We start from the raw sequence: 72089 nt of genomic DNA on the forward strand, positions 1-72089 counted from the left end.
CACCTATAACCATTTTTAATTCTATCAAACTTGAACCGAAAAATTCAGTGCAGTTTAGCATGTTCGGTTCGGGACAAACTCCCACCACTAATGTGTACATTGGAAGTTTGATTTTGGAATAAACTTTTGTTGTATTTAGTCTGGTGAGCTCATGAAGATCGAGTACCAGAGAAAGGTCGCTCATCTAAACCGGGTAAAGAAGCGAGGTGGCCACTCAGATTCACTAGAGAGAGCCAAAGCAGCAGTTAGTCAGCTGCATACACGATACATCGTCGACATGCAGTCCATGGACTCCACAGTCTCAGAGATCAACCGTCTTCGAGACGAACAACTCTACGTCAAGCTCCTCCACCTCGTCGAGGCGTAAGTTATAAATCATATTCCTTATGATCTTTTAAACGATATGATTCTGAGTTTTTTTTTTATTGTTACAGAATGGGTAAGATGTGGGAGATGATGCAAATGCATCACCAGAGACAAGCCGAGATCTCCAAAGTATTGAAATCACTAGACATATCGCAGGCGGTTAAAGAAACAAACGATCACCACCACGAACGCACCATCCAGCTCCTGGCCGTGGTCCAAGAGTGGCACACGCAGTTTTGCAGGATGATAGACAATCAAAAGATGTATATAAAGTCACTCGGCGGGTGGCTGAAGCTGAATCTCATCCCTATAGAGAGCACGCTCAAGGAGAAAGTATCTTCGCCGCCACGTGTCCCAAACCCCGCTATACAGAAGCTTCTCCACATTTGGTACGACCGGTTAGACAAGATCCCCGACGAGATGGCGAGGACGGCGATCATCAATTTCGCGGCGGTTGTGAGCACGATAATGCAGCAGCAAGAGGAGGAGATGAAGCTGAGGGATAGGTGCGGGGAGACGAGGAAGGAGCTGGGGAGGAAGATCAGGCAGTTTGAGGATTGGTACCATAAGTACATGCAGAAGAGAGGGCCTGAGGATATGAATGCGGACGGGTCTGAAGCGGACAACGAGCATAAGGATGAGGTTGTCGTGAGGCAGTTCAACGTGGAGCAGATTAAGAAGAGGTTGGAGGAAGAGGAAGAGGCTTACCAAAGGCAAAGCCAACAAGTTAGAGAGAAGTCTATTGCTAGTCTTAGAACTCGTCTTCCCGAGCTGTTTCAGGCAATGTCTGAGGTTGCATATTCCTGTTCGGGTATGTATAGAGCGGTTGTTGCGTATGTGACTCAGCGGCAAAGCCAAAACGAAAGGCATCAGAAATCATCAAGCCAGGGACAAACTTCGGTAAGAACCGATGTAAGAGCAGAGTGATGTCTTTGTTTTTTCCTTTGGTCTGAATTTTTCAGTACCCCCATATACAGCTTATAGCATATAGTTATCATTGTTTCTTTAAAAAATATTATGTTTTGGGGTTTTATAAGGTTTGTTACGTCTGAGATATATTTATAGACTTGATTCCTAGTGAATCGTTCTTGGTTAATAAGAGTCTTAGTACTGATAGTGTTGCAGTTGTAATTTTGTACAGGGATAAATCTTTGTAATGACTATTTGCAAACCTATTATACAGTACTTCTACGTAGGTTTGGACACATTATCTGGAACCAAAAGAGGCTAAAGAGCTGAACCAAATTAGGAGATTTAATTTGGTTTTGGATAAAAAAGTAATTGAATCAAATCACAATTGAATAGAATCTGAATGAATATTCAAAATATTATAAAAATTTAATATTTAGTTATATTTAAATTTAAAATCATTAAAATATTCAAAAGTATAATTTTAAACTTGAAAATTTTAGGTTAGAAATAAGTAATAACTGAATATTCTAATGTTTTTGAAGTATTCCGAATGTCCTCCATTAAAAATGAACATTTTATGGGAAATTGCTTATAAACGAATAACATATTAAAATCAACCAAAATTATTTTACTCTCTTCGTTTCGTAAAAAATGCAAAAGTGACATTTTTTACACATATTAAGAAAATGATTGAAATGACTAATATTATTTTAGATAAATAAAATTAATTATAAAATCAATGTATTTTTATTTATTATTGAGGTAGAAGTTGCATTGGAATTTTAAAATGACACTCACTCTTTTTGTAACAAAAAAAAACAAAATATTAAAATGACGCTTAATATGAAACAGAGAGTATATTCTAAACATATTCTGTTGAAAGTCTTGACATAATTGTATGTTTGATTTCACTTAATGTTCAAATAAATCAAATAAGTATTTAGTAAAGAGCATTAATTATTCTAAAAGCAAATGTAACACAACAAACAAATATGTTTCTTCCATGACTTTGTAAAAACTCTTTACAAGTGCTAAAATAGCAATCATAAAGAGAAAAATCAAAATCACAACAACAAGCTCCACAGCTATATTATTCGACACACATTGACACTAACACAACATTCATGAGCACATTAAAAAAACGATCATCTATATTATTCGACACACATTGACACTAACACAACATTCATGAGCACATTAAAAAAACGATCATCTAAAAACTTTAAAGGAGTGGTTAGTGCAAGTGAACCCACCATCAACCATCAGATTATCTCCACTCACATACCGCGACTCATCACTAGCCAGAAACAAAACCGCGTTCGCCACGTCATCAACCGTCAACTCAACACCTTTCAGATTCGCGTTCGCAGCGGCGAAACTCCTGAAACCAGCGACCACGCCTTCCGTCCTCTCATCCTCAGGCAAATGAGCCAGCGCGAGGTTGGTCAAAACCGCGTAAGGCGAAACGCAGTTCACGCGTATCCCGTGCTGTCCTAGCTCTGCCGCAACGCTCCTAGTCAAACCTAGAACCGCGTGCTTGGAGCCGACGTAAGCGTGCGGACCAACGCCTCCGACAACGCCGCCAACGCTGCATAAAGAGACTATCGAGCCTTTCTTGGCGGGGATCATCACACGCGCCGCATGTTTCATCCCTAGGAAAGCTCCTTTCACGTTGACGTTGAAGACCATCTCGAACTCGGTTAAACTGTTGTTGCGGATGTCCGGACACGGTGCTTCGCTTACTCCTGCGTTGTTGATGAGTATGTCAAGTGTCCCGAAACGCTTGACGGCGAAGTCAACAGCGTTACTGATGTCGTCTTCTTGTGTGACGTCACCGTGGATGAAACAAGCTGACTCCTCCGAGTTGGCTAACAGAGTTTTGAGAACTTTGTCTCCGAGATCGTCTTGGACGTCGACGATGCAGACTTTGGCACCGTGCTTGTGGAACAGACGAGCGATGCTTTCGCCTATCCCTGTGGCTCCTCCGGTTATCAACGCCACTTTACCCAAAAGCCTGTTGTTCATACAGGCGCACGCTTGTTGAAAGTGTTCATATCAATGTGCTATAATAATTATAATAATATTTATTTTATCAATAATTAAATAATAATAATAACTTCATTATTAAAGACCGAAGAGATCGAAAGTCGAAACCAATAGAGATCAAAAGATTCGGTATGAGATAGAAAACATCCGAATCAGACAAAACACAACTGAACAGATCTCAAATCTGTTGTTCATCCGACCAAAAGACACTAGTGTAATGAAAATACATTCGATTTTGTTACTGGAAAATTGACTACACGGCATATAAAATTCAGAATTCAAATAAATAATTAAATGAAGATCGAAAGAGAGCAACTGATAAAAGAGCATTCAGAGAATATAAGAAGCAGAGATGAAAAAGAAGAAGTGAAAAGGTGAGACCTTTGAGTAGGGAGAGAAGAATGTTGAATGTTTTCAGTTGACATGATGATGATGATGATAGATTCTGATCTTCTCTCTTCTCTCTTCTTCTCCTTAATATGCGCCTCTTGGAAACCCTACTCAAACGCTTCTCTACTCTCTATATCTCTCTCTGTGGCTTTGGTTAGTTAGATCAGCTCTGACACGTTTTTGTACAAATCCGAGTCTTAATTACACCCACCCACACAAGTCAAAGACCAAAAGAAGAATCTAAATATATATATATATATATCATTGACTACAGAAAGAAAGCCCATTTGTTGGCCCACGAGTTGAATCTGTGGCGACAAATGGAGAGAAAGATGAGAGAGAACACTCTGAGTTCTTCTTATTCTTCTTCTTGTGACTTTCTTACTCGGAGTTGCGTTTATCCTCGGCAACTCTGCCTTTATTAATCAAAAGATAAAGCCAAGAGTCGAGACCATGTGCAGAAACCACCCGGACGGACCCACCCCGCTTTGCTATGTCCTGGTATGGGCCTTAAGCCCATTAGATAAAAACGTGTTTTAGATTTATTTTTACAAGTTGATTCATCGCGAATCAAATTACCAAATTATTTGTGTTTAGGGCATATAATAAACTTTTATTTTATACACGGCTGGTCTTGAACATATTTTTTTTACAATTTGAGGTCATTTATACTAAAAATACAAATTTACTATTATTTAAACATGAATTTGAAAAGCTTGTTTAAAATTTATTGTCACTGAATTTAACATTTCATATACTACTATGAAATTCACTATTATTAAATATTTTAAGTTGTGGGTTATAAAAATGTTAACTGATTTTAGATTGGTCGGATGAAACTTTTTAGTTAAAAGTAAATAAAATTTTAAATTTTATATGGTTTTAGATGAAAGTTTAGAATGATTTAACAAAAATTAGATTAAATTTTATAATTTATATAAAATTATTTAAAATTATAAATTAAATCAATTTAAAGACACCCCCTAAACATTCACTTTAGTTTCCTTTTTTAGAACAAAAACACTCACTTTCACTACAGTTCCTAAAATCTGATGGCTTGAAATAATCATTATTATATTATTATTTTATTTATTTGTTAAATATCTATATTTAGAACTTTACAGCGTAGTAATCATTGACATAAATATTATTATTTAAGTACTAAATAATTAAATATGTGTAAATATTAATTTTATAGAAAAAAAATCAATAAGTTTTGAGGCTGGTTTTACTTTCATATCTCGGCATCCCTTATATATTAACTGAGAAGCATTTGAAACAGTAGAACTTTAATTTTGTATTAATTAAAAAAAACTCCAAATCCTAGGTGGTACTCTAAATGCCTTCTAAATTTCATTTCAAAGAATTCTAGAGCATCTAATATAAAGTATAGTTTAATCTAATGGTGTCACATTATTCCATAATTATATAACACTAGAGAACATTATATTAACCTAAAATATAGGAAGTGTGTATTCTTTCATTAAATAAAATCTACGGAATTACCTAATATGATTTACATATATATGGCAACTAATGATTATGAAAAATAAAGATTTGATAACAATTTTTGCATCCTTCTTTATTTTTATTTAATTGTATGTTATTAAAAAAAATAAACAATCACATTAACCATATAATAAAAAAATTAGATTTTTTCTTATATGTTATATTTTGAATTTTTTAAAATGACTTTAAATTACAAAAATGAGGAAACCTTATAAGTTATATATATTTTTTAAAACGAGTTTAAAATACAAAAATGAAGACACCTTATATGTTAGAATTTTCTTATATGTTATATTTTAAATTTTTTTAAAACGACTTTAAATTACAAAAATGTAAGTTTTCCTTAAGTATACGACTAAAAACATTAAAATGACATGTATCAATTCGATGGTTGATTTGAAAGCTTTCAAAACCATATGGAAGATAAAAGTCAAAATAATTTAACTGTGGAAACAATACTGTTCATTTTTTTCAAGAATGTGTTCGATGTAAAAAATAAGGTTTTTATGTCATAATTTGTTTAATGTCCACAATAGAACATTATATTAACCTAAAATATACGAAATGTGTATTCTTTCCTTAAATAAAAGCTACAGAATTACCTAATATGATTTACATATATATGACAATTAATGATTATGAATAATAAAGATTTGATAATAATTTTTGCATCCTTCTTCATTTTTTGGTTTAATTTTATGTTATTAAAAAAAATAAACAATCACATTAACCATATAATAAAAAAATTAGATTTTTTCTTATCTATTATATTTTGAATTTTTTAAAATGACTTTAAATTACAAAAAATGAGGAAACCTTATATGTTATATATATTTTTTTAAAACGACTTTAAAATACAAAAATGAGGACACCTTATATGTTATATTTTTTTATATGTTAGAATTTTCTTATATGTTATATTTTGAATTTTTTTAAAACGACTTTAAATTACAAAAATGTAAGTTTTCCTTAAGTATACGACTAAAAACATTAAAATGACATGTATCAATTCGATGGTTGATTTGAAAGCTTTCAAAACCATATGAAAGATAAAAGTCAAAATAATTCAACTGTGAAAACAATAATGTTCACTTTTTCAAGAATGTGTTTGAGGGAAAATATAAGGTTTTTATGTCATATTTTGTTTAATGTCCACTAGAGAACATTATATTAACCTAAAATATAAGAAGTGTGTATTATTTCCCTAAATAAAAGCTACGAAATTACCTAATATGATTTACATATATATGGCGATTAATTATTATGAATAATAAAGATTTGATAACAATTTCTGCATCATTCTTCATTTTGTTTAATTTTATATTATTAAAAAAATAAACAATCACATGAACCATATAATATAAAAAATTAGATTTTTTCTTATATGTTATATTTTGAATTTTTTAAAATGACTTTAAATTACAAAATTTTTTAAAATGACTTTAAATTACAAAAATGAGGAAACCTTATATGTTATATTTGTTTTTTAAAAGCGACTTTAAAATACAAAAATGAGAACACCTTATATGTTATATTTTTTTTATATGTTAGATTTTTTCTTATATGTTATATTTTTAATTTTTTAAAACGACTTTAAATTACAAAAATATAAGTTTTCCTTAAGTATACGACTAAAAACATTAAAATGACATGTATCAATTCGATGGTTGATTTGAAAGCTTTCAAAACCATATAGAAGATAAAAGTCAAAATAATTCAACTGTGAAAACAATACTGTTCACTTTTTTCAAGAATGAGTTCGATGGAAAAAATAAGGTTTTTATGTCATAATTTGTTTAATGTCCAATCCGATCAACCCATGATGTATTAATTATAATTTTGTTTCATTATTTTTAATAAAAATTGATCTGATCCATCGGAAAGAAATTATATAATAACAACAAAAAATATTTTATATATATAAATAAAATGATCAAATATATAAAAGAAACTATCGATAACATATACAAATAAACTCACCCTGCGCAAGGCGCAGTTTTTATTATAGTATCCCCTATATATTATTTGTGAAACATTACAACTTCTTTTTGTAGCCACATGTCATCACTAATATGATTCTTAGAATTACTAGAGAAATAGGTTGGTCCATCTAATTATATAATAAACTTTTTATTAAACTAAACATAAATTCATTATTAATGTCAATTATTATTTCCTTAAATAAAGATTACGGAATTGCCTAATGTGGGTAAAGTATATATGACAATTAATGATTTTGAATAAAAAAGATCTGATAAAAAAAATGTATCTTCTATCAAATTTGTTTAATTTAAAACTATTAAAATAACTTTAAAAAAACAAAATAACCATATTATAAAAATTTAGATTTTTCTGTATATTTTATATTTTGATTTTTAAAAAATGACTATAAATTACTAAAATTGTTAAAAGTCTCACATTCAAATTTTGCGATCCATGGTTTAAAATTTTTGTTATGACAAAATACAAATGATTACAAAATCATATAAGTAAAAGTCTAATTTAATTAATCATTAAGATTTAAAATATATATGTATATATATATCATTCTAAATTAAACTATAAACCATATTGAATAAATAAATATTTTAGTTTCAAATTTTACTTTGAAAAATTTTTTTGATAAAAGTTTTGAACTAACATTGATAAATTTTTTTAAATTATCAATTACTAAAATTATTAGTCCCACAATGAAAATTTTGTTATCAGTAATTTAAAGTTTTTGCTATTAAAGATACACATGATCAAAAAAACAAATGAGTAAAAAACACCATTAAAAAAAAATAGACATTAATATTAAAAATATACTATGTATGTTAATATCATTTAAATTTAATTACATATCCTATCAAATTTTTTTAAAAAATTGTTTGTATTAATAAAATTGATTTATACGTTCGCACCAATTTTATTATATATGTAATAATTACTGACTTTTAATTATTTAATATATATTTATTATTTCATAATATGTAAGAACATATAATACATAAAATAATTTATATATATAATTTTTATTCCGCGCAAGGTGCGGATCTTAATCTAGTATAGTATTAAAGTCGGATATTACTTCGGTTTCTACTGGACTGACGTATATTAAATAAAATTTTGGCGGTATCCGTGACAACATATATATTAGTTCATGCAAACTAAACACTGTTTTCTGAAATAAACACACAAAATGACGTGGTTTTGTTGAATTCACGATGTTACTTAGAATTTGACACGTTTTAAAAAGTTCAAAAGTTCGGATAGTATTTTTGAATTATAATCAAGTTCCAGTATTATTTAACATGGATTACTTGTTCAAACGACGACTAAAATGGTTGAGGTTGGAATTTTCCCGTTTAGTTACACCATTGTTATTTTAATTATTGGACTAATCACGTACGTTTTTTCTTATTTTTGTGATTTAAGAGAAAAAATGAATAATACAGAAATCATAGTAACCACTTGTTTTCGTCTCTAAAATGATTGATACCCATTTGTAAACCTTTGAGATCAAACAACATCGATCGTTTTATAAAACATTCAGACGAGTAGACTTTCAAAAGAACCACAAAACTATTTCTACTTTGATTTTTTGGACAACGAAAGGCTATTCTATTACTCAAGCTTGAGGTGGTCTGGATAGCCAGACCGGAATAGAACAACCAATAAAACATAAATTTCTATAGAAAGACACTATTTCTACTTTCATAAAAGGGAACAAATGACCATGAATATATAAAACTATAGTTTTTGATTACATGATGACGATAATGATGTTGTTATTTGCGGAGGTATGAAGAAGAAGGAAGCCATTGATATTCATGCTGATGATACCTACACTTGAAAGATCTTGGATGCTTCCACGGTGAACACACACACTTCTTCTTTCCACCGGTATCTTCACGGTGACCCACGGTGGCTACAACTTCTGTTGCCACGGTAGAAGTGTGGAATCTCTCCGGAGCAATAAAAAGAGGAAGAATCTTTTTGTAACACATTTATTTGTCTTGCACTCAAAATAAAAAAAAACGAAGATTTTGTATGGTTTTATCAAAAGAAAGACTATAAAATACTAGTCACTCATTTAAAAAAATGGTAGTGGGTGGCCACTTTCTCTCGAGAGAAAATGTAAAAGTTATGGTGGCCAAACGCCGTATTTATCTGGGTTAGCAGTGGATTCGAACTCAAAAATTTTAGAGACCCACAGAACGTCCTGTGTTATCCGACCACTGACGCATGGTTTACTAGTCACTCATTTCGACCTTAATGATATTTTAATCACATATATCTCCTTCTTTATGTATTGTGTAAATGATATGTTAGCGTAACAAACATTTGGAAACGTCATACGGGGCTAGTGGTTTTCATGCACGTCTTGAGATTTATACAAAAACCATGAGGTCAGAAATTTGCTTGATATAAAAATTATAAAAAAATCACGTCTTGAGATTTATACAAAAACCATGAGGTCAGAAATTTGTTTGATATGAAAATTATAAATGTGAGTTTAGTAGTCATCGATTATCGATTGTAAATATAATTTTTCTTACCAAAAATGTGAGCATATATGAAACAAAAGGGTTAGGAGAAAGATATATGGTAAAGAGGAATTGAAGTGATTGGACAGAATAAGCGGTGGGAGTGGGCGGATTAAGACATCGCATGCCATCTCTTCGTCACTCATCTTCTGTAGATAAACTTACCTTTTTGAAGTAACATATGATATATAACACGACGGGATGTGATAGCTCGTTTGGTAAGGACCTTGGGGGCCAACTGTCATGCTCCCGGGTTCGACGCCAGGCGGAGGAGAACTGCCCATCCTGTCATCAAATGCGGTACTGGGTGTTGGGCCTTGTCCCCAGTCCAGATAAAGCCCTCACGGGTGAAGTGGACCGCTGCCCGGGCCCAGGGAATAACCCGCGAAGCGGGGAACCCTGGATTATCAAAAAAAAAAAAAAAAAACATATGATATATAACATCTACAAAACTATAGTTTTACTCCTTTTTATATGATTTGGTTTTGAACTTCCAGTGGCCTTTCGTTAAAGATTTTTGTGATTGGCACTAGAAGCGTTTCTTCGAAAATGATTTAATCATAATACTCAAGTTTTTTGTTTTAAAATAAAAAGTATGCAGCGAGAAGATGTTAGTCATGAAATACAAAAATGTAAGATTTTATAGTTTTGTGTGGTTTAGAAGTGTGATGTTTTAAGCCTTATCTCAAGGTTAAAAGGAGCAGCTAGATTTTTCTTTCTTATTTTGGATATGATTTTAAAAGTTTTTGGCCCACTTTGAACACTTGAAGCAAAACAGTATTTTATTCTTTTGCAGTTCTACTTTCTAGTAGAATTATTCTCTGGGAAATCTGGTACAAACATAAACCAGATTTTTTATATTTATCAGAAAAGAAAAAAGAAGCGTTTGTTGCTTTTTATGCTTCTTATATCTCTCTTTAGATATGGTTGATATGTACGGTGAAAGACTTGGTAATATATTGGTATATATTTAGGTGGAAGGAGAGATATTGGTCTTTGGATGGTTCTCAGGTTTCTTGGAATTCGAAAACGGATTATGGAAGGGGCTTGCAGATGTGGTCTTTGGTCACATCAAACCGAAGACAGCCACATCGCTCATTAGTTGGATTTGGATATGGAGTTCATCAGCGGGTAATTGGACATAGATTACTTTTTGGACTTGGACATGGAGCTCAAAAGCGTGTACTTGGACATATGGTTTTGTTATGGATGGAATACTTTTATAAAGAACTTATTATGAGATTTATTAGATCAAGGCCTTATGTTTTAGAGTTTACCCGAGGCTATAAAAGATCAATTTTAATGGGTTTTATGAATTGGTATAATATTTTCTTTCTCATGATATGGAGCCGGAGACTTATAATTTATTTAAATTATAATTTTATACATATATTATTTTTACATAATATAGGTATTAAGGAGGAAGCCCGAGGTTTTTCCATGGGATCTTATATGGTATTTGGGAGAATAATGAATCACAAGAGAATGTTGGAGATTAGGAACTTGTTGCTAGAGACCATTCTAATATTTTATTTCATCACGGGACACACAAGTGTTTTCTTCGGAGGTTTCAAGGAAATTTATTATGGGATTGAGAGATAGTAAAGTTAATAAGCTTGATGGCATTAACATGGCGGAGAGCCTATATATTATGGGGGTTGGAGAATTCAGGGTATCATTACACCCAATTTAGACAGCTCAAGGGAGCCTTTCTATATATTTTTTAACTGAGAGCACTAAGTTAGAATTGTCGAGGAATGGGAAGTAAGTGAACTATAAGGTATTTAAGGGAGATATGACATAAACATAAGTCTGATTTTTATTTTTATCGGAGACAAAGCAAGAGTTTGAGTTTGTTCAGGAATTTCAATCTCATTTTGTATTTGATAATCTGGTCACAGTGGATCCAATGGGGCGGAGTGGTGGACTAGCGCTTTATTACAATAATGAGTATCAGGTTAATGTTTTATATTCAAGTAATCGAATGATAGATGTGGAAGCAGTGGCTCCTGGGAAAACGATATATATGCATTTGTGTATGGAGATCCAGTTCAAGACCTACGAGAACAAGTGTGGGAACGCTTAACTAGATATGGAATTTCGCGATCCGAACCTTGGTTTATTATTGGTGATTTAAATGAGATCACATGAAATCATGAAAAAGATGGTGGAGCTTTGAGAAGTGCGAACTCATATGTTCTTTTTAATAATATGATAAGGAATTGTGGATTACTGGAGTTTCCTGTCAAGGGAAATAAGTTGTCATGGCAAAGAAGAAGGGGAAAAGGCAAAGGGGCAGTAATGGTTAGATGTCGTTTAGATCGTGCATTAGCGAATGAGGAGTGTCACACTCTATTCCCATATTCTTATACAGAATATTTAGGGATGGTGGCATCGGATCACCGCCCAGTGGTGGCATCAGATCACCGCCCAGTGGTGGCTTACTTAGAAGATAAAGTCCCCCGGAGAAAAAGGCAGTTTAGATTTGATAAGAGATGGGTTGGACAAGAAGGCCTTATGGAATCAATTACAATGGGATGATCAGATTGTAGTGAAGGAACATGAACTGGTATAGTGACAAAAATTAGTAATTGCCGCCACGAAATATCCAAATGGAGGAAAAATAATCCACCCTATGGGAAGGAAAAAATACCAGACTTACAGAAAGCTCTCGAAGAGGTACAAACAGATGATACTAGGTCTCAGGAGGATATTCTAGAGGTGTCTAGGAAGTTGCAAGAGGCATACAAGGACGAAGAGGAGTATTGGCATCAGAAAAGTAGAAATATGTGGTATTCATCTGGAGACCTCAACACAAAATTCTATCACGCTTTAACTAAACAACGAAGGGTCCGTAATAGGATCGTAGGGCTACATGATGTTGAGGGAAATTGGATTACAGAGGATAATGGAGTAGAGAAAGTTGCGGTAGACTATTTTGAAGAATTTTTTACTACAACTTCTCCATCGGAGTTTGACGATTTTCTCTCAGGGGTAACACCGAGCATAACTCCACAGATGAATCAACGATTATTGAGGATAGCGACAGAGGATGAGGTCAGATAGGCTCTGTTTATGATGCATCCAGAGAAGGCGCCAGGACCGGATGGCATGACAGCTCTCTTTTTTTCAACATTCATTGCATATTATTAAGAGTGATTTGGTGGAGATGGTGAATGATTTTTTGGTTTCTGGAGAAATGGATTCAAGGTTAAATATTACTAATATATGTATGATTCCAATGACAGAGAGACCTACAAGGATGATGGAGTTGCGACCTATCAGTCTATGTAATGTAGGGTATAAAATTATTTCGAAGGTTTTGTGTCAACGTTTGAAGTTATTGCTACCCTCTCTCGTATCAGAAACTCAATCGGCATTTGTGGCAGGACGGTTGATTTATGATAATATTCTTATAGCACATGAAATGTTTCATGGATTACAGACTAATGAGGCGTGTAAAGGAAAATATATGGCAGTCAAAATGGATATGAGTAAGGCCTACGATAGGGTAGAATGGGAGTTTATTAAGGCATTACTACAGAAAATGGGGTTTCATGATCATTGGATTAAACTAATGATGGAGTGTATATCATCGGTTCAATATCGGGTCCTATTAAATGGCCAACCTCGGGGCCTCATTGTGCCACAAAGGGGTTTACGTCAAGGAGATCCTTTATCTCCCTATTTATTTATTCTGTGTACCGAGGCTTTGATATCAAATATTAAGAAGGCGGAGAGGGAGAAACAATTAACAGGAATAAAGGTGGCCAGAGCATGCCCTTCAATATCACATTTGCTTTTTGCGGACGATAGTCCCTTCTTTTGTAAAGCTCAAAAGCAAGAGTGTAAAACCATTCTCAGGATTTTAAAGGAGTATGAGATAGCTTCAGGTCAACTAACAAACTTTGATAAGTCTTCAATTCAATTTGGGCACAAGATCGAAGATTCTGTCAGACAGGAGTTAAGAGATATTTTGGGCATACAGAATTTGGGAGGAATGGGAAACTCTCTAGGCCTCCCAGAAAGTCTTGGGGGTTCTAAAATACAAGTTTTTGTCTTTGTACAGGATCGTCTAAATAATAGGATCAATGGCTGGACTTTTAAGTTCTTTACGAAAGGAGCAAAGGAAGTGATCATCAAATCAGTGATTACGGCTTTGCCAAATCATGTGATGTCTTGCTATCGTTTAAACAAGGCTACTGGAAAAAAACTGACGAGTGCGGTAGCACAATTTTGGTGGAGTCCTGGAGGTAATACAAGAGGAATGCATTGGAAATCATGGGAAAGTATGTATTAGTAAGGACGATGGAGGTTTAGGGTTTAAAGATATCACTGATTTCAATACAGCGATGCTTGGTAAACAATTATGACGGCTGATAGAGAAGTCAAATACTTTATTTTCTCGAGTTTTCAAAGGTCGGTATTACAGGAATGCTGGATCCGCTTCGTTCATATTCTCCGTCATATGGCTGGCGGAGTATCATATCTGCTAGATCTCTGGTAAGCAAAGGACTAATCAAAAGGGTGGGAAAATGATCCTCTATTTCCGTATAGAATGATTCTTGGCTCCCAACCACTCGCCCGAGACCAGCTAATAAAAATCAACACAATCTTTACTCAGACCTTACAGTGGATTCTCTTATTGATCCTCATTTGCGAAGATGGAATTCACAGGCGCTTCGGGCTTTGGTGGATCCACAGGATGTGAAATTGATAGAAAGTATACCACTGAGTAAAACTCAGATGGCAGATAAAGAAGGATGGCATTTCACAAATAATGGAAAATATACGGTAAAATCTGGATATCAGGTTGAAAGGATATACGCAGATAAGGAAAAACCACCATTAGTGTTTGGGCCCACAGTTGATATTCTGAAGGCATATTGTTGGAAAATACGGTGTCCACCGAAAATTAAACATTTTCTATGGCAATTGGTGACAGGGTGCATAGCAGTTAAGAAGAATTTGCAAGCGCGAGGGATACATAGAGATACCTGTTGCGCAAGATGTGGAGCTGAGGAGGAATCGATCAACCATGTATTTTTTGAATGCCCTCCTGCACTTCAGATGTGGGCTCTTTCAAAGATTCCAACAAACCCAGCTATGTTCCCAACAAGCTCTCTCTTCGTGAACATGGATCATCTCTTTTGGAGAGTTGTTCCACAGATGGAGGACCATCAGTTTGCATGGATACTATGGTACATTTGGAAAGGAAGAAATAATAAAGTCTTTAGTAATCTGGATGTGAATCCTAAAGATACCCTTAAACTGGCAGAAACGGAATCTATACTTTGGGCTGAGACACAAATTTTGAATGACCAAAAGAGGATTCCACAGGTAGAGGCTACGATTCTTTCGTCAATTCCCGGAAGATGGTGTTTCACGGATGGTTCCTGGAAAGAGAACGATATTTTCTCAGGTCAAGGATGGTATAGTACTTTAGAAGGATTTGAGGGCTTGATGGGAGCAAGGAATGTCCGGGCTTCCCTCTCTCCCCTTCATGCAGAGATGGAAGCGCTACTATGGGCAATGGAATGCATGAGAAACTTACGACAATTTCAGGTACGTTTACAACGGAATGTTCTCAATTGGTGGAGATGGTTTCAGAACCAGAAGAATGGCCAGCGTTTGCAAGTTACTTGGAAGATATAAACAGCCTGAAAGAGAGTTTTTTTCCGAGTAAAGATTATCTATGTACCAAGAACGCAGAACAAGAAGGCGGATAGCTTAGCACGCAGCGCTAGGAAGGAAACGTCATTTGTAGTTCACATGGATCAAGATCTCCCGCTATGGTTCACAGAGTCAACATGAGTCTGTAAAGTTGTTGACAAAAAAAAAGTAGAATTATTTTTAAAAATGGAAAGAAATAGACGTTAAAAAAGGAAAGAAATATAAACGAATAAGAATGCAGTCAATTAGGGCCGAAGCCCGCAGTCCGAGCCCGCCCAGCCCTAAAAATTATTTGGTTTGAGCTTAGTTTTATAAGCCAAAAAAAAATTGGGTCTTTCGGACTAAGCCCATTTGGACTTTGGATATTTTAGGCCTAAGCCCGTTTGGGCTAGGGTCGGCCCGAAAACCCGAAATTTTATATTTTAGCTTAAATATTATCGTTCTTGTAATCGAAACCATTATTAGTATTGACATATTATTTTAATATTTTTATCCAAACTCTAATAAAACAAATATAAAAATTGTTATGCACTTTATTGTTTCAGCATTACAAATGTTGCATTTTAAATTTCGCAAATGTACCTTCTTATTTCATATAAAGCATGTTTTGTTTTTAATTTCAAAATACAGAGTATGAAACGTTTGACCTTGTTTATCATAAATTTTGTTCTTTTATATGTTTAGTTTTAATTGATATTTGATTATTTAAATCTTATCAATTTTTTTTTGTTTATAATATGTTTTTAAAGCATACGAAAAATAAAATATTTTGATGAAGAAGAAAATTTTAAACTCATGCTGTCAAAAAAAAAAAAAAAAAAAAAGAAAATTTTAAACTCACTTTATATATATATTTTTTAAATGAAACTGTTTTTAATGAAAACTAGGTGTTTGCCCAAAATAAAACTTAACATATTAACAATACATAATAAAAATCACTTACGTGACTTCTCAATTAATATATAGTATGATTTATCTCTTTAAAACCAATGATAAATTTGGTTAATGTAAACATGAAAACATGTATTAGGAAAATGGTAATCTAAGTAATTTTTCTCATAATTTTGTCAAATCACAAATCACACTTTCTCACTCATTTTTTATTTAGTGTTTAATATAAAACTTAAATGGGTTAAACAAACTATTTCTTCCTTTAAAACATACATATTTTAATTAAATCTGAATAATTAATAAGAAAATATAATTTTTAAATTTTTAAATAATGAAATGTTGTTATTTTAGGCATATATACTTAATATTAATGTGAGATCCAATATTATATCAAAATGAAATATTTTTATTTGTGTAAATGTTTTAAAATTTTTAGTATTGTACATTTTAAAAGTTTATTATAGAGCAAAATAACTTTTCATTATTTTAAAATAATTTATCTAACTTGCAATTTACCTTATATTTTCTGTCTTCGACTTTAACAGTTATAGAACAAGTCATTTTTTATTGATCTTTCTTACTCAATTTATCACAATGTTTTAAAAACACATAAAACTAATTAGTTCACATTATAATAACACAAAAAAACTGCATCTCGACAAATAAATAAAATTAAATACATAAGAATATAAAAGAACCAAGGATACAACAAACATATTTTATTATTCTTCTCTCATGTTTTTTTTTATTTTTGTCTCCTTTATTTTTTTTACTATTCAAAACACGCATGATAATTTTATTATAATCAAAGCTATATGAATTATATTAATAGAGTATTAACTCTAGGAAAAGCATGTGAAAAATACTTTGATTGATTTAATTTTAAATGACTTACTTTATAATAATTTTAAATGAATTACTATATGATATAATTTTAAGTGACTTACCGTATAATAATTTTAATTCATTTGTTTATATTAATAGATGAATTAAATAACATTTCTTGATTAATATAATTTTTAATGACTTACCATATAATTTTTATGTTTTGAAATATAAATATATTATAATCATTTCTAAAAGTGATAACTTATCTATGATATCACATTGTCATTGAATAATGATGAGAATTTTTTTAAATTATATATTTGACTGTTTTCCATTCATTTGAAACATTTTAGAATATATATAGTGAATGAGTGAGTTTAATTAATATTATTAGGTTTACATTAATTAGTTTTCTGAAATCTATGATTTATTGTATTCACTACTAATATAAATATATTAAAAACGTTTTTATAATTGTTTCTCTAGTATTATATGTATTTAAATGTATATTATCAATTTATATAATGTAATTTATGATATTTATTTTTTTCTATAAATAAATTATATTAATTCATCTCTTTTTTTTAAGGCTGATTTATTACGGCATTACAATTATGAGAAATATTACATAGACGATTTAACAACCGGCAATACTACATGCCTTATGAGGATCTACACCTAATTGCATCACCTGAGCCGTCCTACGAAGATCCACGTCTGACTGGATTTACTTGCACCATGTTGAAGATCCCTTGTAAGCATTTCTTCCGTAGTCTATAGAAATAAATCGCTCTTTCAGGGACTTTTAACCTTGATTTCCTTTATTCTGCAATAGATTGTATAGTTTGAGATTCGAACCCCAGACATGGGTGTAGAAGCTTTTAATCCTTCACCATTAATAAATTATATTAATTCATCTCTATTTTAGATGTTTAATTGTATGTTTGAAAACATATATTAGATTAGGTAATTCTAGGGTTAGTTTACTTTTAAAAACTTTAATTAAATAAAAAAAAAATTTAAACCATCAACCAATCAAATAATATTAATTCATCTATATATAAGATGTTTAATTGTATGTTTGAAAACATATATTAGATTTGGTAATTCTAGGGTTAGTTTCCTTTTAAAAAAATTAATTAAATAAATAAAAAATTAAAAACCTCAACCACTCAAATTATAACAATTAATTAGAAAGTTCTCCTATGAGCGACACATCAGCAAAAATCACTTAAGTGACTTCTTATTTAATATATAGGAGGATTCCTATTTTGGTAATTTTTGAAAAATATAGTAATAATCTATTCAAATATGTCAATAAATAATATAATAATAGAAATATAAAATATTTTACAAATTTTGAAATATTATTTAAGTATGCTTTTACAATCATACAATTTTTCTTACGAAACAAGATTTTCAAAATTTTAAACAATATTTTTCAAAATTATAATTTTTTTTAATCGTAATATCTTTTGTTTCCTTTTGATACCTACAAATTTTTAAAATTACGTTTAGTTTATATTTTGATAATTATAAAAAATAATTTTATTACTTATCAAGATTTAAAAATTATAAATATTTAATCGTAACATCATTTATTTCCTTTTGACACCTACAATTTTAGAAATTCTGTTTAGTTTCATATTTTGATTTAATATATCTTAACCCAAAGAAATAAATGAAAATCTATCTAAACTTATAATTTTAAATTTATACATATCTATTCTTAGATGTAATTTAAAATAAAGTAAATTTTTTATTTATCTTTAATTTATGTTCAAGTAAATTAATATTTATATTAAAATATTGGTATACAATTAATAAAATCTAAAATATTAACAAAATTTATTTAAATTTTTTTTTTATCGCTGCACATAGTGCAGGAAAAATCCTAGTATATATATATACTAGTGGGTGATCTTTGTTTCCCGCAAAACAAAGTTGTATTTTTGCGGTTCGGAATCTAATACAATACTCTTTTCATTTTTAAAATAATTTTTTCGTTTTTAAAAGATAAATTTTAACAGATTTTTGTTGCTATTATAAATACATGTACCTGTTTTCATACAATTGTATTAATTTAGAGTCATTACTTTACGATATATCTAGTGAAAATCATTAATTTTATTAAATTAATATTGTTTTAAACTTTAGAGATATTTTGAATTTATTTATAAAAATATACCTTTTATGAAAAATAATATATATATATATATATATATATATATAAATTAAGATATTTTACCTTATAAAAATAGTCATTTTAGATTTGCATGCATTCTTGACTAATTAATGGTAACAAATCTTAAATTTTAAGAAAACAATTATTTAGAAAAAAATAATAATTTCTTAAAATACAATAGCTGAGATTCTTAGAAAATTGTTTAGTTTGTATGTAATTACATATTTATAATAAAACACTGATTTGTTTCTTAATATGTGTGTATGAGATATACATATGAGTCACATTACTATATTTATAATATACATTAATTTTTACTTAATATTTCATAAAGTTTTATTATTATATTATTAAGTTTTACTTAATATGTGTATATGAGATATATAAATTTTTTGAGTAGCTTCTAAGAGCAACTCCATGGCTTATATTCTCTACAATATCGTCCACGATTATGAACTGTTACAAGATATTAAAACAGAAGGTTTTTTTTTTTTGAATTTTTCTGTGTAAACAGATATTATTATAAAATTAAGAAAATGCTTAATTTTGGTGCATGTACATTAATTAATTTTTGAATTCGACATTTATCTTGGTTCTATTATATTATTTGGTGTTTATAGAATATGTTTCATAAAATTTAATTTTTCTAAGATATAATTCTATTAAATCTGATTAAAATATATATGATGTGTTAAGAAAATATAATAGTAATTACATTATAAATATGAAAAAAATATGAAAAAGCATTTCAATTCTTAGATAACTTCAACTAATTTTTTGAAAAACAATTCAGAGTTTCAAACAAAAGATTCTTCTTGTTTTTCTTGGTTTTTTATTTTTTATACTTTTTTTTTTGAAAATAGCTTTCTATTTAAATGCAAATCATTTTTTTATTCTTAATGAATTGAAATGTAATCAGAAGCTTGATGGGATATTATTCCCATTAATAAAAATGTGATTTTTGGAGGTAAAAGTGTGCTTCCATAAATGCTTTTTTGCGATTTTTAAAACAATTTTTTATTATATAGGTACCTATCAATTCTTTTGTTTAATACAAAATATATATATATATATATAGCCATGCAAGACGAAAGAAGGAAGCACAAAACCATCTTGACAACTTCCAAAGCATATATGCCTTTAACCACGATAAATCAATACTTATTTGACTCATAAATATGATAAATACTATAATTATTATACAACCTTCAACACTCCAATGTCATAATAAACTAACAGGCAACAAATAGTTATCAAAGACAAACTTATATGTCTATTGGTGATGACTATGAGGATCATCGTACAATAATTTGGCATGACCTAGAGAATCTCGGAAAGTTAAGGAGTTCTATGAAGATGTCAGATTCTCCTTTCTTTGGGGCATCATCCAAGCTTAATGTTAGCTTGTGGACAGATTCTCCTTTCTTTAGGGAATCATGCAAACTTAATGATAGTTTCTTGAGGTTTGGTGAGTTCTCCAGTAAGTAACCCACTAGTGACATCTCCAACGCCTCCCCTTTCAATGGCCTTTCTACGTCAACATGCTCTAGAGATGATAACAGATTCCAAGGTCTGGCAATAACAGTAAGGTCCACCCTGAGGTAATTTACACTAGTTCCCTGCACATAAAATACAACCGAGACACAAGTTTAAGAATAATTTACTCACAAGTTCATGAGTTTGTTAGATAATCCTCACCACGACAAGAGTTTTTAGATTCGGGCAGACTTCAAGAAAGACTGGCAACATCTCCCACATGTAGCTGTCGAACCTGACACACAAGGTATATAGGTTACGAAATACCGGTAGTTGTACATATCTTGCGTAATCATATATGACCTACAAGAACAACATCAACAAAAAAGGTATTAGTGTTAATAAATGAAGTATTACATCGATAGTTGGAGAATAATTAAATAGCATTCTCTCGAGTTGATCCATGTTTTAAAAAAAAAATGTTTCAAAAACTTATTTTTTTATATTTGTTTTGAAAATATACTTTTTTGTACAACTACCAGTATTTTTTCTTTTTTTTTTAAATACAATTTTCAGTGTATTTTTTGTTAGTTAATAAGAATACATTGCAAAATTTTGATTGATTAAAAGTTATGAGAAATAGTCAATAACAGAAAAAAAATATTTATATTTAAAATTTAAGATGTTTTTAATATATGTGAAAATTCAAAAACATACATTTTGAACGAAGAGAAATATATAATTGGTTTAAAGTTGGAAATCAAGAAATATAGGTACCTTGAGAGTAGAGGAGGCGATGGTCAGATCTTTCACCTTAGAGATCCCAACGAGAAAATCACGAACCATATCTCTCTTTTGTATTTCATTTGCAACTTGTAGCCTCCTTTCATTTGTCAAATTAAACACAGTCTCTATATCAGCTTCTACAAGGGAAGGCTGGTTCTTTATAATGAAACTCGTAGTTCCACCATCACTGATCCTCAGATACTTAAGCATGGGAGCATCAATTTCAACTATACTATCTTCCTCATAATCATCATTCGTATCCCAATAATGCAAGAAGCTCAATAGAGACTGGGAACGCACACGTAAAATGGGCATTCCATCACCGTAAATTCTATCAATACTAACGTTTTCAAGAACTGGGCATTGTGAGATTAACTTCTCTAATGCCCATCGGTTGGTATACTCAACGACGATTAAAACAATATCTTTGAGAAAAGGTAATGAAACACGCTCGGGACTAGGTAAGCTCATTCCCACGAGCCTTAGGGACACCAAGCTACTACAAGTGTAAACTGTTGGATTCATCATGAGATCCTGATCACATACAACGTCCGAAAGATCAAGATGTTCAACTTTAAGCCTAGCAGCAGTGTCGACCCAGCGATTGACAAGACCAGGCTCTTCAGCGTAAGAAGAATCGTAAGTTAACTTAAACCGATGTATGGACAAACCGCGGTTGCGTTTGAGAAAGTTATCGACAAAACTCACGAATGTTTCGTGTATATTGAAATCCTCGGTGTCCAAATCCAGACCAGGTACGTCTTTCCAGAGAGTTGTCCATCGGGTGGACAGCACACTAGTCTTAACCACATCTTTGGTCGGAAGATTTAAGAATACCTGCAATATCAAGCAATCTGGCAAACTGCTTAGCCGATCAACTTCGCTCGGTGGGTTGGTGGAACGAGCACGTTTCACCCTGGCTGCATCCATGAACGTAAACATCAAATCAAAAAGGAGAGGAGAATAGGTAAGGGCTTCTAAAGATTGGCTATAGAGGCCAGATAGATTGTGGTGGATTTTTATCTCTACACGTTTCTAGTTTCTGAGATGATGAAAGTTTCTTTACCAAAATACACATATATATACTAGTGGGTGATCTCTGTTTCCCGCGAAATTTTGTATTCTTTGCGGTTCAAAATCTAGTAGAATATTCTTTTCATTTTTAAAAATAAATGTTTCGTTTCTAAAAGATAATTTTTAACAGATTTTTTTCTGCTTCTATAAATAAATGTACTTGTTTTTTATACAATTGTATTCATTTAGAGTCATTTATTTACGATATATCTAGTGAAAATCATTAATTTTATTAAATTAATATTGGTTTAAACTTTAGAAATATTTTGAATTTATTTATAAACATATGACTTTATGAACAAACATCTTATATATATATATATATATACTGAGAGATTTTACCTTATAAAAATATTCATTTTAGATTTGTATGCATTTTTGACTAATTAATGGTAACAAATCTTCAATTTTAAGAAAATATTTATTTAGAAAAAATAAATTTCTTAAAATACTATAGCTGAGATTCTTAGAAAATTGCTTACTTTGTAAGTAATTCCATATTTATAATGAAACATCGATTTGTTTTTTAATATGTGTATAAGAGATATACATATGAGTCACATTACTACATTTATAATATATCATTAATTTTTACTTAATATGTGTATATGAAATATATAAATATTTTTAGTAGCGTTCTAAGAACAACTCCATGGCTTATATTCTATACAATATCGTCGGTACGAATTATGTCAACACGCTACATAACTTTTTCTAGGTTGGGGTTCCTATGCGAAGCAGTGGATTCCATTTCAGGTCGACGTGGTGAGCCTTTCGAAGTCTGATTCTTACTTCTTTCCTTTTTTTCTTCTTTTAACTACTGTCTGATTCTTTCTATTATTGTCAGAAAAACGTGATGATAAAATTTCATGCCTTGTTGTAGGCAGTGGCAGATCTAGAACCATTTATAATTGGGGGCACAATACTAAAAAACAAAAACATATGAATGGAGGGCACAAATTTATTTATTCACTACACTAAGAACAATTAAATCAAGGGGAGTTGGGCTGTATAGCCTTCAAACAAATTATAATTCATTAGATTACTAAAACCCCTAATTTTCATCTACAGTACATGTATTTTATGTAATAATGCTATATTACCCTTCAATTCAACCTGTGTAACCTGCTGATAATTATTTATTAAAAGAAATATTAAATAAATAATTTAATAAATTGTGGTTTTCATTGTTCCACATCTCTTTCTCTTCTCCTCCAATCTCTGTTTCTTTTTCATACATACGAACACAAACCACTAGACGAAGAAAGAACATGGATACTGGGCTTGTGGAATTGAGTTTGGAGGAGAAGATGGCCCGATTTGTTTTTTTTTTGAGTTTTTTTTAATGTTGTTGATCTATATTTTTTTGGTTGTTATTTAAATTTTTATAGTATGTTGTATTGATATGGTACAGTGAAGAATAATTACTCTGAACTAGTGAATGCGTGTATCACCATTTCTGTAAAAGAGGAAGATGTGAAGAAGATGAACTCGCCGACTATACTATATGTAGTGAAAGAAAATTATTGCATAGTACGATTCTTATATTTTTGTACAATTCGCAAGTACCAAAATAAATAGTACGCTACGGTTGTTGTATTATTGTACCATCGATTGTTTGATAAATTCATTATTTATCAATTTCTTGTTTACAACTATATGTATTATACTATGTATTTTGTTCTATACTATTTGGGTTTAGAGTTTATACTTAAGTTTAGGGTTTAATGATTAAGATTTAGGGTTTAGTATTTGGAAGGTGGGGGTTGAGGTTTGGGTTTAGTGATATGTCCCATTCGACGATTAATAAAGAGTGTTCTTTTTTGCTCACTAATTTGTACTATACTATGTATTTTGTTCCATTCTATTTGGGTTTAGAGTCTATACTTGAGTTTAGGGTTTAGTGATTATGATTTAGAGTTTAGTTTGGAAGGTGGGAGTTTAGGTTTGGGTTTAGTGATAATAGCATTTTTGTGTTTAGTATTCAAAAGTTAGGTTTGAGTTTAGCATTGAAGAGTTTTGTTTGGATTTAGTTTAATATTACATAATATTATATACTATTTTCATATTTTGATAATTGGGTTTAAAGTTTATATTTGGGTTTAGGATTCAGTAATTAGGATTTAGGGTTTAGTATTTAGATGGAAGGGTGATGTTTAAAGTTTAGGGTTTATTATTTAGGAGTTGAGGTTTTGAGTAAAGTTTGGTATTTACTAGATGTGAGTAAATTTTGAATCCTATTAATTTTAGTGATATGGTATAGAAAAATCAGATGCATCTTTATGTGTTAAACAAAAGTGTGGTGTTGGTTGTATTACGTGTGATAATTAATTGTGGGGTGTCAAAATGTTGATGTCATCAGTTTCTCTCTCAATTACTGGCAACTTGAACAAAAAATGGATAATACCGGATAGAAGTTGACATAATTGTTATGGACTTTATTATGTCAAAATCAATGTTCTACACTTAATTTTTTTTTCAAATTTGGTCATTTGGCAAATTCACTCATAAATCAAATTAGCTTAAGTTATTTAGAAAAAAAAATAAAAAGAGTAGTGGACACGTGCCCCGGTACCCGCAAGCCTACGTCTGCCCCTGGTTGTAGGTTGTCAATTTTGGATCACTGATAAAATTGGATCTATCCATTTCGTCTCGCCAAGTCATCACCGTCTCCATCTAACACTAATTTGCAAGGTATGATCTTCTCTTTACTAACCCATAAACATAAACTGATTTTCTTTTTGCCAAAACACTTTTTTTTAACTTTCAATTTTTTTAGGAAGAAAATTCTATATTACTTGATTGTAACAAAAACTTAATGTGTAATTTGTGAAAACAAATTAAACATTACATCCTGTCATTAATTGATTGTTAGAGATTGTATATGTTTCTTTTGTCTTTACATTTTTGATCATTTAGTTCTCTTAATCAATCTCGTAATAAAGTAATTTTCCTCTTTTTCGTATTTTCAAGTTTTTTTTTGTTTTGAGGGTAAAATCTGTATTGCTTGATTGGTAATGAAAAATTATGTGTAATTTGTGAAAGAAAATAGAACATATCATCCTGTCATTTGATCGTTATATAGAGACGTTGGTTGACACTCATGATCACTTAGTTTTTCATTACCAATCTCGTTTTTGCAGTTTTCCCTCTCGTTTTTTTAAAATCAATTGTTTTTTGTTTGTTTTTTTGTTTTGTGCCCAGATTGTTTCGTAATTGCTTTTTTAAAAATTGTTTCCTTTGATTCTTTTGCTTGTTTTCACTTTCTTTTTGTGCTTGTTTGCTTTGATATTGATGGAAAATTTCCTTGTGGGTGCAAAACTAAATAATGGTCTAATGTGGATTCGAACTTGAGGCATTAGGGGGTGCACAAGACAATTAAATCATCTCATCTAGCTGATTTCTTTGTCTTCTTACATACAAACACTAAATATTCATAACATTACGGGGGCACGTGCCACCATAGCGGTAGCTCTAGCTTCGACGTCTGATTTGTTACGAGGTAGTCTATTTTACTGCGAGAAGCTTTTACTGGATCTGCTACATGGGATAGAAGAAACAGAGATACAACAACCATCTTCCACGGACGTCTTTAACCATAATAGAAGGGCTTTTGCTTTGGAGTTAACATGCTACAGCTTTTTTGTATACTTAGTGTTAAACACGAACTCTGCTAAATGCTAATAAATTCAACCTCACTCATTGTTAATTTATAGACGAAACAAAGCCAATGTTAAATTACGTACGTTCAATTGAGAAATGGCATCATGCGATATTGTTTGTTATCCATTAATACTCATCATTGAAAGCCTCTTAAAAAAAATACTCATCATACTATTTGAATATATATTTTAAAAATTATATGATAAACCACGTGAGCTATCAGACTATGTATGTTAATACAATTAATGAATTAGTAAAATTTCTAATAGCTTTTTTAATCATATAAAAATTACATAAAAGTAGTCAGCTGACTAATTTGATGATAGGAATTTTACCTAAGAGATTTGATAATTATAGTTTGGAATTTTCTTTACTGACTTGAGATCAACTTTCAATTTTAATAAATTTAGTTTGATGAAGAATAAAAAACTAAGATATATTTGTTTTGTATATTAAAAACTAAGATAATTATAGGCGTTCCATGGATTCCTAAAGGGACCCGAGTTCAAATCTGCACCACACTAGATTTTCACGCGCGTGGCCATCGGGGCTTTCACATTTTATTTCCGAGGAATGGTTTACCATTTTTTAATATTAAAACTAGGTAATAACACGCGCCTTGCGCGGAATATGATTATTAGTTTCGTTATTTTTAATAAAAACACATTAAATCTGTTTAATCTGGACATCGGTTTGGTTTTAAGTTATTTTTGGTTTTTAATCTCCTAATATATAACTATTATTTTAAATTAATATTTATTTTAGTTTATTCGGTTAGAATGTTTGATTTATTAGTTTTTTCGGTAAAAACCAAAAATTACTATTATTTGTTTATTGTCATGTTATGAATTTTAGATAGTCGTCATGTCGAACCAATGGTTTCATATCATAGTTTGTAAACGGATAATAGCTCAAGAAAAATAAAAGAAAATTATTAAGACAAATCATTTCACTACAATTTGGTCACTAGTGAAAGAAGCATTAAAAAAAAATATTTCAACTTCCAAAAAAAAATTGACACTTCAGTTGTGGTAAATACTTAGTCACAAAGTGCTCACATCAAAGTGCAGATGTATGTGTATGTAAAAGTATATAAAAATAGTTGACAAATATGTAAAGATATTGTTAATTAATATTAAATGACATTTTTGTTCAAAATAATACATGAAAGATAAAATTAAAATTAATTAAAAATTAAAAAGGACTTGACATTAGTGAATTTTTTTCATATAAAGAAAAATAAATTGTATCCGTAAATAGAGGTGGGCACATATCGAATATCTGGCTATTTGGAAGCATTCATGTCGATTTAATATTTAGCCACATGGATAGACGGTGACTCTGATATCCGAAATGATTTACAATTTTAAAGAATATCCGATTTGATCCGTAGATAAAATAAATTTTAAAAATAATTGAAAATTTTAATAATAAAATTTTATTACAATAATAAAAATAAAATATTATTTAACTTTATAAAATTTAATACCTAATATAATAAATTTAATTCATAAAATATTGTAAAACTTATATAAACTATAATATATATATATATATATATAATTCTGTACATATATGTATATATATGCATATAACCGATCAAATTAGATATCCGTTCCTAATAATATTGGTATTTGTGATTTGCTTTTTTTTATATTGTATTTTAGCATTTGATTTGCTTCGTAGAGTTACGGATATACATATTTTTTGGTTCAAATCAAAACGGATAACGAATCAAATCAAAATTTATAAATATTTTGCCCAACTTTATCCGTAAACAATAAAAATAATATATATATAGTTTAGCTTTTGATTTGTTATTTGTTTTGATTCGAACCAAAAAATCCAAAGTTTTATTGGAACCATGCATGTGAGTTTTGAATTAAAAAATATGAAATATATAGTGTGAACACATTTATGAATATAGTGTGAACGCGTTAGCATATTTATTATCAAATCATTGTGATGTTGCCACATATCTATTATAATGTGAATGCATTTATTACTATGTTTCACCTTTAATATATGAGGGATATCAAAAATTGTCCTATAAAATAGTTTTACGATTTCTTAACTAGAAAATCGAGACAAAACCCTAATTTCCCACACACAAAAAAAAAACTAAAAACTGATACATAGTATTAAAGCTCGAGTGTAATTAGCATTTCCATTCTTAGATAACTTGAGATCTTAGGTATCTCACAATTGTTTAAGAGCATTTCCTCTCAAACTAGGGTTTTCTATCAAGCCGTCTCCCCAGTTCACTGAGTGTTAATCTCTCTCTCTCTCTCTCTCTGTTGGATAATTTCAATTAACTTGAGGAGCAAGTTAACTCATTAAAATGAAGTTTGATGGGTTAAGGAAAAAAAAAACATATCGAGCTTAGGAATGTTTTCATATTATTATTAGGAAAAGATGTAGCTTCGTCCTATATAAAGATTTCTTATGGAGAGATGTTCCATCAAGAAGAGAAACACATTGAAAGGTTTAGTTTTAAGAGTTTCTAAATCTAATAAGAAGAGAAGTTCTTATAATCTTTGTGTTTGTGCAACTTTAATTGGTATCAGAGCTCCATGTTTCGAAGATCGTTTACAAGAGAAGTTGTAACTCGATCAAAACATGGGAGACAATAACAATTCTCAAGGACGTGATAAAGGTCTTGAGATGAAGAAGGACATACGATGTCTGATGCTATCATCGACCAACTACACCGTATGGTCGATGCGAATGAAAGTGATGCTTTGTTTATACGATGTTTGGGATACGATTGATCCAGGGAGCGATGATGCAAAGAAGAACAATATGGCGATTGCTCTAATCTTTCAATCAGTCCCAGAAGCGCTAATACTTCAGATAGGAGAACATGATACATCGAAGAAGATTTGGGAAGCTATCAAATCTCGTAACCTAGGTGCTGATCGCATGAGAGAAGCGAGGTTACATACTTTGATGTCTGAGTTCGACAAACTGAAGATGGCAGATACAGACACGGTGGATGACTACGCAGGAAAACTTTCAGGCTTAGCATCGAAAGCAGCCGCGTTAGGAGAGATAATGGAAGCATCGAAGATGGTAAAGAAGTTTCTGCAGGAACTTCCAAGAACTAAGTTCATTCACATCGTAGCTTCGTTAGAACAAGTGTTGGACCTAAATTCAACGGGATTCGAAGACATTGTTGGGAGATTGAAGGCTTTCGAAGGACGCATAAAAGAAGAAACCCAAGATGAAGATCAATCGAAGCTAATGTTTGTGAAGAATGATACGCAAGGTCGTGGAAGCCATAACAACTCGCGAGGAAGAGGCAGAGGTAGAGGTTATGGTGGAAGAGGAAGAGGACGAGGAAGGTCTAATGGTTCTGATGGTCATAACAAAGGAGGAGAAGCTTCAGACAAGACCAAGAAGGACTACTCTTAGGTTAGATGTTGGAGATGCGACAAGATGGAGCACTTCGTGTCACATTGTCCTACACAACCAAGAGTAGAAGCTAACCTCACGGAAACACAAGAAGCAGATGCATTATATATGCATGAAGTAGTATTCCTCAACGAAGAGAGAGTGTTTCCTAAGAGGTTTGACGAGTGCAATGGAAATACGAGTATATGGTACCTTGACAATGGTGAAAGTAACCATATGACATGCAAGAGAGAGTTCTTCTCAAACTTAGACGACAGAATCAAAGGCAAAGTCTAATTCGGTGATGGATCAAACGTTGAGATTGTTAGGAAAGGTTCGATCACGTTCATCGGAAAAAACAGGGGAGAGAAGAGCACTCAAAGATATCTACTACATCCCAAGTCTTAAACACAATATCATAAGTCTTGGACAAGCAACTGAGATGGGTTGTGAGGTTAATATGAAAGAAGACTTACTGATGCTGAAAGATCCAAGTGGAAGGCTATTAGTACAAGTCGCAAGGCAACCAAACCGATTGTACAAGACGCCAATGGAGGTTGAATATCCGAAGTGTCTTCAAATACAAGAAACTGATGTTACATGGACGTGGCATGCACGGCTAGGACATGTGAACTTTGGAGTCACGAAGAATATGGTAGACAAGGAGATGGTAGTAGGGATGCCTCAGGTGATACACGAGAAAGATGTGCGCAACGCCTGCTTAGTTGGGAAGCAAACTCGGAAGTCTTTCCCGCCTAAAGCAAAGTATCGAGCATCACACACATTGAAGTTGGTACATGGTGACTTGTGCGGTCTGATATCACCATCAACACCAGCAGACAATAGATATGTATTTTTCTTAATTGATGATTACTCAAGATATATGTGGACGATGCTGCTAAGAGAGAAGAGTGAAGCGTTTGATCGGTTCAAAAAGTTCAAGGAGTACGTGGAGAATCAAACGAAGCTAAAACTCAAGACTTTTCGCACCGATAGAGGAGGAGAGTTCACATCTTCTGAGTTCATTCGGCTTTGTGAAGAAAATGGTGTAACTAGATATCTCACCGCACAGTATACACCGCAACAAAACGGTGTGGTCGAGCGACGAAATAGAACACTAATGGAGATGACAAGGAGCTTGATGAAAGCAATGAAGATTCCTAATCAGCTATGGGGAGAAGCAGTACATCATTCAACGTATCTCATCAACCGCATTGCTACAAAGGCTTTGGAAAACAAAACTCCATACGAAGGCTTATATGTTAAGAAACCGAACATTGAGCATCTAAGGATCTTTGGGTGTGTAGCTTTCGCAAAAAATAATGCTCCACATCTCAGAAAGCTCGATGATCGATCAAGGATGGTGATCAATCTCGGGACAGAGCCTGGTTCAAAAGCTTAAAGGCTCTATGATCCTGTCACGAAGAAGATTATTGTTAGTAGAGACGTAATCTTCGATGAGAAGAAAAGTTGGGACTGGTCTACAACAACAATGACTACAAATGATGAACCGAGAGCTTTCAAACTTCCTCATATCGATGTTACAGAAGAGGGAGATGGTGATGAGCATCAAGATCACCAACACCACGAAGAGCAAAACAATAATGAAGAAGAAGAAGTTGTAGATGCAGGTGAACAAGAGCAAGTAGCAGAGAACAATGATGCAAACCAAGACCAGCATGTAACATCGAGATATGGAAGTAACATCAGAAAACCAAAGCGGTTTGATGATTACATCCTACTCGCTGAAGTTGAAGGTGGCAGACTCTTGCTCACGATAGATGGTGAACCAGAAAGTTACATCGAAGCTGTAGAGATACAAGCTTGGATCGATTCAATGAAGGAAGAGATCGAATCTATCATCAAAAACAAGACATGGAAGCTCGTCAAGAAGCCGGAAGGTGTGAAACCGATAGGTTTGAAGTGGATCTATAAGATCAAGAGGAATGCAGATGGAACAGTGATCAAATACAAAGCAAGGCTAGTTGCAAAAGGGTACGTGCAACTACAAGGCATAGACTTCGACGAAGTGTTTGCACTTGTTGCTCGGATAGAAACCATACGACTACTCTTGGCTTTAGCAGCAACTAATGGATGGGAGATCCATCACTTAGATGTGAAAACTGCGTTCCTTAATGGAGACTTAAATGAGGATGTGTACGTGACTCAACCATAAGGCTTTGTGGAGAAAGGAAAGGAGGATCATGTGTACAAACTTAGCAAAGCATTATACGGTTTGCGTCAAGCTCCGAGAGCTTGGAACATCAAACTCGACTGTGTTCTCAAGGTGATGAAGTTCATGAAGTGCACCATGGAACCTGCGGTATATCAAAAGAAAGAGAAGGGGGAGCTTCTGATCATAGCTATATACGTTGATGACTTGTTTGTAACAGGGTCTTCACTCAACGTTATCAAGCAATTCAAAGATGATATGTCAAGAAGATTTGAGATGTCAGACCTCGGGAAGCTTACATACTATCTTGGTATAAAAGTAACGCAAGGAGCTGATGGCATTCACATCAAACAAGAAGGATACGCGCAAGGTATACTTTTCAAGATGAAGATGGAGTCATGTAACTGTACTCACGTTCTGATGCACATGAGTTTGAAAGTATCAAACAGAGGAGGAGCCTGAGATTGATGCAACATCGTTTCGAAGCACCATAGGATGCTTAAGATATCTTCTTCATAGACGACTGGACTTGGCATTTTCGGTTGGTGTATTAAGCAGATATATGCAGAGTCCAAGAGAGAGTTATGGAGAAGCAGTGAAGCATCTGCTACGATACACAAAGGGCACTATAAAGTATGGTCTCTTCTTCAAACAGGATGGAACAACGGAGATTACAGGTTACAGTGACAGCAGCCATAACATAGACGTTGATGATGGAAGAAGCACTACAGGGTTTATGTTCTACCTAGGAACATCGCCGATCACGTGTACATCGTGCAAGCAACCCACAGTGGCACTCTCTTCATGTGAGGCGGAGTTCATGGCAGCTACGGAAGCTGCAAAACAAGCAATATGGTTAAAGGAGTTGATGGTCGAGATCATGAACAAAGAAGACAAGAAGGTCGTGTTGAAGATTGACAACAAGTCAGCGATAGCCCTCACCAAGACCCGGTGTTTCACGGTAGAAGCAAACACATACTCTCGAAGTACCATTTCATTCGAGAATGTGTGGAGTTCGACTTGATCGAAGTGAAGCACGTACCTGGAGTGGAGCAGAAGGCAGACATACTCACTAAACCATTGGCAAGGATCAAGTTCGAAGCAATGCGCAAGTTCATCGGAGTTCAGAAGATCAACATACCTAAGATTCAAGTTGGAATTAAGGGGGATAATGTTGAATAATTCCAATTAACTTGAGAAGCAAGTTAACTCATTAAAATGAAGTTTGATGGGTTAAGAAAAAAGAAAAACATGTTGAGCTTAAGAATGTTTTCATATTATTATTAGGAAAAGATGTAGTTTCTTCCTATATAAAGAGTTCTTATGCAGAGATGTTCCATCAAGAAGAGAAACACATTGAAAGGTTTAGTTTTGAGAGAGTTTCTAAATCTAATAAGAAGAGAAGTTCTTATAATCTTTGTGTTTGTGCAATTTTAATTGGTATAGAGCCAGGTTAATTATCCAATAAGGCTTGGGATAATTGGGAAGACTTGCTTGGGAGAGACGAAACCAATCAAAGGATCATGTTACTCCTGAAGGATCATGTTGTGTCCTTGACGTGACGGGTATGACAGAGCTGAGGATGGATGGTCACCCTTTGAATAACGCCGGTGGAGGCCGTAGCTTAAATGACTGTAGCCTTTTTTGAGTCCCATGCATGGAATCAGCTTCTCTATATTGCTCTTCACGGTAAGGTTTAGTGTTTTTTAAAGGTCTAATAAAAGTGATTTTTTTAAGGTAAGTGTGATTCCAGAAATGTATTTTTTTTTTTTTTTTTTTAAATTGTTTATTATATATATATAGGTATCACATTTTTGTTTTGTTTTGTACAAATATACTAGGTGTTTGGAAATATATAATTGGTTTAAAGTTGGAAATCAAGAAATATAGGTACCTTGAGAATAGAGGAGGCGATGGTCAGATCTTTCACCTTAAAGATCCCAACGAGAAAATCAAGAACCATATCTCTCTTTTGTATTTCATTTGCAACTTGTAGCCTCCTTTCATTTGTCAAATTAAACACAGTCTCTATATCAGCTTCTACAAGGGAAGGCTGGTTCTTTATAATGAAACTCGTAGTTCCACCATCACTGATCCTCAGATACTTAAGCATGGGAGCATCAATTTCAACTATACTATCTTCCTCATAATCATCATTCGTATCCCAATAATGCAAGAAGCTCAATAGAGACTGGGAACGCACACGTAAAATGGCATTCCATCACCGTAAATTCTATCAATACTAACGTTTTCAAGAACTGGGCATTGTGAGATTAACTTCTCTAATGCCCATCGGTTGGTATACTCAACGACGATTAAAACAATATCTTTGAGAAAAGGTAATGAAACACGCTCGGGACTAGGTAAGCTCATTCCCACGAGCCTTAGGGACACCAAGCTACTACAAGTGTAAACTGTTGGATTCATCATGAGATCCTGATCACATACAACGTCCGAAAGATCAAGATGTTCAACTTTAAGCCTAGCAGCAGTGTCGACCCAGCGATTGACAAGACCAGGCTCTTCAGCGTAAGAAGAATCGTAAGTTAACTTAAACCGATGTATGGACAAACCGCGGTTGCGTTCGAGAAAGTTATCGACAAAACTCACGAATGTTTCGTGTATATTGAAATCCTCGGTGTCCAAATCCAGACCAGGTACGTCTTTCCAGAGAGTTGTCCATCGGGTGGACAACACACTAGTCTTAACCACATCTTTGGTCGGAAGATTTAAGAATACCTGCAATATCAAGCAATCTGGCAAACTGCTTAGCCGATCAACTTCGCTCGGTGGGTTGGTGGAACGAGCACGTTTCACCCTGGCTGCATCCATGAACGTAAACATCAAATCAAAAAGGAGAGGAGAATAGGTAAGGGCTTCTAAAGATTGGCTATAGAGGCCAGATAGATTGTGGTGGATTTTTATCTCTACACATTTCTAGTTTCTGAGATGATGAAAGTTTCTTTACCAAAATACACATATATATACTAGTGGGTGATCTGTGTTTCCCGTAAAATTTTGTATTCTTTGCGGTTCAAAATCTAGTAGAATATTCTTTTCATTTTTAAAAATAAATGTTTCGTTTTTAAAAGATAATTTTTAACAGATTTTTTTCTGCTTCTATAAATAAATGTACTTGTTTTTTATACAATTGTATTCATTTAGAGTCATTTCTTTACGATATATCTAGTGAAAATCATTAATTTTATTAAATTAATATTGGTTTAAACTTTAGAAATATATATATACCGAGAGATTTTACCTTATAAAAAGATTCATTTTAGATTTGTATGCATTCTTGACTAATTAATGGTAACAAATCTTCAATTTTAAGAAAATATTTATTTAGAAAAATTAAATTTCTTAAAATACTATAGCTGAGATTCTTAGAAAATTGCTTACTTTGTAAGTAATTCCATATTTATAATGAAACATCGATTTGTTTTTTAATATGTGTATATGAGATATACATATGAGTCACATTACTGCATTTATAATATATCATTAATTTTTACTTAATATGTGTATATGAAATATATAAATATTTTAAGTAGCGTTCTAAGAGCAACTCCATGGCTTATATTCTATACAATATCGTCGGTACGAATTATGTCAACACGCTACATAACTTTTTCTAGGTTGGGGTTCCTATGCGAAGCAGTGGATTCCATTTCTGGTCGACGAGGTGAGTTTTTTTTAATGTTGTTGATCTATATTTTTTTGGTTGTTATTTCAATTGTTATAGTAATTACTCTGAACTAGTGAATGCGTGTATCACCACCATGTCTGTAAAAAGAGGAAGATGTGAAGAAGATGAACTCGCCGACTATACTATATGTAGTGAAAGAAAATTATAGTATAGTACGATTCTTATATTTTTGTACAATTCGCAAGTACCAAAATAAATAGTACTCTACGGTTGTTGTATTATTGTACCATCAATTGTTTGATAAATTCATTATTTATCAATTTCTTATTTACAACTATATGTATTATACTATGTATTTTGTTCTATACTATTTTAGTTTAGAGTTTATACTTAGGTTTAGGGTTTAATGATTAAGATTTAGGGTTTAGTATTTGGAATGTGGAGGTTGAGGTTTGGGTTTAGTGATATGTCCCATTCGACGATTAATAAAGAGTGTTATTTTTTGCTCACCAATTTGTACTATACTATGTATTTTTTTCCATTCTATTTGGGTTTAGAGTCTATACTTGGGTTTAGGGTTTAGTGATTAGGATTTAGAGTTTAGTATTTGGAAGGTAAGAGTTTAGGTTTGGGTTTAGTGATAGCATTTTTGTGTTTAGTATTCAAAGGTTAGGTCTGAGTTTAGCATTGAAGTGTTTTGTTTGGATTTAGTTTAATATTACATAATATTATATACTATTTTCATATTTTGATAATTGGGTTTAAAGTTTATATTTGGGTTTAGGGTTCAGTAATTAGGGTTTAGGGTTTAGTATTTAGATGGAAGGGTGATGTTTAAAGTTTAGGGTTTAGTATTTAGGAGTTGAAGTTTTGAGTAAAGTTTAGTATTTACTAGATGTGAGTGGATTTTGAATCCTATTAATTTTAGTGATATGGTATAGAAAAATCAGATGCATCTTTATGTGTTAAACAAAAGTGTGGTGTTGGTTGTATTACGTGTGATAATTAATTGTGGGGTGTCAAAATGTTGATGTCATCAGTTTCTCTTTCTATTACTGGCAACTTGGACAAAAAAAGGGATAATACCGGATAGAAGTTTACATAATTGTTATGGACTTTTTTGTCAAAATCAATGTTCTGCACTTAATTTCTTTTTCAAATTTGGTCATTTGGCAAATTTACCCATAAATCAAATTAGCTTAAGTTGTTTAGAAAAAAATAAAAAGAGTAGGGGGCACGTGCCCCGGTACCCGCAAGCCTACGTCTGCTCCTGGTTGTAGGTTGTCAATATTGGATCACTGACAAAATTGGATCTAGCCATTTCGTCTCGCCAAGTCATCACCGTCGTTTTTCTCCATCTAACACTGATTTGCAAGGTATGATATTCTATTTACTAACCCATAAACATAAACTGATTTTTTTTTTGTCAAAACACATTTTTTTTAACTTTCAAATTTTTTTAGGAAAAAAATTCTATATTACTTGATTGTAACGAAAACTTAATGTGTAATTTGTGAAAACAAATTAAACATTACATCCTGTCATTAATTGATTGTTTGTATATGTTTCTTTTGTCTTTACATTTTTTGATCATTTAGTTCTCTTAATCAATCTCGTAATAAAGTAATTTTCCTCTTTTTCGTATTTTCAAGTTTTTTTTTTTGTTCTGAGGGTAAAATCTGTATTGCTTGATTGGTAATGAAAAATTATGTGTAATTTGTGAAAGAAAATAGAACATATCATCCTGTCATTTGATCGTTATATAGAGACGTTGGTTGACACTCATGATCACTTAGTTTTTCATTACCAATCTCGTTTTTGCAGTTTTCCCTCTCGTTTTTTTAAAATCAATTGTTTTTTGTTTGTTTTTTTTGTTTTGTGCCCAGATTGTTTCGTAATTGCTTTTTTAAAAATTGTTTCCTTTGATTCTTTTGCTTGTTTTCACTTTCTTTTTGTGCTTGTTTGCTTTGATATTAAACATTTTCTATGGCAATTGGTGACAGGGTGCATAGCAGTTAAGAAGAATTTGCAAGCGCGAGGGATACACAGAGATACCTGTTGCGCAAGATGTGGAGCTGAGGAGGAATCGATCAACCATGTATTTTTTGAATGCCCTCCTGCACTTCAGATGTGGGCTCTTTCAAAGATTCCAACAAACCCAGCTATATTCCCAACAAGCTCTCTCTTCGTGAACATGGATCATCTCTTTTGGAGAGTTGTTCCACAGATGGAGGACCATCAGTTTGCATGGATACTATGGTACATTTGGAAAGGAAGAAATAATAAAGTCTTTAGTAATCTGGATGTGAATCCTAAAGATACCCTTAAACTGGCAGAAACAGAATCTATACTTTGGGCTGAGGCACAAATTTTGAATGACCAAAAGAGGATTCCACAGGTTGAGGCTACGATTCTTTCGTCAATTCCCGGAAGATGGTGTTTCACGGATGGTTCCTGGAAAGAGAATGATATTTTCTCAGGTCAAGGATGGTATAGTACTTTAGAAGGATTTGAGGGCTTGATGGGAGCAAGGAATGTCTGGGCTTCCCTCTCTCCTCTTCATGCAGAGATGGAAGCACTACTATGGGCAATGGAATGCATGAGAAACTTACGACAATTTCAGGTACGTTTGCAACGGAATGTTCTCAATTGGTGGAGATGGTTTCAGAACCAGAAGAATGGCCAGCTTTTGCAAGTTACTTGGAAGATATAAACAGCCTGAAAGAGAATTTTTTTCCGAGTAAAGATTATCTATGTACCAAGAACGCAGAACAAGAAGGCAGATAGCTTAGCACGCAGCGCTAGGAAGGAAACGTCATTTGTAGTTCACATGGATCAAGATCTCCCACTATGGTTCACAGAGTCAACATGAGTCTGTAAAGTTGTTGACAAAAAAAAAGTAGAATTATTTTTAAAAATGGAAAGAAATAGACGTTAAAAAAGGAAAGAAATATAAACGAATAAGAATGCAGTCAATTAGGGCCGAAGCCCGCAGTCCGAGCCCGCCCAGCCCTAAAAATTATCGGGTTTGAGCTTAGTTTTATAAGCCAAAAAAAAATTGGGTCTTTCGGGCTAAGCCCATTTGGACTTTGGATATTTTAGGCCTAAGCCCGTTTGGGCTAGGGTCGGCCCGAAAACCCGAAATTTTATATTTTAGCTTAAATATTATCGTTCTTGTAATCGAAACGATTATTAGTATTGACATATTATTTTAATATTTTTATCCAAACTCTAATAAAGCAAATATAAAAATTGTTATGCACTTTATTGTTTCAGCATTACAAGTGTTGCATTTTAAATTTCGCAAATGTACCTTCTTATTTCATATAAAGCATGTTTTTTTTTTTTTCAAAATACAGAGTATGAAACGTTTGACCATGTTTATCATAAATTTTGTTCTTTTATATGTTTAGTTTTAATTGATATTTGATTATTTAAATCTTATCAATTTTTTTTTTGTTTATAATATGTTTTTAAAGCATACGAAAAAATAAAATATTTTGATGAAGAAGAAAATTTTAAACTCACTTTATATATATATTTTTTAAATGAAACTGTTTTTAATGAAAACTAGGTGTTTGCCCAAAATAAAACTTAACATATTAACAATACATAATAAAAATCACTTACGTGACTTCTCAATTAATATATAGTATGATTTATCTCTTTAAAACCAATGATAAATTTGGTTAATGTAAACATGAAAACATGTATTAGGAAAATGGTAATCTAAGTAATTTTTCTCATAATTTTGTCAAATCACAAATCACACTTTCTCACTCATTTTTTATTTAGTGTTTAATATAAAACTTAAATGGGTTAAACAAACTATTTCTTCCTTTAAAACATACATATTTTAATTAAATCTGAATAATTAATAAGAAAATATAATTTTTAAATTTTTAAATAATGAAATGTTGTTATTTTAGGCATATATACTTAATATTAATGTGAGATCCAATATTATATCAAAATGAAATATTTTTATTTGTGTAAATGTTTTAAAATTTTTAGTATTGTACATTTTAAAAGTTTATTATAGAGCAAAATAACTTTTCATTATTTTAAAATAATTTATCTAACTTGCAATTTACCTTATATTTTCTGTCTTCGACTTTAACAGTTATAGAACAAGTCATTTTTTATTGATCTTTCTTACTCAATTTATCACAATGTTTTAAAAACACATAAAACTAATTAGTTCACATTATAATAACACAAAAAACTGCATCTCGACAAATAAATAAAATTAAATACATAAGAATATAAAAGAACCAAGGATACAACAAACATATTTTATTATTCTTCTCTCATGTTTTTTTTTATTTTTGTCTCCTTTATTTTTTTTACTATTCAAAACACGCATGCTAATTTTATTATAATCAAAGCTATATGAATTATATTAATAGAGTATTAACTCTAGGAAATTAATGTGAAAAATACTTTGATTGATTTAATTTTAAATGACTTACTTTATAATAATTTTAAATGAATTACTATATAATATAATTTTAAGTGACTTACCGTATAATAATTTTAATTCATTTGTTTATATTAATAGATGAATTAAATAACATTTCTTGATTAATATAATTTTTAATGACTTACCATATAATTTTTATGTTTTGAAATATAAATATATTATAATCATTTCTAAAAGTGATAACTTATCTATGATATCACATTGTCATTGAATAATGATGAGAATTTTTTTAAATTATATATTTGACTGTTTTCCATTCATTTGAAACATTTTAGAATATATATAGTGAATGAGTGAGTTTAATTAATATTATTAGGTTTACATTAATTAGTTTTCTGAAATATATGATTTATTGTATTCACTACTAATATAAATATATTAAAAACGTTTTTATAATTGTTTCTCTAGTATTATATGTATTTAAATGTATATTATCAATTTATATAATGTAATTTATGATATTTAATTTTTTCTATAAATAAATTATATTAATTCATCTCTTTTTTTTAAGGCTGATTTATTACGGCATTACAATTATGAGAAATATTACATAGACGATTTAACAACCGGCAATACTACATGCCTTATGAGGATCTACACCTAATTGCATCACCTGAGCCGTCCTACGAAGATCCACGCCTGACTGGATTTACTTGCACCATGTTGAAGATCCCTTGTAAGCATTTCTTCCGTAGTCTATAGAAATAAATCGCTCTTTCAGGGACTTTTAACCTTGATTTCCTTTATTCTGCAATAGATTGTATAGTTTGAGATTCGAACCCCAGACATGGGTGTAGAAGCTTTTAATCCTTCACCATTAATAAATTATATTAATTCATCTCTATTTTAGATGTTTAATTGTATGTTTGAAAACATATATTAGATTAGGTAATTCTAGGGTTAGTTTACTTTTAAAAACTTTAATTAAATAAATAAAAAAAATTAAACCATCAACCAATCAAATAATATTAATTCATCTATATATAAGATGTTTAATTGTATGTTTGAAAACATATATTAGATTAGGTAATTCTAGGGTTAGTTTCCTTTTAAAAAAATTAAATAAATAAAAAAAAAATTAAAAAACCTCAACCACTCAAATTATAACAATTAATTAGAAAGTTCTCCTATGAGCGACACATCAACAAAAATCACTTAAGTGACTTCTTATTTAATATATAGGAGGATTCCTATTTTGGTAATTTTTTAAAAATATAGTAATAATCTATTCAAATATGTCAATAAATAATATAATAATAGAAATATAAAATATTTTACAAATTTTGAAATATTATTTAAGTATGCTTTTACAATCATACAATTTTTCTTACGAAACAAGATTTTCAAAATTTTAAACCATATTTTTCAAAATTATAATTTTTTTTTATCGTAATATCTTTTGTTTCCTTTTGATACCTACAAATTTTTAAAATTATGTTTAGTTTATATTTTGATAATTATAAAAAATAATTTTATTACTTATCAAGATTTAAAAATTATAAATATTTAATCGTAACATCATTTGTTTCCTTTTGACACCTACAATTTTAGAAATTCTGTTTAGTTTCATATTTTGATTTAATATATCTTAACCCAAAGAAATAAATGAAAATCTACCTAAACTTATAATTTTAAATTTATACATATCTATTCTTAGATGTAATTTAAAATAAAGTAAATTTTTTATTTATCTTTAATTTATGTTCAAGTAAATTAATATTTATATTAAAATATTGGTATACAATTAATAAAATCTAAAATATTAACAAAATTTATTTAAATTTTTTTTTATCGCTGCACATAGTGCAGGAAAAATCCTAGTATATATATATACTAGTGGGTGATCTTTGTTTCCTGCAAAACAAAGTTGTATTTTTTGCGGTTCGGAATCTAATACAATACTCTTTTCATTTTTAAAATAATTTTTTCGTTTTTAAAAGATAAATTTTAACAGATTTTTGTTGCTATTATAAATACATGTACCTGTTTTCATACAATTGTATTAATTTAGAGTCATTACTTTACGATATATCTAGTGAAAATCATTAATTTTATTAAATTAATATTGTTTTAAACTTTAGATATATTTTGAATTTATTTATAAAAATATACCTTTTATGAAAAAGAATATATATATATATATATATATAAATTAAGATATTTTACCTTATAAAAATAGTCATTTTAGATTTGTATGCATTCTTGACTAATTAATGGTAACAAATCTTAAATTTTAAGAAAACAATTATTTAGAAAAAAAAATAATTTCTTAAAATACAATAGCTGAGATTCTTAGAAAATTGTTTAGTTTGTATGTAATTACATATTTATAATAAAACACTGATTTGTTTCTTAATATGTGTGTATGAGATATACATATGAGTCACATTACTATATTTATAATATACATTAATTTTTACTTAATATTTCATAAAGTTTTATTATTATATTATTAAGTTTTACTTAATATGTGTATATGAGATATATAAATTTTTTGAGTAGCTTCTAAGAGCAACTCCATGGCTTATATTCTCTACAATATCGTCTACGATTATGAACTGTTACAAGATATTAAAACAGAAGGTTTTTTTTTTTGAATTTTTCTGTGTAAACAGATATTATTATAAAATTAAGAAAATGCTTAATTTTGGTGTATGTACATTAATTAATTTTTGAATTCGACATTTATCTTGGTTCTATTATATTATTTGGTGTTTATAGAATATGTTTCATAAAATTTAATTTTTTCTAAGATATAATTCTATTAAATCTGATTAAAATATATATTATGTGTTAAGAAAATATAATAGTAATTACATTATAAATATGAAAAAATATGAAAAAGCATTTCAATTCTTAGATAACTTCAACTAATTTTTTGAAAAAAAATATCTATACTATTAAAGTTCTAGCATAAGAGTATTTCTATTCTTAGATAACATGACACCTACTTGTAGAGTCTCAGACAATCGGTTCAGAGTTTCAAACAAAAGATTCTTCTTGTTTTTCTTGGTTTTTTATTTTTTATACTTTTTTTTTTGAAAATAGCTTTCTATTTAAACGCAAATCATTTTTTTATTCTTAATGAATTGAAATGTAATCAGAAGCTTGATGAGATATTATTCCCATTAATAAAAATGTGATTTTTGGAGGTAAAAGTGTGCTTCCATAAATGCTTTTTTGCGATTTTTAAAACAATTTTTTATTATATAGGTACCTATCAATTATTTTGTTTAATACAAAAATATATATATATATAGCCATGCAAGACGAAAGAAGGAAGCACAAAACCATCTTGACAACTTCTAAAGCATATATGCCTTTAGCCACGATAAATCAATACTTATTTGACTCATAAATATGATAAATACTATAATTATTATACAACCTTCAACACTCCAATGTCATAATAAACTAACAGGCAACAAATAGTTATCAAAGACAAACTTATATGTCTATTGGTGATGATTATGAGGATCATCGTACAATAATTTGGCATGACCTAGAGAATCTCGGAAAGTTAAGGAGTTCTATGAAGATGTCAGATTCTCCTTTCTTTGGGGCATCATCCAAGCTTAATGTTAGCTTGTGGACAGATTCTCCTTTCTTTAGGGAATCATGCAAACTTAATGATAGTTTCTTGAGGTTTGGTGAGTTCTCCAGTAAGTAACCCACTAGTGACATCTCCAACGCCTCCCCTTTCAATGGCCTTTCTACGTCAACATGCTCTAGAGATGATAACAGATTCCAAGGTCTGGCAATAACAGTAAGGTCCACCCTGAGGTAATTTTCACTAGTTCCCTGCACATACAATACAACTGAGACACAAGTTTAAGAATAATTTACTCACAAGTTCATGAGTTTGTTAGATAATCCTCACCACGACAAGAGTTTTTAGATTCGGACAGACTTCAAGAAAGACTGGCAACATCTCCCACATGTAGCTGTCGAACCTGACACACAAGGTATATAGGTTACGAAATACCGGTAGTTGTACATATCTTGCGTAATCATATATGACCTACAAGAACAACATCAACAAAAAAGGTATTAGTGTTAATAAATGAAGTATTACATCGATAGTTGGAGAATAATTAACTAGCATTCTCTCGAGTTGATCCATGTTTTAAAAAAAAAATGTTTCAAAAACTTATTTTTTTATATTTGTTTTGAAAATATACTTTTTTGTACAACTACCAGTATTTTTTCTCTTTTTTTTATACAATTTTCAGTGTATTTTTTGTTAGTTAATAAGAATACATTGCAAAATTTTGATTGATTAAAAGTTATGAGAAATAGTCAATAACAGAAAAAAAATATTTATATTTAAAATTTAAGATGTTTTTAATATATGTGAAAATTCAAAAACATACATTTTGAACGAAGAGAAATATATAATTGGTTTAAAGTTGGAAATCAAGAAATATAGGTACCTTGAGAGTAGAGGAGGTGATGGTCAGATCTTTCACCTTAGAGATCCCAACGAGAAAATCACGAACCATATCTCTCTTTTGTATTTCATTTGCAACCTGTAGCCTCCTTTCATTTGTCAAATTAAACACAGTCTCTATATCAGCTTCTACAAGGGAATGCTGGTTCTTTATAATGAAACTCGTAGTTCCACCATCACTGATCCTCAGATACTTAAGCATGGGAGCATCAATTTCAACTATACTATCTTCCTCATAATCATCATTCGTATCCCAATAATGCAAGAAGCTCAATAGAGACTGGGAACGCACACGTAAAATGGGCATTCCATCACCGTAAATTCTATCAATACTAACGTTTTCAAGAACTGGGCATTGTGAGATTAACTTCTCTAATGCCCATCGGTTGGTATACTCAACGACGATTAAAACAATATCTTTGAGAAAAGGTAATGAAACACGCTCGGGACTAGGTAAGCTCATTCCCACGAGCCTTAGGGACACCAAGCTACTACAAGTGTAAACTGTTGGATTCATCATGAGATCCTGATCACATACTGATTACGCGTTTAAGCACACACCAATTAACCTAATGTGCCAACAATACCACAATCGAATGGTATGTCATTGTAGCATTTTAGGATCGAATCCACAGAGAACTAGAGACTTATAACACCAAGAATACACAAACCTTCCTAATCTAAGCAAACAAGAAGATAGATGATTTGTAACAAACTAATATCCTAGAAATATAAACAAGGTGATCTCAAATCCAATCAAGAAATAAGTGCAAGAATTCAATCAAATACTAAGGATGGATCCATGGTAAGGATAATTGATATAAAATGATCAAGGTTCAATCTAAAGGTGGCAACATTCAATCAATCTATCAACCTTAGGCTTAGACACAATCCTAAACAAACTCTATCCCTAGATGGATGTTCATTCACTAAGATCACTCAAACATCAAATCTCTTTGGTTAAACAAAAGTGTGGTGTTGGTTGTATTACGTGTGATAATTAATTGTGGGGTGTCAAAATGTTGATGTCATCAGTTTCTCTCTCAATTACTGGCAACTTGAACAAAAAATGGATAATACCGGATAGAAGTTGCCATAATTGTTATGGACTTTATTATGTCAAAATCAATGTTCTACACTTAATTTCTTTTTCAAATTTGGTCATTTGGCAAATTCACCCATAAATCAAATTAGCTTAAGTTGTTTAGAAAAAGAATAAAAAGAGTAGTGAACACGTGCCCCGGTACCCGCAAGCCTACGTCTGCCCCTGGTTGTAGGTTGTCAATTTTGGATCACTGATAAAATTGGATCTATCCATTTCGTCTCGCCAAGTCATCACCGTCTCCATCTAACACTAATTTGCAAGGTAGGATCTTCTCTTTACTAACCCATAAACATAAACTGATATTCTTTTTGCCAAAACACTTTTTTTTAACTTTCAAATTTTTTAGGAAGAAAATTCTATATTACTTAATTGTAACAAAAACTTAATGTGTAATTTGTGAAAACAAATTAAACATTACATCCTGTCATTAATTGATTGTTAGAGATTGTATATGTTTCTTTTGTCTTTACATTTTTGATCATTTAGTTCTCTTAATCAATCTCGTAATAAAGTAATTTTCCTCTTTTTCGTATTTTCAAGTTTTTTTTTGTTTTGAGGGTAAAATCTGTATTGCTTGATTGGTAATGAAAAATTATGTGTAATTTGTGAAAGAAAATAGAACATATCATCCTGTCATTTGATCGTTATATAGAGACGTTGGTTGACACTCATGATCACTTAGTTTTTCATTACCAATCTCGTTTTTGCAGTTTTCCCTCTCGTTTTTTTAAAATCAATTGTTTTTTGTTTGTTTTTTTTTGTTTTGTGCCCAGATTGTTTCGTAATTGCTTTTTTAAAAATTGTTTCCTTTGATTCTTTTGCTTGTTTTCACTTTCTTTTTGTGCTTGTTTGCTTTGATATTGATGGAAAATTTCCTTGTGGGTGCAAAACTAAATAATGGTCTAATGTGGATTCGAACTTGAGGCATTAGGGGGTGCACAAGACAATTAAATCATCTCATCTAGCTGATTTCTTTGTCTTCTTACATACAAACACTAAATATTCATAACATTACGGGGGCACGTGCCACCATAGCGGTAGCTCTAGCTTCGACGTCTGATTTGTTACGAGGTAGTCTATTTTACTGCGAGAAGCTTTTACTGGATCTGCTACATGGGATAGAAGCAACAGAGATACAACAACCATCTTCCACGGACGTCTTTAACCATAAAAGAAGGGCTTTTGCTTTGGAGTTAACATGCTACAGCTTTTTTTTATACTTAGTGTTAAACACGAACTCTCACTCATTGTTAATTTATAGACGAAACAAAGCCAATGTTAAATTACGTACGTTCAATTGAGAAATGGCATCATGCGATATTGTTTGTTATCCATTAATACTCATCATTGAAAGCCTCTTAAAAAAAAAAAAAACTCATCATACTATTTGAATATATATTTTAAAAATTATATGATAAACCACGTGAGCTATCAGACTATGTATGTTAATACAATTAATGAATTAGTAAAATTTCTAATAGCTTTTTTAATCATATAAAAATTACATAAAAGTAGTCAGCTGACTAATTTGATGATAGGAATTTTACCTAAGAGATTTGATAATTATAGTTTGGAATTTTCTTTAGAGAAAAAGACAAAAATAGCACTAAATCAAGTTTTTGTTCTCAAACTAGCACTCAAGGTCAAAAGTCACAAAAATAGCACTTAATGTTTTATCAAAAGTCACAAACTTAGGGTTTAGAGTTAAAGGGTGGGGTTTAGGATTTAGGGTTTAGGGTTTAGGGTTTAGAGTTTAGGGTTTAGGGTTTAGGGTTTAGGGTTTAGGGTTTAGAGTTTAGGGTTTAGGGTTTAGAGTTTAGGGTTTAGGGTTTAGAGTTGAGAAATGAGGTTTTGGGGATAAGATTTCAAATTTTGAAAAATAAAAAAATTAAAATTTTCAAAAGATAAAATGCTATTTTGGTCATTTTAGTTTTTGAGTGCTATTTTTGTGATATAAACTTTGAAATGTGTTATTTTGGAGATTTGCCATTTTCTTTACCGACTTGAGATCAACTTTCAATTTTAATAAATTTAGTTTGATGAAGAATAAAAAACTAAGATATATTTGTTTTGTATATTAAAAACTAAGATAATTATAGGCGTTCCATGGATTCCTAAAGGGATCCGAGTTCAAATCTGCACCAAACTAGATTTCCACGGGCGTGGCCACCGGAGCTTTCACATTTTCTTTCCGAGAAATGGTTTACCATATTTTAATATTAAAACTAGGTAATAATATGCGCCTTGCGCGGAATATGATTATTAGTTTCGTTATTTTTAATAAAAACACATTAAATCTGTTTACTCTGGATATCGGTTTGGTTTTAAGTTATTTTTTGGTTTTTAATCTCCTAAAATATAACTATTATTTTAAATTAATATTTATTTTGGTTTATTCGGTTAGAATGTTTGATATTTTAGTTTTTTTCGGTAAAATCCAAAAATTACTATTATTTGTTTATTGTCATGTTATGAATTTTAGATAGTCGTCATTTCGAACCAATGGTTTCATATCATAGTTTGTAAACGGATAATAGCTCAAGAAAAATAAAAGAAAATTATTAAGACAAATCATTTCACTACAATTTGGTCAGTGGTGAAAGAAGCATTAAGAAAAAAATATTTCAACTTCCAAAAAAAATAGATACTTCAGTTGTGGTAAATACTTAGTCACAAGGTGCTCACATCAAAGTGCAGATGTATGTGTATGTAAAAGTATATAAAAATAGTTGACAAATATATAAAGATATTGTTAATTAATATTAAATGACATTTTTGTTCAAAATAATACATGAAAGATAAAATTAAAATTAATTAAAAATTAAAAAGGACTTGACATTAGTGAATTTTTTTCATATAAAGAAAAATAAATTGTATTCGTAAATAGAGGTGTGCACATATCGAATATCTGTCTATTTGGAGGCATTCATGTCGATTCAATCTTTAGCCACATGGATAGTCGGTGACTCTGATATCCGAAATGATTTACAATTTTAAAGAATATCTGATTTGATCCGTAGATAAAATAAATTTTAAAAATAATTGAAATTTTAATAATAAAATTTTATTACAATAATAAAAATAAAATATTATTTAACTTTGTAAAATTTAATACCTAATATAATAAATTTAATTCATAAAATATTGTAAAACTTATATAAATTATAATATATATAACATATATATATATATATATATATATATATATATATATATATATATATATATATATTCTGTACATATATGTATATATATGCATATAACAGATCGAATTAGATATTTGTTCCTAATAATATTGGTATTTGAGATTTGCTTTTTTTTTATATTGTATTTTAGTATTTGATTTGCTTCGTAGAGTTACGGATATCCATATTTTTTTGTTCAAATCAAAACGGATAACGAATCAAATCAAAATTTATAAATATTTTGCCCAACTTTATACGTAAACAATAAAAATAATATATATATATATAGTTTAGCTTTTGATTTGTTATTTGTTTTGATTCGAACCAAAAATCCAAAGTTTTATTGGACCCATGCATGTGAGTTTTATATTAAAAAATATGAAATATATAGTGTGAACACATTTATGAATATAGTGTGAACGCGTTAGCATATTTATTATCAAATCGTTGTGAGGTTGCCCCATGTCTATTATAATGTGAATACATTTATTACTATGATTCTCCTTTAATATATAAGGGATATCAAAAATTATCCTATAAAATAGTTTTACGATTTCTTAAGTAGAAAATCGAGACAAAACCCTAATTTCCCACACACACAAAAAAAAACTAAAAACCGATACATAGTATTAAAGCTCGAGTGTAATTAGCATTTCCATTCTTAGATAACTTGAGATCTTAGGTATCTCACAATTTTTTAAGAGCATTTCCTCTCAAACTAGGGTTTTCTATCAAGGCGTCTCCCCAGTTCACTGAGTGTTAATCTCTCTCTCTCTCTCTCTCTCTCTCTCTCTCTCTCTCTCTCTCTCTCTCTCTCTCTCTCTCTCTCTCTCTCTCTCTCTCTCTGTTGGATAATTTCAATTAACTTGAGAAGCAAGTTAACTCATTAAAATGAAGTTTGATGGGTTAAGGAAAAAGGAAAACATATCGAGTTTAGGAATGTTTTCATATTATTATTAGGAAAAGATGTAGCTTTGTCCTATATAAATAGTTCTTATGGAGAGATGTTCTATCAAGAAGAGAAACACATTGAAAGATTTAGTTTTAAGAGTTTCCAAATCTAATAAGAAGAGAAGTTCTTATAATCTTTGTATTTGTGCAACTTTAATTGGTATCAGAGCTCCAGGTTTCGAAGATCGTTTACAAGAGAAGTTGTAACTCGATCAAAACATGGGAGACAATAACAATTCTCAAGGACGTGATAAAGGTCTTGAGATGAAGAAGGACATACGATGTCTGATGCTATCATCGACCAACTACACCGTATGGTCGGTGCGAATGAAAGTGATGCTTCGTTTATACGATGTTTGGGATACGATTGATCCAGGGAGCGATGATGCAAAGAAGAACAATATGGCGATTGCTCTAATCTTTCAATCAGTCCCGGAAGCGCTAATACTTCAGATAGGAGAACATGATACATCGAAGAAGATTTGGGAAGCTATCAAATCTCGTAACCTAGGTCCTGATCGCATGAGAGAAGCGAGGTTACATACTTTGATGTCTGAGTTTGACAAACTGAAGATGGCAGATACATACATGGTGGATGACTACGCAAGAAAACTTTCAGGCTTAGCATCGAGAGCAGCCGCGTTAGGAGAGATAATGGAAGCATCGAAGATGGTAAAGAAGTTTCTGAAGGAACTTCCAAGAACTAAATTCATTCACATTGTAGCTTCGTTAGAACAAGTGTTGGATCTAAATTCAACGGGATTCGAAGACATTGTTGGGAGATTGAAGGCTTTCGAAGAACGCATAAAAGAAGAAACCTAAGATGAAGATCAATCGAAGCTAATGTTTGTGAAGAATGATACGCAAGGTCGTGGAAGCCATAACAACTCGCGAGGAAGAGGCAGAGGTAGAGGTTATGGTGGAAGAGGATGAGGACGAGGAAGGTCTAATGGTTCTGATGGTCATAACAAAGGAGGAGAAGATTCAGACAAGACCAAGAAGGACTACTCTAAGGTTAGATGTTAGAGATGCGACAAGATGGAGCACTTCGTGTCACATTGTCCTACACAACCAAGAGAAGAAGCTAACCTCACGGAAACACAAGAAGCAGATGCATTATATATGCATGAAGTAGTATTCCTCAACGAAAAGATAGTGTTTCCGAAGAGGTTTGACGAGTGCGATTGAAATACGAGTATATGGTACCTTGACAATGGTGCAAGTAACCATATGACATGCACGAGAGAGTTCTTCTCAAACCTAGATGAGAGAATCAAAGGCAAAGTCAAATTCGGTGATGGATCAAACGTTGAGATTGTTAGGAAAGTATCGAGCATCACACACATTGGAGTTGGTACATGGTGACTTGTGCGGTCCGATATCACCATCAACACCAGCAGACAATAGATATGTATTTGTCTTAATTGATGATTACTCAAGATATATGTGGACGATGCTGCTAAGAGAGAAGAGTGAAGCGTTTGATCGGTTCAAAAAGTTCAAGGAGTACGTGGAGAATCAAACGAAGCTAAAAATCAAGACTTTTCGCACCGATAGAGGAAGAGAGTTCACATCTTCTGATTTCATTCGTTTTGTGAAGAAAACGGTGTAACTAGACATCTCACCGCACCGTATACACCGCAACAAAACGGTGTGGTCGAGAGACGAAATAGAACACTAATGGAGATGACAAGGAGTTTGATGAAAGCAATGAAGATTCATAATCAGCTATGGGGAGAAGCAGTACATCATTCAACGTATCTCATCAACCGCATTGCTACAAAGGCTTTGGAAAACAAAACTCCATACGAAGGCTTATATGTTAAGAAACCGAACATTGAGCATCTAAGGGTCTTTGGGTGTGTAGCTTTCACAAAAATCAATGCTCCACATCTCAGAAAGCTCGATGATCGATCAAGGATGGTGATCAATCTCGGGACAGAGCCTGGTTCAAAAGCTTATAGGCTCTATGATCCTGTCACGAAGAAGATTATTGTTAGTAGAGACGTAATCTTCGATGAGAAGAGAAGTTGGGACTGGTCTACAACAACAATGACTACAAACGATGAACCGAGAGCTTTCAAACTTCCTCATATCGATGTTACAGAAGAAGGAGATGGTGATGAGCATCAAGATCACCAACACCACGAAGAGCAAAACAATAATGAAGAAGAAGAAGTTGTAGATGCAGGTGAACAAGAGCAAGTAGCAGAGAACAACGATGCAAACCAAGACCAGCATGTAACATCGAGATATGGCCGTAACATCAGAAAACCAAAGCGGTTTGATGATTACATCCTACTCGCTGAAGTTGAAGGTGGCAGACTCTTGCTCACCATAGATGGTGAACCAGAAAGTTACATCGAAGCTGTAGAGATACAAGCTTGGATCGATGCAATGAAGGCAGAGATCGAATCTATCATGAAAAGCAAGACATGGAAGCTCGTCAAGAAGCCGGCAGGTGTGAAACCGATAGGTTTGAAGTGGATCTATAAGATCAAGAGGAATGCAGATGGAACAGTGATCAAATACAAAGCAAGGCTAGTTGCAAAAGGGTACGTGCAACAACAAGGCATAGACTTCGACGAAGTGTTTGCACTTGTTGCTCGGATAGAAACCATACGACTACTCTTGGCTTTAGCAGCAACTAATGGATGGGAGATCCATCACTTAGATGTGAAAACTGTGTTCCTTAATGGAGACTTAAATGAGGATGTATACGTGACTCAACCATAAGGCTTTGTGGAGAAAGGAAAGGAGGATCATGTGTACAAACTTAGCAAAGTACTATACGGTTTGCGTCAAGCTCCGAGAGCTTGGAACATCAAACTCGACCGTGTTCTCAAGGAGATGAAGTTCATGAAGTGAACCATGGAACCTGCGGTATATCAAAAGAAAGAGAAGGGGGAGCTTCTGATCGTAGCTATATACGTTGATGACTTGTTTGTAACATGGTCTTCACTCAACGTTATCAAGCAATTCAAAGATGATATGTCAAGAAGATTTGAGATGTCAGACCTCGGGAAGCTTACATACTATCTTGGTATAAAAGTAACGCAAGGAGCTGATGGAATTCACATCAAACAAGAAGGATACACGCAAGGTATACTTTTCAAGACGAAGATGGAGTCATGTAACTATACTCACGTTCCGATGCACATGAGTTTGAAAGTATCAAAGGCAGAGGAGGAGCCTGAGATTGATGCACCATCGTATCGAAGCACCATAGGATGCTTAAGATATCTTCTTCATACATGACCGGACTTGGCGTTTTCGGTTGGTGTATTAAGCAGATATATGCAGAGTCCAAGAGAGAGTCATGGAGAAGCAGTGAAGCATCTACTACGATACATAAAGGGCACTACAGAGTATGGTCTCTTCTTCAAACAGGATGGACCAACGGAGATTACAGGTTACAGTGACAGCAGCCATAACATAGACGTTGATGATGGAAGAAGCACTACATGGTTTATGTTCTACCTAGGAACATCGCCGATCACGTGGACATCGTGCAAGCAACCCACAATGGCACTCTCTTCATGTGAGGCGGAGTTCATGGCAGCTACGGAAGCTACAAAACAAGCACTATGGTTAAAGGAGTTGATGGTCGAGATCATGAACAAAGAAGACAAGAAGGTCGTGTTGAAGATTGACAACAAGTCAGCGATAACCCTCACCAAGAACCCGGTGTTTCACGGTAGAAGCAAACACATACTCACGAAGTACCATTTCATTCGAGAATGTGTGGAGTTTGACTTGATCGAAGTGAAGCACGTACCTGGAGTGGAGCAGAAGGCAGACATACTCACTAAACTATTGGCAAGGATCAAGTTCGAAGCAATGCGCAAGTTCATCGGAGTTCAGAAGATCAACATACCTAAGATTCAAGTTGGAATTAACGGGGAGAATGTTGGATAATTCTAATTAACTTGAGGAGCAAGTTAACTCATTAAAATGAAGTTTGATGGGTTAAGAAAAAAAGAAAAACATATCAAGCTTAGGAATGTTTCCATATTATTATTAGGAAAAGATGTAATTTCGTCCTATATAAAGAGTTCTTATACAGAGATGTTCCATCAAGAAGAGAAACACTTTGAAAAGTTTAGTTTTGAGAGAGTTTCTAAATCTAATAAGAAGAGAAGTTCTTATAATCTTTGTGTTTGTGCAACTTTAATTGGTATCAGAACAAGGTTATTTATCCAATAAGGCTTGGGATAACTGGGAAGACTTGCTTGGGAGAGACGAAACCATTCAAAGGATCATGTTACTCCTGAAGGATCATGCTGTGTCCTTGACGTGACGGGTATGACAGAGCTGAGGATGGACGGTCACCCTTTGAATATACGCCGGTGGAGGCCGTAGCTTAAATGACTGTAGCCTTTTTTGAGTCCCATGCATGGAATCAGCTTCTCTATACCGCTCTTCACGGTAAGGTTTAGTGTTTTTTAAAGGTCTAATAAAAGTGATTTTTTAAGGTAAGTGTGCTTCCAGAAATGTATTTTTTTTTTTAAATTGTTTATTATATATATATAGGTATCACATTTTTGTTTTGTTCTGTACAAATATACTAGGTGTTTGCCTGCAATTTTGCGGGTAATTATATTATATGAAGAAGTATATCCCATGTTTACATTGTTATAATTTTTGAATAATAATTAAAATTTTAAATATTAAAATTGTAATTTCAAATAGTTGGACAAGCAAAAATTTCAGTATAATTTTTTTAATTTCAAATAGTTGGATAAGCAATATTATAATTAATTTCAAAAAGTTAAAGTATTTTATTTAATTATATATAAATAATTGATAAAGAAAAAGAAATTGATAAAACATATATATTATTTCTCCAATTCTATAATTAGTTACCATAAATCATGATTTGTAATATTACTTGTGTTATTTGATAATTTATATTAATTAGTTATAAAGTTACTTTTTATTTTTTAGATCTGATTAAAATAAATAACTAATAAACATCAACAACCAATCAAATTATAACTATATTTTAAAACTTAACCTATTAACAATACATAAGAAAAAAATCACTTTGGTGACTTCTCAATTAATATGTAATATGATTTATCTCTTTAAAACCAATGATAAATTGGTTAATGTAAACATGAAAACATATATTAGGAAAATAGTAATCTTAGTAATTTTTCTCATAATTTTGTCAAATCACAAATCACACTTTCTCACTCATTTTTTATTTAGTGTTTACTATAAAACTTAAATGGGTTAAAAAAACTATTTATTCCTTTAAAACATACCTATTTTAATTAAATCTGAATAATTAATAAGAAAAAATATTTTTTAAATTTTTAAATAATGAAATGTTGTTATTTAGGCATATATACTTAATATTAATGTGAGATCCAATATTATATCAAAATAAAATATTTTTATTTGTGTAAATGTTTTAAAATTTTTAGTATCGTACATTTTAAAAGTTTATTATAGAGCAAAATAACTTTTCATTATTTTAAAATAATTTATCTAACTTGCAATTTACCTTATATTTTCTATCTTCGACTTTAACATTTATAGAACAAGTCATTTTTTATTGATCTTTCTTACTCAATTTATCACAATGTTTTAAAAACACATAAAACTAATTAGTTCACATTATAATAACACAAAAAAGCTGCATCTCGACAAATAAATAAAATTAAATACATAAGAATATAAAAGAACCAAGAATACAACAAACATATTTTATTATTCTTCTCTCATGTTTTTCTATTTTTGTCTCCTTTATTTTTTTTACTATTCAAAACACACATGCTAATTTTATTATAATCAAAACTATATGAATTATATTAATAGAGTATTAACTCTAGGAAAAGCATGTGAAATATACTTTCATTGATTTAATTTTAAATGACTTACTATATAATAATTTTAAATGAATTACTATATAAAATAATTTGAAGTGACTTACCATATAATAATTTTAATTCATTTTTTATATTAATAGATGAATTAAATGATATTTCTTGATTAATATAATTTTTAATGACTTACCATATAATTTTTATGTTTTAAAATATAAAAATATTATAATCATTCCTAAAAGTGATAACTTATCTATGATATAACATTGTCATTGAAAAATGATGAGAATTTTTTTAAATTATATATTTAACTGTTTTCCATTCATTTGAAACATTTTAGAATATATATATATATAGTGAATGAGTGAGTTTAATTAAAAATGTTAGTTATTTTTCTGAAATCTATGATTTATTGTATTCACTACTAATATAAGTATATTAAAACGTTTTTATAATTGTTTCTCTAGTATCATATGTATTTAAATGTATATTATCAATTTATATAATGTAATTTATGATATTTAATTGTTTATATAAATAAATTATATTAATTCATCTTCTTTTTTTTTAACGCTGATTTATTATGACATTTCAATTATGAGAAATATTACATAGACGATCTACGCCTAATTGCATCACCTGAGCCGTCATACGAAGATTCACGCCTGGCTGGATTTACTTGCACCTTGTTGAAGATCCCTTGTAAGCCTTTCTTCCGTAGTCTGTAGAAATAAATCGCTCTTTCAGGGACTTGAAACCTGGATTTCATGTATTCTGCAGTAGATTGCATAGTCTGGGATTCGAACCCCAGACATGGGTGTAGAAACCTTTAAACCTTAACCATTAATAAATTATATTAATCCATCTCTATTTAAGATGTTTAATTGTATGTTTGGAAACATATATTATATTAGGTAATTCTAGGGTTAGTTTCATTTTAAAAAACGTTAATTAAATAAATAAAAATTTTAAAAACCATCAACCAATCAAATAACATTAATTCATCTGCATTTAAGATGTTTAATTGTATGTTTGGAAACATATATTAGATTAGGTAATTCTAGGGTTAGTTTCCTTTTAAAAATGTTAATTAAATAAATAAAAAATTAAAAACCATCAACCAATCAAATAAAATTCATATGTATTTAAAATGTTTAATTGTATGTTTGAAAACAGATATTAGATTAGGTAATTCTAGGGTTAGTTTTCTTTTAGAAACTTTAATTAAATAAATAAAAAATTAAAAACCATCAACCAATCAAATTATAACAGTTAATTAGAAAGTTCTTCTATGAGCGACACGTCAGCAAAAATCACTTAAGTGACTTCTCATTTAATATATAGGAGGATTTACGTGTATTAAAACGATGAAAGTGACAATGACAAATTATTTTTCAAAAAGCCCACAAAAGCCCGAAAAGCCCTATAGCCCTATAAGGGCCGGGCCGGCTTTGAATTCTAGGCCCATATATTTCCGGGCCAGACCGGGCCGGGCTCAAATATTTACGGGGCCAACCTGTATTGACACCCTTAAGTATACCTTTGTAATTAGATCAATTTTGGAAAATACTCAAATGAACTAAACTAGAAGTAATCTACCAGTAAACTAATTAGAGAAGGAAATATAAATAATCTTAATCAAATAACAAACAAAAAAAACTGAAAATAAGAACTCAAAGTAGAGAGGCTCCACAAATAACAACCACCATATAAAGACTACAATCTATGAACATTCCACGTAGAGCTTGATACAAAACAACTCCTCTTTCTAGAAGCTTCTCTGCATCAGACCAATTTTCACCATTACTACCATCTTTACTCTTAACTTCTTCTTCCGTTTCATGACTCATTCCTCCTCCAGAAGCTTCCATGGTGAGATGAGACATTACTATAGCACAATCTGTAAGCAGAAGTAACCAAAGAGGTCTCAAAGCTAAGATAGTGCCGGATCTTAAGATGTTCAATCGCGGGAGTAAAATCACAAATACAGCTATTGTGAGGGAGCTTAAACTCCGACTTCTTTCTGAGCTTATGATGCTAGCATTGAGTTTCTTGGAGCTGAAGAAACTCCTAGGTTGTTGAATTTGAGTCTTTACCGATCTTGCTTCTTCTGGTTTTGTTGGTTCTCTTTTAATTGGTCTTTGATGAGTGGTCGAGAGTTTTGGTTCTTCTCTTGGCTTTACTTCCTCTGTACTCATCATGAAATAAATTAGGGACAATAACCATTAATCAGTTCAGCTATTCTGTCAGTATACAATCATTTTATGATGTTTATACTGATCTAAGCACTAAATATAAAATTCTTTCCATCAAATATTTCTATATTTGTACACAAATGTACTATGAATCTGACATGTAAAGAGAAGAAACCATTTATTCGTATCCCAATAGAGCATGATTATTGGAGGGTTCTATTAAGAGCATGATTATTGGGGGTTCTTAGGGTGGGGTTCTTAGCGGAATATAAGAACCCGTCTTTTAACTTTTAACTAAAAAAGTTAAGAACCGGCTCCTATTTAAGAACCGGTTCTTAGATTTTTTAGTTAGAAGTTAAGAGACGGGTTCTTATATTCCGCTAAGAACCCCACCGTAAGAACCCCCCCACCCTAAGAACCCCCCCCCCCCCCCCCCCCAATAATCGTGCTCTAAGGCGGGGGTTTTAGCGGAATATAAGAACCTAACTCTTAACTTTTAACTAAAAAACTAAGAACCGGCTCTTAAATAAGAGTTTTAAGAGACGGTTCTTAGCTTTTTTTAGTTAAAAGTTAAAAGACGGGTTCTTATATTCCGCTAAGAACCTCACCCTAAGAACCTCCCAATAATCATGCTCTTAGTACTAAGTTTTAATTACATGAGTTTTAAACATGTTAAATTCTAAGATAAATCATTTGACATGATTTGGGTATTATTAACCCAATAGTAGGATTCAATTCGAGTTTGTTTGGATGTTTCCATCTAAAACAAGATGATATCTAAATTACAATCTATAAACAAACACATTCATAGCTCATTGTATTTAAATTTCTGTGAACCCTAACAAAATGCAATGTGTAAATGCAAATTAAGTTTATGTTTGGTTTTGAGCTTAAAAATTACAAATTGAAACAAGAACATTATAATTTCACTTGGTGAAAGAAAAAAAATTATCACAACATGTAAAACGTAACACACAAAAAGGCATCATACATGAATAAATCAAAGATAGCAAATGTAGTTATAGTTTGTGTACCTTTGAATTGATACTTAAGAGACGGGCTTTCTTGAATCTGACGATGCTCAGATTGAGTTTGTGGCATGAAAGATTCGCTGTACGTACGTTGGTGAGAAGTTGATGATGAGGAAGAAAACGATGGCGATGAAGGATCAACATTATGTAATTGGCCTGTGATTAAAGCTAGGCGATCCGATCCTCTTTCCATAATTCTTCTTCTCCTTTCTTCTCTATCCATCACCATACAGTAAAAGAATAAATGAAAAAAAACGAATGTAAAAACAGATGATCAAATAAAAGAAGTTGCCAAAATTTAGAGCAAGAAACTTGTGTTATATGTTAAGCTTTTGAAACTCTCCAAATTTAAAGTTCTTAAAGTAGAAAGGAAGCTAAAGAATAGTTCTCTTAAGTCTAAATTTAGAATGTATAAAGATGAATTCTTCCCTATTTTAAAAATAATAATAAATCTGTAACTAAAGAAAACAAGAAAAAAAAGATAGGAGATGAAAAAGGAGAAAACGACCACGGTGGCCGTAAATTGAGCATTCATTATTCTTCACCTACATCATCACACTTTAAGGCTAAGCTCTATGATGAAACATATTGTTTTTGTTTCTTAGGCATTTTCCTTACACTGTTTATGGAATGCTTGCTGGATATGCTACACTTTTCTTTGCTTATATCCAGTTTGACTCATTTGCAAGTATGACAGAGGAGGTCACTTAAATGTAGAATACTGTTGCAATATCATCTTTTAAGTCATTAAATATAATTTATAAACTTTAATAGCTTCTACATTTTTGGTCAATTATAAACTATACATTAGCATATAAAATTATTAAGCTATGCAGTTTATATTATTTCAAAGTATCTTAGAAAACATATAAATATTATGTGATTACTATTAATATTTAGATTCGGTATTCAAAATTTCATAAAATTGTACTGTATAATGTTTATAGTCTCATTTATAAAACTTTATAAATATATTGCATAAAGTTTTTCAAAATTATACAAGATTATAAAGTTTTACAGAGCTATATACAATTCTAAATATATTTACAAGATCTTGTATGATTGTATAAACTTTATGGTTTTCTAAGGTTTCATAAACCTTCATAATCCTATTACAATATTTCATATTTCTATGCATTTCCATGTTAAATTAGAAATAAAATGGCTAGTTATCAGTTTTACAACGTACATTATAAAGCCTGTTGAGTTTTATCATATTACAAAATCCAAAGACACATATTTGAAAACTACTTTATAAAATTTTATAATAAAATCTCAAAATTTTCAGTTTTATCAAAATTATAACTCAAATCTTACAACCACAATAACATTTTCATGTTCGTCTTTATGCTTCTCATCATTGGCGCTCTCTATTGGTTGTGTATAGTCTCATTTTCAGCTTGTAATCTCTGAAGCAAACCAGTCTTATAGCGCTCTCTGTTCGTTGTGTATAGTCTCATTTTTGAATTGATATAACCCGAATTCAAATAATATGTAGTTACTTTATGGATTTTATGATTTTATTGGATCTCAACCTCTGCTTATCTCTATAATATTATTTGAAAAGTCAATTTTATATGTGTCACTCTCACGTTAAAAATATTACATTTAAAATACTATTTTTTTGTAATTTGGAATTAGACACTTTAGTTTATTTTAAATATATTTTTGGGAGTTCGCAAACACATATCAATATTTATAATAATTAAAATGTTTTAGAAATTCTAAATAATTTTATGCCATTAATTTATTAATTGGAAATTAAAATTTATTTTAAATAATTTTTAAAAAGAGAATTGAGATTTGTTTTGATACGATGATTATGGTTATACTAAGTTCCACAATGGTATTTTTGATTTGATTTGATCAATGAGTTATAACAGGGCTTTTAAGGGGAAGGCCCAACCTACAGTGGCAATTCCGTAAAACTCCCTACTCAGTCGTTCTTAATTCTTAAGCAAAAAACTATTTTTAATCTCTCTTTCTGTTAGCACACAGACCAGACGGAGCTAACGTTGTTCCTTGTTCGATCTCCGATTCACAGATTCAAGCGATAATACGAGATCCGAAGGGCACAACGCCCTTTCTTCCGCTGATTAATCTGCAATCATGGTGAGTAGTGACAATCTCTCCTTCTCTACTCTTTGATCCTCTTCAGATCTCGAGTGAATCCGCTACGATTCGATCTCGATTTCCTCTCTGATTTGAGTTAGGGATCGTGTAATCTCAGATCGCTTCGATTCGTATAATCTGATTTCGGAGTTGCGTTAGTGTTGTTGGTAGCATGAAATCGAGTGTAGTCTCTTGACATTTTGGTTTGTGGATCATGAAGATCTGGAATTGGGTTTTAGGCTTTTGATCTGTTTTTGTATTGGGTTTGGTAAAGTTTGTGTTTTTTTTTTTTAATTTACGATCTTGGTTTGTACTGACTATATTGGTTTCTTTCTTTTGTGTTGAAACAGCCTCTCAGGCTTGAGATCAAGGTACTATTTTTACTTTGAGGACTTCTTGTAGATCATTCACTCTGGTTTTATTCTGTGTTAATATTTTTTTTTTCTGGATCAGAAAAAATTAGCTCAAAGGTCTGAGAGAGTGAAATCTGTGGATCTGCATCCTACAGAACCATGGTAATTTTCAAGCTTTTGATTGCGATGATATTCCTGCATCTTCTTTGTTGTAGTGATTGACAGACAGTTTTGTGGAGTTGGATCATTTTTTTGTTGCTTTTATAGTTTTTTCTTTTACATTTATTCACTGTTACTCATGATTTGGAACCTGATATCACACTTTATTTTGCAGGATTTTAGCAAGTTTGTATTCTGGAACCTTGTGTATTTGGAACTACCAGACACAGGTGTGTGAATAATTTGATTGTCTTTTTCTGTTTTCTTGTGCATATATTTTTCCGTGACCAATTTGTGAACCGAAAGAATGACTATTTTTCTCCTGATTCATGAAACTTATTGTAATCTTACTTTGATATTCTCAGGTGATGGCAAAATCTTTCGAGGTGACCGATTTACCAGGTATTCACATTTCGTTCTTTTGCTTCTTTAGTTATAGCGTTTGAGTTTTACTTCTTTCTTGTTGTATGTACTTGTAGTCTAGTTTAGTTTGTTACTTTTACTGATTTCTTGTATTATGACTTTGCAGTTCGGTCAGCCAAGTTTATTGCACGAAAGCAATGGGTTGTGGCTGGAGCTGATGACCTGTATATCCGTGTATACAATTACAATACCATGGACAAGGTTAAAGTGTTTGAGGCTCATTCAGACTACATCCGATGTGTGGCTGTTCATCCAACACTTCCATATGTTCTGTCATCGTCTGATGATATGCTCATAAAGCTTTGGGACTGGGAAAAGGGTTGGGCATGCACTCAGATATTCGAGGGACACTCGCACTATGTGATGCAAGTCACATTTAATCCAAAAGACACCAACACTTTTGCCAGTGCATCACTTGATCGTACTATAAAGGTTCTGCAATGGTCTATGCTTGTAATTTGATTATAGCTTTGTCCGGATGGCTCTCAAAAGTTTTAGCTCATTCTATGTTTGCATTGCTTGTTCATCTTCAGATCTGGAATCTTGGTTCTCCAGACCCAAATTTTACTTTGGATGCCCATCAGAAAGGAGTCAATTGTGTGGATTATTTCACTGGTGGTGACAAGCCCTATCTAATTACAGGCTCTGACGATCACACTGCGAAGGTCTGCTTCATGTTCACTCCTCTGTTAGATGATACGTTTCTACGGGAGATTATGTGCTTTCAGGTTATTTACTAGTTGAATTTCTGGAATCAGGTTTGGGACTATCAAACAAAAAGTTGTGTCCAGACCCTGGACGGGCACACTCACAACGTATCTGCAGTATGTTTCCATCCAGAGCTTCCAATTATAATCACAGGTTCTGAAGACGGCACCGTTCGCATTTGGCATTCAACTACGTACAGGTATCATGATATGAACCTTTTGTTTATTGGAAATTTTGATAGTTTTGATAATTTAATGCTCTTGTATGCCTGCCCAAACCATGTTTAGTTGGGCTTCATTCTTGTGCATTTTTATGCTATTACCAATTTCTTGTGTTGTCCTTCCGTCTGTTATCCAAACTTACAAATGTCTGTTTTGACTTGCAGGCTAGAGAACACATTAAACTATGGCCTCGAGAGAGTTTGGGCCATTGGTTACGTTAAAAGTTCACGCCGGTAATTTTTTGGTGTTTGCTCCCTTTGATTAATAACTGATGCGTGTCAGAATTTATTTCTGGGAGTAGAATGTTCTTTTGTGTTAATACTAAAACAAACACCCAGTGAACCTTTTCTTCTGGTGTTAATTTTTTTGGAACCCTTGTGATTTTTTTTCTACTCCCTAACTTTGAGGATTTGTAAAGATTAGGGTTCAAAGATTGAGATCTCTACTTGTTCTAAAATTCAATTGAGTTGTCCTGCGGAACCATAAACCTTGTTGTTCTCACTTCACAGGGTTGTGATAGGATATGACGAAGGAACCATCATGGTTAAACTGGGACGAGAAGTTCCTGTTGCTAGCATGGACAATACTGGAAAAATCATATGGGCTAAGCATAATGAAATTCAAACTGCGAACATAAAAAGTATTGGTGCAGATTACGAGGTATTCTCCGTTCTTATTTCTCTTTTACTGTGCCAGAAGATGACCTATTTGTTTATTTGTTTACCTGATGGTGTTATGCTTTTCTTCTCTACCTTAGGTTACTGATGGAGAGAGGTTGCCCTTGGCTGTTAAAGAGCTTGGGACCTGTGATCTATATCCACAAGTGAGTATTATCATAAGTTTATTTGGGCAAAATATTTTCTGCACTCGGTCCAATGATTTTATAACGTTGTGGGTATCGCTAAGCCGTCAATATATATATCTGTTCCTGGCTTACCTTTTTCTAATATCTGGATATTCTGACTCTTAGAGCTTGAAGCACAATCCGAATGGGAGGTTTGTCGTAGTCTGTGGAGACGGGGAGTATATAATCTATACGGCTTTGGCTTGGAGAAATAGATCATTTGGTTCGGGACTGGAATTCGTTTGGTCGTCTGAGGGTGAGTGTGCGGTTAGAGAAAGCTCATCAAAGATTAAGACATTTAGCAAAAATTTCCAGGTTCGTATTCATCTTCTGTTTACTTGTCTAGGAGATCACTATTTTCGGATCTCGCTCATTCACAAAAGATGTTTTCAGGAAAAGAAGAGTATCCGCCCTACTTTCTCAGCTGAGAAGATCTTTGGAGGAACCTTGTTAGCTATGTGTTCAAATGATTTCATCTGCTTTTATGATTGGGCTGAATGTAGGCTTATTCAACGTATTGACGTCACTGTAAAGGTATCCCAGATAACTGCTCAGTTTGTTGTGAGAAGTTTACTTCAAGACATTTGATATAGTTGAAGCTAATGTCATTACCTTCAGTTGGAGGTTGTCCTCGTTTGTTTCTTCTCTAATTCTTAGTGTTCCCATGTAATGTTTGCAGAATCTATATTGGGCTGACAGTGGTGATTTAGTAGCCATTGCTAGTGACACGTCATTCTACATCTTGAAATACAACGTGAGGATCCTGTCCAACAAACACTTTTAATCTGTGAACTTCTATATGACATTCTTTGACTATCCAAGCGCTTACTACAATGTTCCTGTTTTACAGCGCGACTTAGTTTCCTCACATTTTGATAGTGGAAGATCTACGGAGGAAGAAGGTGTTGAGGATGCTTTTGAGGTTCTTCATGAGAATGACGAACGTGTTAGGACAGGTCTATGGGTTGGTGACTGTTTCATTTACAACAACTCTTCCTCGAAGCTTAACTATTGTGTCGGAGGCGAGGTATAATGCATATCTCTTGATTACTTTAGTTTGATCGTTGTTATGAAAATTGTTTTGATGATAGTTGCTAACATCTTAAATCTTAATACTAGGTAACCACAATGTATCATTTGGACCGACCAATGTATTTGTTGGGCTATCTTGCAAGTCAAAGTCGGGTCTTCTTGGTAGACAAAGAATTCAAGTAAGTGCCTTCATTTGGTAATGTTTATTTCAGATTTGATTAGAAGTTTCTGATGTCTATTCTCCTGTTTTCTTTGGGGGAATGGCAGTGTAATAGGGTACACCTTGCTGCTAAGCCTGATTGAGTACAAGACTCTTGTGATGCGAGGTGATCTAGAGAAAGCCAGTGTAATCTTACCTACAATTCCTAAAGATCAGCATAACAGGTACTTGTTATCAATTAGTATCTAAAGATCAGCCTAATTGTGATTATTTTCTCATAGAAATGTCGTGACTAGATCCATTCACTCTTATTCTAAGCGTAGCTGTACACCTATCAATGGTTGTTTCGTGGTCATTTCTTTTTATTTATTTCTGAAAATTTTCCAATTGTCAGTGTTGCTCATTTCTTGGAGTCACGAGGAATGATTGAAGAAGCTCTAGAAATTGCGACAGATCCTGACTACAGATTTGAGTTGGCCATACAACTGGGTAGACTTGAAATTGCTCAGGTGTGATGATTAAGATGCGTTGTTACTTCTTTTGTAGTGGTGATATATTAACGTGTTTTCAATTAAATGGTTGTAGGAAATCGCTGTAGAAGTACAGAGCGAGTCTAAATGGAAGCGATTAGGGGAGTTGGCGATGTCATCTGGGAAGGTATTAGAGTATTAAACTTGTCTATTCCTGTCTTCTAGATTTGTTTCTGTTGTAACTCTTTTGTGTGTTTGATGGCATCATGACAGCTGCAATTGGCAGAGGAGTGCATGAAGTATGCGATGGATCTGAGTGGTTTGTTACTGCTTTACTCTTCTTTGGGAGATGCTGAAGGTGTGTCAAAGCTTGCGACACTTGCTAAAGAACAAGGGAAGAACAATGTAGCCTATCTTTGCCTATTCATGCTCGGTAAATTGGAAGATTGTTTGGACTTGTTGGTGGAGAGGTAATACATTAGTAGTATTCACTTGGGAGTTCTCTTGAAAAATGAAATTCATTGACCTTTGCTTGTCTGTGTGACGATGTTATCTTTCTCCAGCAACCGGATACCTGAAGCTGCTCTGATGGCAAGATCATATCTTCCAAGCAAAGTATCTGAGATAGTAGCTCTTTGGAGGAAAGATCTCAGCAAGGTTATTTTTCTAATCTTTATTGTTAGTGTGCTGTTTGGGATTTAAGGAGAGATATGTTGACAATTTTCACTTGTCCTACAGATAAATTCAAAAGCAGCAGAATCTTTGGCTGATCCAGAGGAGTACTCAAATCTGTTTGATGATTGGCAAGTTGCTCTTTCCGTCGAAGCAAGAGCTGCGGAGACAAGGTAAGCAAGCAGCGTATCATTAGTACCTGCTGCATTCCTGCACTGATAGTTCCCTGTGTGAGTGAGATGTTTAGACCTCTTCTTCTAAATAAGACTGACTACTCTTCGTTTACAGGGGAGTTTATACAGCTGCAGAAAATTATCCTAGTCATGCTGATAGATCTTCCATGACCCTCGTGGAAGCCTTTAGAAACTTGCAAGTTGAGGAAGAGGGATCACTTGAAAATGGAGATATGGATCACGAGGTGACCCCTTTTCTTTTTTAATTAAGCGACACTCTCATCTATCCTGTGTAATTTGTTAACCAACAACTGCTCTTTTTTTAATACTTCTCAGGAGGTGGTAGCAGAAGAAAACGGAGATGAAGAAAAGAATGAGGATGTAGAGGAACATCATCAAGAAGAACAAGAAGAAGAAGGAGTTGTTGTTGATGGTGACTCGACCGATGGAGCAGTGCTTGTTAACGGAAGTGAGGCTGAAGAAGAGTGGGGTACGAATAATGAAGGAAACCCATCAGCCTAATGATAGCAAGTCGGGTCAAGGCTGAATTGTTTTTTGTCTTTCTGGTGATTAATTTGATTCCCCCAAAAGATAATGCTGCCGCCTTTAGAACATCTTTTGTTCGTTTCCTTGATTCTGTGAATTCATTTGCCTTTAGGAACATAATACCATGGTTTTTAAAACTGAGTATCTGCTTCGTCTTTTTTTACGAGGTACATTGTTTCTAAGGTTTCAACGGTTCAATTTTTGAAACTTACCGAACTTGCTGGTTTCTTTGTGTGTGTTTGCAGTGCTTACACCACGTCAATCGAGTTTGGCAGCAACATGGAGATGTAGCAACTTTCTTTCTGAGGATTCATGTTGGTCAGAGATATTCGAGCAGCCTTTGAAGTGTTTTGAATTCATCTGTAATAAATAAGTCTTTTTGTTTTCTCTGAATATTTTAAGAATTTTTTTGATGATGGTTTAGATGAAAAGAGAGTTAAGTGGTACTGTTACTTTTTGTTGTTCATTTTGCACTGAGAGGGAGGTTCTTATTGTTGTTACATGGTTTTGTTTTTTTATTTTCTCTTACAAATAATCTTAATTTCATCTGATTGTTATCTTCTGGCCTGAAATGGTTTGTTTTAATGGTAGTGTTACTTTTTGTTGTTTATTTTGCACTGAGAGGGAGGTTCTTATTATTACATGGTTTTGTTTTTTATTTTCTCTTGGGAATAATCTTAATTTCATCTGATTGATATCTTCTGGCCTGAAATGTTTGTCTTGAACCGAATACACCAACTCGAGCGAACTGACCTTCTCAAAACCCTCAATCCATGCTCACGGGATGAAGGACTGAAACTCTAAGTCGAGAACAACGGATCGAGCAGCTCGGGTCGACTGCTGCAATCAATTGAGGTTCACGTTCGCTCAAGATCATACTTTTGAATATTTGCACATGTGGTCCTCGTAGTTTCGCATTGCTTCGCTTTGGACCTCAAGCTTCCAAATAGTGCTAATTTACTTTTATATTCACTCCAAAACTTTTGATTTGCTCTTCGACCCTTTTGTATGCAAATTTTATTTCTCCATAAATCTATGAATCCACATTTTATTTGTCCACAAATCTAATTTTTATTTGTCTACAAATCTATGCATACACATTTTTATTTATCCACAAATCTATTTTTATATGCATCCACATTTACACAATCCACTTTTCTATGCTCGGATACTACTATTTTTGTTCTTCGACACGCACCATCCACAACTCATTCATTTAAATTACACCATCCACAACTCATTTGTTTAAATTACACTGTCCATAATACTTTATTCCTTTAATTCAATTTTAAATTTTATAAATATTAATATATGATAATAAATATATACATATAGATCTCAAAATATAGAAGAAATTTTTTTATAATTTACTATATAGATTGTATATCAATTTTTATATGATAATACGACATAATAATAAGAAAAATCTGTTATGAACAAAAAAGACTTTTAAGAACTTCTAATTCGTTGGAAACTAGAAACCATTTTATACAAGCCACTAGATCTACTTTTCCTTTCGAATCCGACGACCAATACTAAAGCCCATTGATAAATGCATTCGCCATCGTTGTTAAATAAAACAAAAAGTATGTTGTCTCCCAACCGTTAGATCTCTTTAAACACTTTCAAACTTGTGGCTCAGATTATTACATATCTATCTATGAACCAATCTTCTTTAATGCGAAAAAAGTTGACCGAAATATCCACAATTCAGTTACGAAAATCGTTCAGTCACTTTAACCTAATCAGAACCAAACTACTAATTTAGAGTGAGTGCGAAATGGGAAGCAAAAAGACAGCTGTGCCCAATAAAGTGTGCCTTCTGCTCAATGTGTTTCAATACGCTAAATGAAACTCAAATGTGCTTTCTATTGTAAACAACTCAAGAAAAACCACATAAAATTGCTGCGAAAGTAATGGAAAAGTCTATCTTTATTCATAACATAGAGGTTTCCTATATAGGAGATTACACCGTCATAGATAAATGGAAAGATTACAAATCATAATCTCTTGGTGATGAGCCATCCAATGAGCCATCCACAATCTGGTTCATAACACTCTCCCTTGGATGCCATAACCATTTAGAGCTTGTAATGTGCTTTAATGTTGCATCATTAAAACATTACCAGGAAAACCCAATTGGGACAAAACCATGGTGAAGGAAAAAAAGTACAACACACATTACTCCCCATGATTTGGACATTACTGAAGGTCCATTGGACCTCTCCAATTTTCTGCAATCCGTGGGTGATGAAGATCTTGGGCATAATATGCTTCGTCCTCGAACATGATAGTTGGTTCTTCTTTACCATCGGCCATGCCACAATCTGATCGAACATATTGAGTCATCGACCTCAAATACACACATACGAAATCTTGGATGATGTTGCTGTGATATGCGTGTACCACCATGTGTAAAACATAACCTGTCTGAAAAACAAATCAACAAAACCAAATAACCCCTCTTTGGGCTGGTTAGTATAAAATAAATCAAAATCAAAGGCTTCTTCATCGTCTTTCTTATGGACCAAACAAATCAACAAGACTTCTGCATCGTCCATCTCAGGACTAAATGGACTTCTTTATCGTCCACCTTTGGACTGAATGGACCAGTGTCCAAAACAAGTGATCTCACGCCCATGTACTAGATAATGGGTGAGACTGGTCCATATTAAATCTCTCGAGTACCCTTTTTTGTATATACTATTTGATGCACAAGGATTTCATTGTTAATGTACTCAAGCTGTAATCCCAAACAAAACTTTGTTTTCCAAGATCTTTGATCTCAAACTCTTTCTTGAGATATTCAACTGTTTGGAAAATTGTATCCAGAGGTTCCTAGGATATTCAGATCATATACTTTGATGATTATCAATATTGTTCTCGAGAATTTGCTGTACTTTCAGCTCAAAACCCTCTAGTACTTTCATTATCCAGTGGACCATATAAATATGCAGTCACTAAATCAACTTGCTGCAAGTCTAATTTTCTCTCTTATATAGCCAGACTTATGAGAAATCTAAAAGTAGTTGCATCCACCACATGAGAGTACGTCTCCTCATAATCTATTATTGGTCTTTGTGAGAATCCTTGTGCAACATCAGCTTTATATCTCACGATTTCTATTCCTCACAAGACCCATTTATATCCACTGGTTTTAACATCATCTGGCGTCTTAATCTATGGTCAAATACGCATTTCTTCCTTAAACTATTTAACCCCACATTTCCATTCAATCCAACCTGTTCTACGAGTGCGCACTCTTATATTGACGTGGGTTCATGATCCTCGCTTATATTCATAAATTCAAGTGCTATCTTGTATGCAAATAAATCATTTTATGTCGACATTCCTTATTGGTTCCATTATGTTCCAGACATGATATAATCGATTGAGATTCATTATTATCAGGACCTTTAATACTTTGCAGCTTGGCGTCCCAAGCTACATTGTTTGGTACATGTACCTTAGAGTCGGCCGGCCTTATCTCCATGTCTGGGATGGTTTCCTTAGTAACCTCGGATTTGGATTTTGATTATCATTCTCTACACCTTTCTTTTGTTTCCGAGGATTCTTATATTTTGGAACCTGTTTGGTCTACCACGTTTCATACGTTGTCTAGACTCTGTAGAAACTTGACTGTGTCTCTTCTTGGACATCAAATTTGTTAGTGCTTTACAAGCTGGTTTATATATGACTTAGTCATTCTTTTTCGGCTGGCATTTGATTAGCTTGCTTTGTAAATGTATAATCTTTGGACGTCTATTTCACATTATTTAGTCTGAGGATCTTGCCAAGACATTGATGGTTGATTCCATTCTATTTCTTTTACCATTCTTTTACCAACTTTATTATTTTTCTCCTCCTAGTCTTAAAATAATCCGTGTACCTGGCCTCAAATATAATCACCCATAGTTGGCTAAAAGTACTTTATTATTGTGGGAGAATCATATCCAACATATATCCCGATCCTCCTTTTGAGGTCTCATCTTAGTTCTCTGTGGTGGAGCAATTAGTACATAGACAACACATCCAAATGTCTTATGATGGGGTATGTCTAGCTCTTGACCCATTAATAATTGTGATAGGGGATATCTATGCTCACTAAATGGTCTGATGCGTATTAACTTAGGTGCATGTAAATTTCGTGTGGCCCAAGCTGTGAATGAGAGTTTTGACCTCATAAGTTATGGTCTATCAATCAGGTATTTGCGTTTTAAAAGATTTCGGCCAAGCCGTTCTTGGTATGGACATGTAGGCCTGGGCATAAAATCCAGAACCCGAAATCCGAACCGAACCCGAACCGAAAAACCCGACCCGTTATCCGACCCGAAATGTAAAAATACCCGAACGGGTCTTGTAGGGTGGTATAAAAAATATCCGAACCCGAAGTGTTATTAACCGAACCCGAACGAGTAACCCGAAAAATCTGAAATTAATAGTCAATATAAATATTTTGAAATATATATAAGTATTTCAATTATTAAATTCAATATTTGTGGTAATATGATATATACTAATGAATACAATATTAAAATTTTAATAAATGCTTTAAGTACACAATTAGTTATAAATAACTATTTTATAATTTTCTCATTGAAATAAAAAGTCTACTCTCTATAAGGCAATACATATTGTTTACAAATGATGTTTGTTTTCATGCTTGATTTAACATTTTATTGTTATTTTATCGATTTTATGTGTGTTAGATTAATTTTTATTTAATTTATATGTTTTTATTTATGTTTTGCTTCAAAATTTTTGTTTTTTAATTCGATTATATCCGAACCGAACCGATATAACCCGAATCCGTACGATATATAATTACTTTATGGGTTTTATGACGCAATACAATTTTGAACCGAACCCGAAGTGTTAGTATCCGAACCTGGCCCGTACTAATAAAATTTTAGTATGGGACCTATGAGTGTAAATTCGAAAACCCGAAAACCCAAAAAACCCGATCCGAACGCCAACGGGTACCCGAACGCCCAGGCCTATGGACATGTATCACAGAATTGTCACACTAACCCCCATGGACATACCATAATCATTTAAACGCTTGGGACATGTATTCACCAGTATTATCTAGACATATAGTCCTTATTTATGAAAAGGAGCTCGTAGCCATTTTACTGGTGATGGCCTAATGAGTTTCCTTTGTGTACATGCTACACACGTGAGATTCTTTGGGATAACTCTTCTTATCTTTTAATGTGTGCCTTTTGAATATCAATTTTTGCAACATGTTTGGACCAGGATGGCCAATCCGGTCATGCCATAAAATGTATATTTTCGCAGGCTTTTAGCCTCTATCATACTGATTTATGCATAGTCTAGGTCAGTAGAGAATGCATGTATAGTTTTTAGGACTTATTATGACCTTGGTGATCTTATACATATATCTGAAGGAACTATTTGTTTCCTTCGCCCATTGTT

The 72089-nt window shown here is 32.2% G+C and overlaps 6 protein-coding genes and 2 pseudogenes across 11 annotated transcripts in view; 3 read left to right on the top strand and 5 right to left on the bottom strand.

Moving 5' to 3' along the window:
- The window catches only part of LOC106390564 (protein ALTERED PHOSPHATE STARVATION RESPONSE 1), a 3509-nt gene extending 1936 nt beyond the window's left edge, over positions 1 to 1573 (top strand). The window contains exons 3-4 of the mRNA XM_013831056.3: positions 140 to 363; positions 435 to 1573. Of these exons, the coding sequence (XP_013686510.2) occupies positions 140 to 363; positions 435 to 1293 (1083 nt within the window). The 3' untranslated portion in view covers positions 1294 to 1573. The remainder of the gene's footprint in view (positions 1 to 139; positions 364 to 434) is intronic.
- A 680-nt stretch (positions 1574 to 2253) lies between these two features.
- LOC106390565 (xanthoxin dehydrogenase) lies at positions 2254 to 4108 on the bottom strand. Of its 2 annotated transcripts, XM_048760465.1 has the most exons (3): positions 3706 to 4108; positions 2492 to 3292; positions 2254 to 2427 (listed from the first exon to the last, which is right to left on the bottom strand). In XM_048760465.1, exons 1-3 carry the CDS (start codon positions 3747 to 3749, stop codon positions 2424 to 2426), a joined length of 849 nt encoding a protein of 282 aa, XP_048616422.1. In that variant the 5' UTR covers positions 3750 to 4108; the 3' UTR covers positions 2254 to 2423. The 2 variants fall into 2 exon arrangements, with proteins under 2 accessions (XP_048616422.1, XP_013686511.1); XM_013831057.3 differs by having other exon boundaries at positions 2254 to 3292.
- Positions 4109 to 20123: 16015 nt separating this feature from the next.
- On the bottom strand, positions 20124 to 26918 carry LOC106393629 (annotated as a pseudogene).
- A 5093-nt stretch (positions 26919 to 32011) lies between these two features.
- Positions 32012 to 32918, top strand: LOC125588320 (uncharacterized mitochondrial protein AtMg00810-like). Its single transcript, XM_048759610.1, has 2 exons — positions 32012 to 32264; positions 32344 to 32918. The coding sequence occupies exons 1-2, from the start codon at positions 32012 to 32014 to the stop codon at positions 32916 to 32918; spliced, it is 828 nt and encodes a 275-aa protein (XP_048615567.1).
- An 840-nt stretch (positions 32919 to 33758) lies between these two features.
- LOC106393627 lies at positions 33759 to 35606 on the bottom strand (annotated as a pseudogene).
- Positions 35607 to 43503: 7897 nt separating this feature from the next.
- On the bottom strand, positions 43504 to 45084 carry LOC106393626 (F-box/FBD/LRR-repeat protein At1g78750-like). The gene is made up of 3 exons (XM_048759611.1): positions 44460 to 45084; positions 43907 to 44047; positions 43504 to 43827 (listed from the first exon to the last, which is right to left on the bottom strand). The coding sequence occupies exons 1-3, from the start codon at positions 44994 to 44996 to the stop codon at positions 43504 to 43506; spliced, it is 1002 nt and encodes a 333-aa protein (XP_048615568.1). The 5' UTR covers positions 44997 to 45084.
- Positions 45085 to 57147: 12063 nt separating this feature from the next.
- LOC106404202 lies at positions 57148 to 59243 on the bottom strand. Its single transcript, XM_013844940.3, has 2 exons — positions 58781 to 59243; positions 57148 to 57739 (listed from the first exon to the last, which is right to left on the bottom strand). Exons 1-2 carry the CDS (start codon positions 59004 to 59006, stop codon positions 57225 to 57227), a joined length of 741 nt encoding a protein of 246 aa, XP_013700394.2. The 5' UTR covers positions 59007 to 59243; the 3' UTR covers positions 57148 to 57224.
- Positions 59244 to 60728: 1485 nt separating this feature from the next.
- On the top strand, positions 60729 to 67209 carry LOC106405924 (coatomer subunit beta'-2). Of its 5 annotated transcripts, XR_001281459.3 has the most exons (26): positions 60729 to 60889; positions 61240 to 61260; positions 61343 to 61404; positions 61577 to 61631; positions 61767 to 61803; positions 61931 to 62256; positions 62358 to 62489; positions 62583 to 62731; positions 62918 to 62986; positions 63263 to 63413; positions 63511 to 63576; positions 63724 to 63912; positions 63991 to 64131; positions 64277 to 64351; positions 64448 to 64624; positions 64717 to 64808; positions 64897 to 65013; positions 65184 to 65298; positions 65375 to 65446; positions 65533 to 65729; positions 65823 to 65916; positions 65998 to 66104; positions 66220 to 66349; positions 66441 to 66670; positions 66763 to 66817; positions 66896 to 67209. XR_001281459.3 is itself a non-coding variant. In XM_013846480.3 (25 exons), the coding sequence occupies exons 1-24, from the start codon at positions 60887 to 60889 to the stop codon at positions 66624 to 66626; spliced, it is 2763 nt and encodes a 920-aa protein (XP_013701934.2). In that variant the 5' UTR covers positions 60729 to 60886; the 3' UTR covers positions 66627 to 66670; positions 66896 to 67209. The 5 variants fall into 5 exon arrangements, 3 of the variants coding, with proteins under 3 accessions (XP_013701934.2, XP_022554756.2, XP_013701935.2); XR_001281458.3 differs by having other exon boundaries at positions 66441 to 66817; XM_013846480.3 differs by lacking the exon at positions 66763 to 66817.
- Positions 67210 to 72089: the final 4880 nt, after the last annotated feature.

The sequence above is a fragment of the Brassica napus genome, chromosome C6 (genome assembly GCF_020379485.1).
Source record: "Brassica napus cultivar Da-Ae chromosome C6, Da-Ae, whole genome shotgun sequence".
Lineage (NCBI taxonomy): Eukaryota > Viridiplantae > Streptophyta > Magnoliopsida > Brassicales > Brassicaceae > Brassica > Brassica napus.

Coding starts and splice junctions, on each gene's coding strand:
- LOC106390565 (XM_048760465.1), bottom strand. CDS start 3,749: ATGTCAACTGAAAACATTCAACATTCTTCTCTCCCTACTCAAAG. Junction 3,293..3,705: donor TCTTCTCTCCCTACTCAAAG/GTCTCACCTTTT, acceptor TATGAACAACAG/GCTTTTGGGTAAAGTGGCGT.
- LOC125588320 (XM_048759610.1), top strand. CDS start 32,012: ATGAAGTTCATGAAGTGCACCATGGAACCTGCGGTATATCAAAAGAAA. Junction 32,265..32,343: donor ACAAGAAGGATACGCGCAAG/GTATACTTTTCA, acceptor AGTATCAAACAG/AGGAGGAGCCTGAGATTGAT.
- LOC106393626 (XM_048759611.1), bottom strand. CDS start 44,996: ATGATGAATCCAACAGTTTACACTTGTAGTAGCTTGGTGTCCCTAAGG. Junction 44,048..44,459: donor TCACCTCCTCTACTCTCAAG/GTACCTATATTT, acceptor TTGTTCTTGTAG/GTCATATATGATTACGCAAG. Junction 43,828..43,906: donor ATCTAAAAACTCTTGTCGTG/GTGAGGATTATC, acceptor TTGTATGTGCAG/GGAACTAGTGAAAATTACCT.
- LOC106404202 (XM_013844940.3), bottom strand. CDS start 59,006: ATGGTGATGGATAGAGAAGAAAGGAGAAGAAGAATTATGGAAAGAGGA. Junction 57,740..58,780: donor TCTTAAGTATCAATTCAAAG/GTACACAAACTA, acceptor TGATGAGTACAG/AGGAAGTAAAGCCAAGAGAA.
- LOC106405924 (XM_013846481.3), top strand. Junction 62,257..62,357: donor CACTTGATCGTACTATAAAG/GTTCTGCAATGG, acceptor GTTCATCTTCAG/ATCTGGAATCTTGGTTCTCC. Junction 64,352..64,447: donor TCTACATCTTGAAATACAAC/GTGAGGATCCTG, acceptor CCTGTTTTACAG/CGCGACTTAGTTTCCTCACA.